We start from the raw sequence: 72,089 nt of genomic DNA, 5'->3' as shown, positions 1-72,089 counted from the left end.
TATACAAGCCAGATCCCGCACAGTCAATTGATCCTGTAGTCAATGCCAACTGAAAACTATGTTCTTTTCATACACACAGAACAGAGATACACCCTCGCCCAATATGGAATAATCACAAACTAAAAATAGAAATATGTAGACAAAAGTTAAACTGAACCGCCAAGAAACCAGACCCTGGATACAATGCAACACCACAAAAACAGTAACACATGTCCTCTAATACAGTGCAAAATATAAAGACAGTAGATGTGAATTTGAAAAATCTGATACTTAACAATCAACACTTTACAAATTAACAAATAAAAATAAAACAAATAATGAGAAATAAAAAAATACCATTTTATTGGACTAATCCCCGTAAGCTCGGTCCCCATCCCTGCAAACCACCTGATTCCATCCACACAAGCCTTGAATTGTTTATATTAAAGTATAAAAAGAAACAATATTCTGTACAATTGTCAATTTATAAATCAGCGTCTTTTCCCCACTCTCTTCCCCATTTCCCTTCAGCATCCTCAGCCCACTCTCTCTCCACTTTCCTTCAGCGCACTCACATAAAAACAAGCAAGTAATTTTATATCATTTTCATTCTATTCATTCATAGAAATTAAAGTCTAGATAATGCCAGTCACATAACAAAATATGATTTTACAAAAATAATTCCCTGCATAGTCAAGCCTGCAAGGATTACTAGATGTCTTTCAGCAGCTCCCCTCCCTCCCTCCCCCTTACCTTTGTGGCCAAGTCAAAATGGTCTACCAACAATAAAATTTTTAAAACACAAAGCACGCTGTACGCAGAGAAAATGTTAATTATCATTTTTATTCCGCGGGTTTTCAAAGAGGTCAAGGCAGATGACTTTATGCAATGTCACCTCAGTAAAAACTATACAAAAATAGACAAATATTCCCCCTCCCTTTTTACTAAACCGCGATAGCGGTTTTTAGCGCAGGGAGCTGCGCTGAATGCCCCACGCTGCTCTTGACGCTCATAGGCTCCCTGCGCTAAAAAATGCTATTGCGGTTTAGTAAAAGGCCATAGTGCAAAATATAGACAGCAAATATAAATTCTCAAAACGGACACATTTTGATCACTAAGTTGAAAATAAAATCATTTTTCCTACCTTTTTGTCGGGTGATTTCATGAGACTCTGGTCCTTCTTCTGGTCCTTCTTCTTTCTTCTCCTGGCCCCCCTCTTTCTTTCTCTCTCACCCTGGCTCCCCTCTTTATTTCTGCCTTTCTTTCTCTCTCCCCCTGGCCCCCCTCTTTATTTCTGCCTTTCTTTCTCTCTCACCTGGCCCCCCTCTTTATTTCTCTCTCCCCCTGGCCCTCCTCTTTCTTTCTGCCTTTCTATTTCTCCCCCTTGACCCCCTCTTTATTTCTGCCTTTCTTTCTCTCTCCCCCTGGTCCACCTCTTTCTTTCTGCCTTTCTTTCTCTCTCCCCCTGACCCCCTCTTTATTTCTGCCTTTCTTTCTCTCTCCCCCTGGCCCCCCTCTTTATTTCTGTCTTTCTTTCTCTCTCCCCCTGGCCTCCCTCTTTATTTTTGCCTTTCTTTCTCTCTCCCCCTAGCTCCCATAAAGCCATGGTGCCAATTTCTCCACTTCCACGATTCTTTCCCTACCCTCACCCCCAAGCCAGCAGCCGATTTCTCCCTGCTCCATCCCCATGTCCTGATGTCCTGAACTTCATCGGGCAGCAGCAGCATTCACAATTCACTGCTGTTGCCCGCTTCAGGCCTTCCTCTCTGTCAGGTCCTGTCTTCATGAAAACAGGAAGTAGGCAGGACCCGGCAGAGAGGAAGGCCTGAAGCCAGCAACAGCAGCGAATTGTAAAAGCTGCTGCTGCCCGAAGAAGGTAATGGAGCACCGAGGCAGACCGCTTCTCCCCCCTCCCAGCTGAACCCCCCGCTGACCCTCCTATCTCCCCCCCAAGTAAACCTTTCCGACCCTCCCAGCGAAAGAAGGAAATCTCCGTCCAGTAGCGTCGGCTGCTTCTCGGCTTTCTCCTCCCTCTGCCGCGTCACTGATGACATCATCAGTGATGCGGCAGAGGGAGGAGAAAGCAGAGAAGCAGCCAACGCTACTGGACGGAGGTTTCCTGCTTTCGCTGGGAGGGTCGGAAAGGTTCACTTGGGGGGGGAAGAGATAGGAGGGTCAGCGGGGGTTCGGCTGGGAGGGGGGGAAGCGGTCTGCCTCGGTGCTCCAAGGCCTGGCGCCATTACCTTTTTCGGTAATGGTGCCGATGCTGCTTTCGCTGGGAGGGTGGGAGCGCGATAGGGACCGGGCCAGCTGTGCACGCCCCCCTAAGGCTGCACCCGGGGCGGACCTCCCCCCGCCACCCCCTTGGTACGCTACTGGTTGTTAGTGTAGACGTAGTGGTGGTCTGGGCATTTAAACAGCTGAATGTAGAAGCAGGCCAATTTAAAAAAAAACTCCTTTTGAACTTTTTTTTTTATAATGGAGATTTTACCTGCTTCTACTTTCAACTTTTAAGGCCTTTGGCCAAAAGGGGACTTAGACATTTTTTTTTATTATGCCCCTCCATGGTTACAGGAATCTTATGTCTCATTGATTAACACTATTCTAAAGGACCCCATGTCCATAACAATTTAGAAATGGATCTTGTTTTGCTGGCTGATGCCACTTCTACCTTTAAGAATTTTTTTTTTTTTAATACAGTAAATAAAAAAAGTTGATACTCCTTCTGAATGAAATTACTTTGTGTTCCAAATGTTGGTAAACCAAGTTCAATTTTCTTGAACTTTTTGTTTAAATGAGCCATCACTAATGGCCTTAATTACTATCACATTAGCTGAACAAGTATAAGATATGCTGCTGCTTGTTCTAGTAATTATACCAGAAATCACTTCCGATGTTGGCTGTATCATAGCAGAGAAAGTTTATTTTTAATTTTTTTTCTAAATAGGACACATTTATCCACTAGCTTCAGACATCTCCCACAATATATGATGCATTCTGTTATGGGTGCATGCTGACTTGAGTAATGAGTCATTTCATCTTTTTACTAGCAGATTTCAGAAAATCATCTTCATGTCTACTTCATATAATAGCTTATCAGCAAAAGTACACTGAATGTTATGTGGGAAATTACTAGTACTTAAAGTAATAAAGCTCTATTCACCAAAATTTGGCACTAGAATAATTGCAGGCAGAAATGTATACAGTGTCTTTGGTGAATAAAAAGAATCATGTCCTATGTTTATTTAAAAAATAAAAAAAATAAAAATCTTGATTAGAGGCCCTATAGATTTTGGGACAAATCATCACTATACAGAATGGCATAATATATTGTTACTTCCATTACAATATTGTGACATTCTAACATTTGAAATTGGGCAGAATCCACTGAAAATACCTGTCATGATGTCAGATCAAAGTAATGGCAAGATGTAAACAAACACCTGGATACACGTTATACTGCCTCATTTACATATATTCAAATATCATGTGAATGACATAGAACCATACAAATCAACAGAGAAACAGAAATGAAAACAAAACAGAAATCAGTCACTTCTCGTATAAGAGATAACATACTTTCATGCTTTAAATAAACAGGAATGTGATCTGGACCCACAGATGTTTTGGGAAAGACATCCATAAATCCAGTAGAGAAAATGTCCATTTACGAAACAGCAAGATGTCTATCTTATTATTATTTTTTTTTAATGGCCTATCTAGATGTTTTGGCTTTTAAGCCCAGATTCTGTAACCAGCACCATTGTCAGTGACCTCCTTAAAAGCAACAGCCGATCACCTGTCAATCATGCAATGGTGCTAGATGCAGAATCGTGCCTCCGACAAAGGTAGGCATTGGAAATGTAGGCCAGAGTTTTACAGGTCTACATTTCCGGTGCCTACCTTTGGTGTGAATCACGTCTCTGTAGGTGCTTTAAGCTGCTTAATACCACTTCAGGTAATAGTCACACCCACAGTGGCATTAGACGGTTTAAAGTGCTTATGGAGTCGCAATTCCAGCACCAATTTTTGAAACTCAGTTAAAAACGTAATTTAAACAACACTTTTTATGGAGCTTGGGTACCTACATGTGCCTAAAAATCGGCATCAGTTAGAGAATCCAAGCCTTAGTGTGTCTATTTTTTGGGGGGGCCATTCTAAAATATGAAGATACCCAAATAAAAAACCCTACAAAAACAAGCTATTGGGACATTCAAGCAGCCAACATTCTTAGCAAATTGGCTACTGAGTAGAGCAGATGGACACTCAGGAGGGTACTGTAGTAAATGTTACATTAAAAAGTCCCAGGTATACTTGTTACTATAACCTTCTTATATTGTATGGTGAGCCCTCTATAACCCATCCAAAACTTACTGTACTTGGGAGTTCTCATCCGAGAAAATATGAAAGCTGCCAATCAGGTGGAGAAAGCTTCAGCAAAGGCTAGACAAATGCTGGGTTGCATCAGAGGAGCTTTATCAGCCAAAAGCTTGAAGTCATACTACCGTTATACAGATCCATGGTGAGATCTCATCTGGAGTACTGTGTCCAGTTTTGGAGGCCACATTATCAAAAAGATGTGAAGAGAATGGAGTCGATCTAGAGAATGGCCACTAGGATGATCTCAGGACTTAAAGACATCACATATGAAGAACGTCTGACCAGACTGTGCCTATATTCTCTCGAGGAGCGCAGAGAAAGAGGGGACATGATAGAAACATTCAAATATATCACGGGTCGCATTGAAGTGGAGGAAGAATTATTTTTTCTTACGGGTCCCACGGCAACAAGAGGTGACACCAGGAAATACTTCTTCACCGAACGGGTGATTGATCGATGGAATAAACTTCCACGCCAGGTGGTCGAGGCTAGTAGTGTAATCGACTTCAAAAGTCGATGGGACAAACAGGTGGGTGTGCTATAGAGTTATGCATAAAAGATGGGTACACCAGGGAGGGAGGGTTCTTGAGTGGGCAGACTTGTTGGGCCGCCGGCCCTCTTCTGCCGTCATATTCTATGTTTATATGTTTCTACCCACCTGTATACCACAACAATAACCCTTGTGCCTGTAGGTATCATCTTTATGTAGGTACAGTAGGTTTGGGGTGGATTTTGTAGAGCTCATCATACAATATAAGCAGGTTATAGTGACATGCGTACCTGGGACTTTTTATTTGACGTTCACTGCAGTGACTCATAAAGTGCACCTCTGCTCTGATGAGCTGTATCTTTGTGGCCCTCTGAAACTGAAACTGTTTCTTTCACACTTTGAGTGGTGGGAGGGGGTCAGTGACTACTGGAGGAGAAAGGGGAAGTCATGCCTTAATCCCTCCAGTGGTCATCTGATCAGTTTGGGCACATTTTTGACCCTTATTTGTTTTTAAAATAGGTCTAGCCCCAAACGTCTAAATGGATGTTTTGTTAAAAATTTGATTATCTCTACAGAACGTTCATGTCCTAAGCCTATCCAAACTACTACTACTATCCATTCAACCATATCTGACCCTTGGATACTCTGTAGGCCAGTCCTCACCATGCTTCTCTGTTTTCTGTGGCTTCTGTTAATTACTTAATGTTTATTTCCATGCCATTCTTTATGGTATCCAGCCAACCGGTTTTTCCTCTCCCCTGCTTCATTTTACCACTGACCATTCTGAGTTGCACCTCCTTTTCTAGTGATTTGCCCTCATCATATGTTCAAAATAGGTCAGTTTCTGTCTGGTAATCTTGCCTTTCAGGGACAACTCTGGGTTTATATGATCAAGAACATTTTTGTTGGTGATCCTAGCTGTCAATGGGATTTGTAGAAGTCTTCTCCAGCATCACAGCTCGAAGGCAACAATTTTTCTTCTGCTTTCGTGAGTGTCCACATCTCGTAGCCATATGTCACAATTGGAAAACAATGGCAGTGATCGATCTTTGTTTAATGGTGACTAAGACGTCCTTGCCCTTCCATAGTTGGCCCATGTTCACCATGGCTGCATGCCCCAGAGCTAATTGACACTTGATCTCTGCTGTCAAACCACCACTGTGATAAATGAGGGACCCAAAGAAAATGAAGCTGTCAACCACTTCTATTTTTTCATTGTTGATTTTTATGTGGACTTTCTTGTTGGTAGTCTACCCAAAGCACACCTCTAACATACCCCCTTAAGATTTAGATGAACTGGAGACAAAGAGGGGCATAATCAAAGCATTTAAACATTCAAAAACCTGCTTGTCGGCATTTGCATGTCCTAATAGCAGAGACATCCAAGTGCCGATAATCAAAGCAAACTTTCTGGATGTTCAGCAGCACTTGTAAACTGCTGTGCATCCAGAACTCAAAGGGGCATGTTGGGAGGTGTGTTATGTGTAGGAATTGGGTGGGCTTCCACCTGGGTGTCCTGAAGCAATAATTGAAGTTAGGACATCCTAGGTGGAATGTACACGGCGGGACTTAGACCAAAGTAAAACAGATCTAAGTGCCCCAAAGGTGACCAAACTGACAAGATGACCACTGGAGGGTTTAAGGCATGACTCCCCTTATTCTCCCAGTAGTCATGACCCCTTCCCACTACCCACATAAGGGGGGAAAACAGCACATTGAGGGCTTGCCATCAGCTAATCATGACAGAGGAATCCCCATCAGCTGAGCCAGTTATGTGGATTTCTGCTAGCTCAGCTGATGGGGATTCCCCCTGCCAGGATCATCTGAGTTGTGGAGTACTACACCTCTCCCCCTGATATCCCCCAACAACCTTCTGATATCCCTAGAACCCCTCCCCCCTACCTGCCAATGACAGATCAGCATGAGGGAAACCCACTCCCTCCTGCCTACATGGCCATGTGCTGTGAATGACAGACTTTCCCCCTCCTAGTGCAACTTGGTATGAAGTGGGAGGGATCTAAGGCCCTGATTGATTACAAATTCATTACTGGGGCATGTGCTGCTCCCAGTATTGAATATTTGAGTATGTGCATTGACCCTGAAGTTAGACCAGACACAAGGTAATATTCAGTCTGTGCCCATTAGCTTGGCACATAAAGTTAAGCAACCTATTTTCTGTCCTAGCTTTATGAGATTACTTAGGTGGTTAGTGGACCAAATATCACTAATCAATGGCTAAATTGTGGTTCAGCCTAAACTCCATTCCCAGACTGTCCTTAATCTAGCTGGTTAGAGAATAAGAACATAAGAATAGTCATACTGGGTCACACCAATGGTCTGTATACTTCAGTATACTGTTTCTAACAGTGGCCATTCCAGCTCACAAATACATGGCAGAAATCCAAATAGTAGCAACATTCTATGTTACTGATCACAGGGCAAGCAGAAGCTTCCCCATATCTGTCTCAGTAGTAAACTATGGACTTTTCCCCAGAAACTTGTCCAAACCTTTTTTAAACCCAGATACGCTGGTTGGCAGAGATATTCAGCAGTACTACCACTTATGTATCACTGAATATTGGCTCAGTAGAGTTTAATTGATTAGACCCCCCTTGGAACCCATTTTAAAAATTGGTGTAACAATCTAACATAACCTGAATTCTCTATCTATCTGTTTATTGCTTGTATAGAACAATTCACCATAGATTCCCTCAGTTTTATACTGAAAACTAGTGCTCATCTAAATGGCAAAGCAAATATTGAACTCACTCTGAATTATTGGCAATTGTAAGAGGCTCCTATTCAGTTAACCCTTACTTTTATAATCTTAGTATTACCAGTCAGACTCTGTATTTGTTGAATAACATTTAAGGGTCCTTTTATCAAGCCGCGCTAGCGGGGTTAGCGCGTCGGACATTTCATCACGTGCTAACCCTCGCGGCAAGCAAAAAAACTAATGCCTGGTCAATGGAGATGTTATCGACTAGCGCGGCAGGCGGTTTAACGCGCGGTATTCCATGCGTTAAACCCTTACTGCGCCTTGATAAAAGGACCCCTTAATAACATGAAATTTATTTATTTATTTAAAAATTTATATACCACATAAAAACTATGCAGTTTACAAAATTACATGCATACAAATTAAAAATGCTAAACATGTTTAAACAAGATAAACACAATAAAACATTAACTAATGATACCATAAATAAAGAATAGACACTCACAAGTGATGACTTCATGGCAGTTCAACTTTCACAAAATCTTCTCTCTCTACCAGTCCATCCTATTCAAGTTGGGAGTATGTCCACACCTCGTGGAAATAACACTGCTCTCCAGATTTAGACAGAAAATCCAAGCTGTGTTTGATTGTTAGAAATAAAGGGTAAAAACTCAGTGGGAGAACAATGCTAGACTCAGGTTCTAACAGTCATGTGGTCTGACAAAATATGGCAACTGTTCTTTCTCAGACAAAAGAAGAAGGGAATAGGCTTAAGGGGGCAGAAGAAGAAAGTGGCAGGCTTAAGCTCTGTGGATGCAGCCTAGGTTTCTGGGAGAATCAAAGCCCTCTGGGGATTTAAGTCCACAGAACACAATCCACTCGAACATCTTAGCATAAACATTAATATACTTTTATATACAAGAACTGAGTAAATACCCACATAAAGTGGGGGCAGAACATTGGCCACCCCCACCCCCTTTTACAAAACTACTATAGTAGTTTTTAGTGCAGGCCGGCACACTGAATGCTCTGTGCTGCTCCTGACACTCATAGAGTTCCCATGAGCATTGGGAGCAGCACAGAACATTCAGCACACCGGCCTGTGCTAAAAAACACTATCACGGTTTTGTAAAAGGAGGGGTTATATACTGCTTTAAACCAAAGCAGTGTACAAACAACGTACAAATACATTTTACACATCAAATATTAATTTCAAGCAAAATTCAAAGCATAAAACCTCTCTAGGTCTGCAGTCTCATGATCAAGCAAAATTTGAGGCAAAAAATCTTTCTCATAGAAGCACATAAATGCGGACACCCATAAGTATGTTTCAGAAGTTTTCAAAATCTCCCAATCAAGCTGAAAGCTATGCATAATACCTCTCTTATGGATTCACATAAATGCTGACACCTATAAGTATGTTTTCAAATAGTTTTAAAATAACATCTCTAGACTTAAAGAGGTGCCATTTTCCGATTCCAGGACTTCACAGCCACTACAGAAAATATTGATATCCCAATACTTGCATGAGAAATGTTACATAACCTATCCAGGGCCAATCTCATACATGTTCTGATCATAACTGCCTTGTAGGACAGTATAATCGCAACATATCCTGAAATCAATCAGAGGCCTTATGGTATAGAATCTGGTGTACAATGGACATGACCTTAAATTGAATTCTTTGCTGTACTGGAAGCCAATAAAACTGCTTAAAGATCGGCGTGTTGTGGGCCCGCCGAGAAACACCTGAAATCAATCTTGCTGCAGAATTCATTAGTACTTGTAATGCCTTCTGTTTTGTCTTTGCTACTCCAAGATAGAGTGCATTACAATAATCTAACCTACCCCAAAAAGTTTTTGGACCACAGAACAGAAATCATATGGTAGCAATATTGGCTTCAACCTATACAACATATGCAATTGTGCATAACCAGATTGAATAGTTTTCAACACAGAGTCAAACCATATCCCCAATACCAGCAATGCCTTTTTCGCATGTAATTGTTTCCCTAGCATATTTAACTGTCCTAGGTTGATCTGCCCATTGTCTCTCCCTACTAGCATGATCTCAGTTTTTTGAATATTCAACATTAATCCATGTAAAATCATTCATTCAACTACACATCATGTAGGAATGCAATGATGACTGAATATCTTGAAAATCATTACCAACAGGAAAAAGGAACAGTATATCGCCTCCATAGGCGCCTCTACTGTTGATGTGTCTAATCCTGGAAGTGACATTAGGGAATCTAAAGCACCTATGTAGGCACAATATGTAGGCACAATTCACAACAAATATAGGTGCTGGAAATGTAAGCCTGGAAATCCTGGCCTAGGTTTCTGGCGCTTATCTTTTCCAGAGGCATAATTCTCTATACGGCACCATTGTGTGATTGACACATGATCGGTGGTTTCTTTTTATCGGTGCCATATAGAGAATCCAGGCCTTCTTGTCTATTAAAAAAATAATAAAAAACACCTTTCTTTTGTGTGTAATCTTTACATATGTCTTTCTTTCCTCTTTCCAGATTTAACTGTTTTTCTAACTTTTTAAAATATAAACATAAATGACTTTTTCCTAATAGTCCATATCCAGTTTTCCTTACAACACAGAAACATGACATCATATAAGACCAAATGGTCCATCTAGTCTGCCCATCTGCAGGATCCACCATCTCCTCCTCTCCCTAAGAGATCCCATGTGCCTGTCCCATGTTTTCTTGAATTCAAATACAGTCTTTTTCTTCACCACACCTTTACCAGGAGACTATTTTACTCATCTACCACCATTTCTGTAAAGAAGAATTTCCTTAGATTACTCCTGAGCCTATCACCTAACTTGATCCTATGTCCTCTCCTTTGAAAAAGACTCAACTCCTGTATATTGACACTACAAAGATATTTAAACATCTCTATCATATTCCCTCTCCCCCATCTTTCTTCCAGAGTATACACATTTAGGTCTCTAAGACTTTCTCTATACAATTTATGACAAAGACCACTAACCAATTTTGTAACAGCCCTCTGAACCAGCTCCATCCTATTTCTATCTCTTTGAAGATGTGGTCTCCAAAATTGCAAACCGTATTCCAAATGGAGCCTTGCCATAGACTTATACAATGGCACTATAGCCTCCCTTTTCCTACCAGCCATTCCTCTTCTTATGCACCTAAGCATCTTCCTGGCTTTGACATTCACTTTATCTACTTGTTTTGTCACCTCGAGATCATCAGACACAATCTTGTGATTCACACTCTCTGTCATACACTCATTGCAATATTTAAGTTCCAAACTATGAGCATTCATGCAGTCGTTACATTGTTTAGTTAGTCATGTATTTCATTTTAAGTTGCCTGTCAAGATGTTTCAGCAATTTCCAGTCTTTCCACAATCACTTCATCATTCACTAACTTTTCCAACTAAGAGCTACTAAACACACAAGGCTCTGCAAATTAATTATTTGCATTTCTAAAAGTCACTGCACACACTCACATTTATAAATTACTCCAACCTTGAAATTATCTCTTAAATTTCTATATATAATTTTTCCCAAATCAACACACAACTTCCTCTCACCTTTATAGTTCCATCCCAACTGCCCAAGCTTACAGTTTAAAATATCAAAAGGGCCCAACAGACACGAGTCGGAATATACATGATCTTCTAGATTCAATGCAGCGCAAGCCAATTTGAACTACAAAATCAGTTGCCCTGCACTCTTACAAGCACACACAGCTGCATCACACAGCTGCATTGCTGCCTTACTCATACCTTTTCATGACCTCCATAGTTTCTGTCCTTCTCTTTAAATCCCAGCTGCTTTCTGCTGTAAAGCTCTACATTTTGCTACTATTTGGGTTTCTGTCAGGTACTTCTGCCTGGATTGGCTATTGTAGAAACAGTATACTGAACTAGATGAACCCTTAGTCTGACCCAGTATGACTGGTCTTACATGATTAGTTGGTTGCAGCCACTTTGGTGCTGGCACTATTTAACTCATGCCTCTGCTTGCCTGCCTGCATATGTTAGCATGAGGAAATCCACTTTCAGATTGGAAGAGATTCTGTCCTGGGTCTGCAAAGGCCCCAAATTGGCATCCAGACCTCTGCTCTGCCCTGGGAACATTATCATTCAGTTTCTTGGGCTCCAAAGTCCCAAAGCAGCCCTCCCTGCCTCTCTTCAGGAACCTAGAAGTCTACGCACTTGTAACTTCTAGGTTTTCATAGAAGGGAGTGCCGGGGCTGTTTGGCTGTCTTCATCATCATCAGACTTGAATATGTGGTGCAATGTTCAAACAACCTTCCAACTCCTATCTAGCTCACGATTGTTCATGAATCCTACAGCCACTACAGCATCCTTAGAATGCCTTAAGCAGCTCCTTATATTGGCTTGTGCTCTCAATAGTCCTGATGCTGCCTCTCATACCAGGACACAAACTCAGGAGCCACCAGCATCCTTATTAAACCCTTCTCTGGGTAAGCAATAGTCTCATTATTTTTTTAAAAAAATTTTCTTAACCCTGGTTACACTAAATATGTTAAGATCTGGGGTTAATGCATTTTAATGTGGGATTTTCCCATTTACTAAGTCCAGCTATAATTACAATAATTAGGTATTTTAAAGATTTTTTTTTTTTTTTTGCAGGACCACATTAACACCACTCCATCCCCAATTTACAAAGCTGTAGCATGGTTTTGACACTGGCCACAGCAGTAACAGCTCTGACACTCATAGGAATTCTATGAGCACTGGAGCTGTTACCGCCATGGCCGGTACTAAAACTGCACCACGGTTTTGTAAAAGGGGGTAAGTTTTCCATTAGCATGTTAACGTTGTATTATTTTGTTAGCATGCAACATGCTAGCTTGATAGCACGTCCATGCCCATTCCACACCCAAAAATAAATACAATTAAATAATAAGTAATTAGTACATGGACATCGGCAAATTAATGTTTTGCAGTAGCCTATTTTTTAAATACGAAGCACACATGGGCTTTAACAACCTTTAGTAAAAGAGCCCTACTGTGAATTTGCCTCCCATTCAATCCCATATTGAACAACTGAATGCAACACATCTGTTCCACTGATTAAGTGAGAATTATAATGTCTTTGGGGAGGAAAAATAAAATCTATTAACTTTAATAGGGTTAGAAGGTAATAGGATTAGAAGGTAAGGTTAACAGTTTTTGCAGATGATACCAAGATTTGTAACAGAGTGGATACCCCGGGGGGAGTGGAAAACATGAAAAAGGATCTGCAAAAGTTAGAATGGTCTAGCATCTGACAACTAAAATTCAATGCAAAGAAATGCAGAGTGATGCATTTGGGGGGGGTAGAAATCCGAGGGAACCATATGTGCTGGGAGGTGAGAGGCTGATAAACAGACGGAGAGAGGGACCTTGGAGTGATTGTTTCTGAGGATCTAAAGGCATCTAAATAGTGTGATAAGGCGGTAGCTGCAGCCAGAAGGATGCTAGGCTGTATAGAAAGAACAGGCTGTATAGAAAGAAGTGAGGTGTTGATGCCCCTATATAAGTGAGGCCACACTTGGAGTATTGTGTTTAGTTTTGGAGGCCGTACCTGGCGAAGGATAGAAAAAGACTTGAAGCAGACCAGAGGAATGTGACAAAAATGATAAAAAGTTTGAACCAAAAGAAGTATGAGAAGAGACTGGAAGACCTAAATATATATACTCTGGAGGAGAAGAGGGAGAGAGGATATATGATACAGACGTTTAAATACTTGAAAGGCATTAATATAGAATCAAATCTTTTCCAGAGAAGAAAAAATGGTAAAACTAGAGGGCATAATTTGAGGTTACAGGGAGGAAGACTTAGGAGCAATGTTAGGAAATTCTTCTTCTCGGAGAGGGTAGTAGATGCCTGGAATGCCCTCCTGAGGGAAGTGGTGGAGAGAAAAAGTGGTGGAGAATTCAAAAAAGTGTGAGATAAAAATAGAGGATCTCTAATTAGAATATGAAGGATATACGAGTAAAGTAAAGAACTAAGGCCAGTATTGGACAGACCTGCATGGTCTGTGCTCCATATATGATGATTCGGTGTAGGATGGGCTGGGGTAGGCATCAATGTGAACTCCACTAATATGGAACAGGAGGATATTACTGGCCGGACTTTACGGTAGATGTCCTGTAAACATTGGGATGGTTGGATAGGCTGGAGTTAGCTTTTATGGCAACTTCAGCATTTGGAACCTAGGACAATACCAGACTTTACAATCTATGGCACATAAATATCAAAGAAAAGACAAGTTAATCTAATTGTGTATTATTATTTTTTTTTTATAAACTGTTTATTCACAAGAGAAAATACACGCAATAAGCAGAAATCACATTTTCCAATACAAAACTAGTATCAAACAACCAACAGAAGAGCCCTGAATATAGGGAGAGTCCAGACCTCTGTTCTGATAGCCTGGACCCAGCCATTCCACACCCCAAGAAGAACCCCGCCCATCCTACCCCAGCCCAAATACCCCCCTACCACCATCACCCCCCACCCCCTAAGATCCCACCCTCAACCCAGCTGGATGGACTGTTCAGGTCTTTATCTGCCGTCATTTACTATGTTACTATGTTACTAAAGTTAATCCTGTTTAAGAATATTTTTTATATTCCCTGATGTAGTTAGGTCTACACAGTTGTGAAGGAAGTTGTTTCTCCAGTTAAAGCCCATAGTTTTACAGATAGGGAGAACCTTCTTTTTGAGATTTTCATAAACAAGTTTAATTTCTTATCAGGGAAAATGGTATATTTTTTGACTGCTCTCAATTAGAGAGCTTTTTAGTAGGAGTACAGTTTTATGAACTTAATTTATTTGCATATAGGCGATATATAGGGGATATTTCAATATGATGTCCAAATCTGAGTTTGGATATTTTGCAGAACATGCACAAAAATCCAGAAGTGAGCATGACCATTTTTGAAACAGAAAAACATCTGTCTTTTTGATGCACAGTGAGAAAACTAATACCAACTACAATTGCTGGGCATCACTCTCCAAGATAACCATTAGTCAATATTCAGCCTGAAATGGTCAGATGCCACCAGCAGAATCAGGCCTGATAGTCAATCTGAGCCATGTCTGGGAACTGACATTGAATATTGAGAGTCAAGCTAACAAGTGCTAGCTGCCAGAACCTATGAGGTCCCATCTGATATTTAGCTGGGACCAGCATCAGACACTTTTAAACCCTATCTTGAATTTGGCATAAGACTCCAGTATGGTCAAGAGGCAGTATAATGTAGGCAAATACTATGGCCCAGATTCACTAAAGATAGCGATTCAATTGCTGTTGGCCGATTTTGAAACAGCGATTGATTCACTATCTTTTTTGCATGCAAATTATTTGCACGGAGATGCAAATCATTTGCATGCATACTCCCCAACTCAATCGCTCAATGCCACCAGCCGCTCTGCCTGATGCTGTCCTTCCCACCCAAGCGAATATGCTACGTAAAATATCTGTGCCATGATGCTGCCCTCCCCACCCACGTGAATATGCCATGTAAAATATATGTGCCATGGATAAAAAAGAATAAAAAAGACCGGCATCAGTTAGGTTTTAGGATAGTAAAACCCGATTCAAAATAGCCAAGCAATTGTTAGTGAATCAATCGCTTGTTTATTTTGCATGGGGTTTACTAATTTGCATGGGTAGATCGGATCAGACAGGAGATTGATCGAACATCAGTTTAGTGAATTGGGTCGGGGAACAGGAACGACGCAATACCAGTAAAACTGGTTATGCAATCGTTATTACAGGATCGGTAAGTTTAGTGAATCTAGGCCTATATGTTGAATGCAAACTGATAGATTCTTGAAAGTACTGGATATAAGCTGTTCTGAAAAGATTAAAGGATTTAACATTGAAACATGATGGCAGATAACACTCATCAACAGCATCCATTATCCCCTTCTCTCCCTAAGAGATCCCATGTGCCTGTAACATGAATTCAGACACAGTCTGTTTCTACTACCTCTATTGGGAGACTTTTCCATGCATCTACCACTCTTTCAGCAAAAAAGTATTTCCTTGTACTCCTCATTCTATGCTCTCTCACTCTGGAGTTTCCTTTCAATTGAGAGTTATTCTGTAGATATACACATATCTTAAGTATCATGTATTGTACAGGTAGGAAGGACTCGCATATCTATAATTTATAGAATACCATAGGATTTATGAAAATCTCTATCATTTAACTTGATGAAGTTACAGGGAAACACTTTTAAAACCAATTGGAGGAAATTTTTTTCGCTCAGAGAATAGTTAAACTCTGGAATGCGTTTCCAGAGGATGTGGTAAGATCGGATAGCGTAGCTGGTTTTAAGAAGGGTTTGGACAAGTTCCTGGAGGAAAAGTCCATAGTCTGCTATTGAGAAAGACACAGGGAAGCCACTGCTTGCCCTGTATCGGTAGCATGGAATATTGCTACACCTTGGGTTTTGGCCAGATACTAGTGACCTGGATTGGCCACCATGAGAACGGGCTACTGAGCTTGATGGACCATCGGTCTGACCTAGTAAGGCTATTCTTATGTTCTTATCTTAAGGTGGCCAAACAAGTTTAAAAGGGTGATGGCAAAAGCTAGAAGGATGCTAGGTTGCATAGGGAGAGGTATGGCTAGTAGGAAAAAGGAGGAAAAAGTCTGTATAAGACTTTGGTGAGACCTCATTTAGAATATTGTGTACAATTCTGGAGGCCGCACCTTCAAAAAGATATAAAAAGGATGGAGTCAGTCCAGAAAAAGGCTACTAAAATGGTATGTGGTCTTCATCATAAGGCATATGGGGACAGACTTAAAGATCTCAATCTGTATACTTTGGAGGAAAGGTGGGAGTGGGGAGATATGATAGAGATGTTTAAATACCTACATAATGTAAATGTGCATGAGTCGAGACTCTTTAATTTGAAAGGAAATTCTGCAATGAGAGGTTCATAGGATGAAGTTAAGAGGTGATAGGCTCCAGAGTAATCTAAGGAAATACATTTCTACAGACAGGTTGGTAGATGCATGGAACAGTCTCCCAGAAGAGCTGGTGGAGACAGAGACTGTTTTTGAATTCAAAAGGGTCTGGGATAGGCACATGGGATCTCTCAGAGAGAGAAAGAAATAATGGTTACTGCGGATAGGCAGACTAGATGGGCCATTTGGCTTTTATCTGCCATCATGTTTCTATGTTTCTCATATACTCTATCCCTTGTTTAAATATTTGTTCCAAAGCATAAGTATATCTACCCAGTTAAGCTAGTGCTCTATAAAAGAAAGTAGGTTCCTATTTTCTTTTATAGAATAGGTACCCTCTAAATATAGGTGCTTGGATATAGAAGTAACCCGTGAATGCAAAAGAGTAATTAAGGCAGTCAGTGTATATAATCAGTCCTCTTTTCAAAATGCTTCTTCCATTCTGCAATGAGAATACTTTTATGAGCGTTAAGACCTCAAGATTAAAGAAGTGAAAATTTGATCTTTTGTTTTTTAGAATAATTAACATTGTATTTATTTATTTATTTATTTTGCAAGAAAGAAATGGCATAAATAAATCACTTATGCCTAGCATGCTAGTATTACTTGCTGCAATATTAAATAATATTTCATAGTTAATATATCATTGCTGCATCTGGCATAGGAACATGTTGCTGTACAATGTAACATTCTTGAGTGGGTAAGTAAAATAATGTACAGAGAGCTATAACCTCTATTCCACTGAAATAAATGGGCTTTTCCTGAGAAACTACAAGTATAACCTCTTTCAATCAGACTCTTGACACTGTATGTGATTAGTTCCTTTCTATAGTTTCAAAGCATTAGATGGAACACCCCTTGTGATCTTGAGGAAGTCACTTAACCCTCAATTGCCTCAGGTACAAACTTAGATCGTAAGCCCTCCAGGAACAGGGAAGTAATAGCAATAACTGACTGTATGAGACACTTTCAACTTCAGAAAAGGCCTGAGCAAAATCCTAAATAAATAAAAGGAAACAAAATGATTGATTTATCCCAATTTCTCTTTTAGCTTCTGGGGTGTAAATACGCCATAATTCTATAATAGAACACCTACCTTTATGTGCCTTTTGGGCATATAAACAATACCTCCCAAATTCTATAAATCGCAACCTTAGAATTACATGGTTCTAACTGTACCAAAAGTCATTCTCAGGAATTTGAAGTGGAATTTGGAGTTCAATGACATGTACGGATTTACCATGTAATTTCTTATGAAATGAAGGAATGGTTAAATTGCAATAAATCCTCATGAGTGTTGTAACATCTACATGTCAGATAGAACCCGGAAGGCATCAGAATTAAACATACTGAAAATTGTCAATTAGAACCCTGTAATTCTAAGGTCGCAAAATGGTGTTCAAAACTGTATGCACAAATTTGGGGGGGTGCTCAATTAGCACACAATTGAATAATGAGGCAATTAGTGTTAATAACTGGGTATGAATAATCAATTACACTATATAACAATATTCCCCCCCACCCCCCCGCCACAAAAGTGTGGAAAATGTTTATCATTCCACCTAAACTTTGCTTTTTTGTAGAACATTCCAGATTGATTCCAAGCTGAGTAAGTGATTTGTATACAGGTATTCAAGCATTTTTCCCTATCTATCCTGGTAGGCTTACACTCTATCTAGTGTACCTGGGGTAATAGGGGATTAAGTGACTTGCCCAGGGTCACAAGGAGCAGCATGGGATTTGAACCCACAGCCTCAGAGCATGAGGCTGTATCTTTAACCACTGCTCCACACATCAAGCACAGCAGGTAATTTCACTGTCATCAGAGGGCTTGCAGTTTACCATACAGTGGTAAAAAAATGGCTTTGCCACAGCCTCATGCAGGTCATTCCTGCACACCAAGGCCATGTTTACTGCTGGGGTAAAATGGCCAATTCTTCTATTTCCATTATTATTGGCCACACATTCATTTTGCCATTAGCGCACACACATGCAAAATTCAGTGCATCCCTTGGTAAAAGCCTTTTTTTTTTTGTGGTTAGTATGCTCTAGTGCAATTTCTGCCGGTCCGCACAGGGCCGGCGAGATCTACAAATTAATTTTCCTGTCGGGCATTAATTTCCCTTCCAGGGCCGGCGTTAAGATCAGCTGCGGTACTGCTACAAACGGCCGGCAAAAAGAAAGACAGAAGCCGTGGGACTTTTGCTCTTGCTTGCATCGCTATAGGCTCTGCCGATCTTGATCCCGCCCCCTTCTGAAATGACTTCCTGTTTTTGAGGGGCAGGATTGAGACCGGCAGAGCTTGTAGCAATTCAGGCAAGAGGAAAGGTCCCTCGGCTTCTGTCTTCATTCTAGCCGTCTGATTTAGCGGGACCATAATTGAAGGTAGGGTAGAGTTTGTCTTTGTTTTTGATGCCAAGTTTAGCAGGACCTGGGTCGAAGGCAGGGCTAATAGCAATCGAGTGCTGGAAGAGTGGATCGGGGCCAGCAGCCAAGGGAGGAAATAAGAGATGCTGGATTATGAGGAGAGGGAAAAATGTGATATAGGTGTTGTTGGAAGGGGATGGTAGACCCAGGAGGGGGGATTGGTGTGACAGAAGGAAGATGGTAGATCCCCTTGGGGGAGGATCGTTATTGGAACTAGGTAGGAATTGGAAGAATAGGGACACAAAGATAGATGCTGGATCTTGCAGGGGGCAGAGAGACATGGAAAATGCTGAACATGAAGATGGAGTATGAAGACAGAAGTCAGATATTGGACATGGGTAGAGGGAGTAGGGAGACAGAGGGGATATGCTGGACATGGTGAAGGGGGAATAGGGAGACCAAGAGAAGATGCTGAATAAGGAATGGAGGGAGTAGGGTGATGGAAGGTATCTGCTGGATTAAGATGGGGAAAAGAGGGGAGGCACTGGTATGGGGAAAGATGGTGGGTTGGCTGGATGGCTCAGCAACGGGAAGAAAAAAAGAACACAGGAAGATGCTGGACATAGAGGTTGTAGGGTTAAGGAAAAAGCAGACTTGACTGAGTAGGACTTGACGGAGTAGGTGGGAGATGCTGGACACAGGGTGGATGCAGTAAGAAGAAAAAGGAGGTTCTGGATATTGGAATAATAGGTAGAAGACAGGAAGGGACAGAAGTGGCAGATAGATTGAAGACCTTGGAAAGAAATTTAAGAAAAGACAGAAGAAAGCAGAACAAAATGGGCAGATAATAAAGGTAGAAAAAAATAATTTTATTTCTATTTTGTCATTAGAATATATCAGATTTGAGCTATATATCCTGCTAGAGACATAACTGGGGACTGCAAAGCCCAGGCAGTGCTTCTTTAGCTTCCAGCACTCCCCTAACACTATTCCTGTCATGTGTGACTGCAATATTCTGTTTGCATGATATTTCTGTGTAGCATTCTGTAATAATTTGGCTTGTTCAGTTTTCTTGATAGTGGAGGGGATATATGTGAAGGGGAGGGGAAGGGAAACAGGGGTTTTGTTGGTCCTTGCTCTGTATATTTGTATTTATAAAATGACAATTGTACAGAATATTGTTTCTTTTTATACTTTAATAAAATATGTTCAATATAAAATCATAACTGAGGCTTGTGCGGATGGGATCGGATGGTTTGCGGGGACCGAACTCGCGGAGACGGGGTGAAAATGTTTTTTTAAATTTCAGTCTTAGTAGTTTGCCGGTCCACAAAATAATTATTTTATTTCCGCCGGTCCATAGGTGTAAAAAGGTTGAAGAACACTTATTTCAACTTTCTAAAAGGGTCCCTAAGTGAAGAGAATAATCTCCCTATTTACCTACCCCCCCTCTTTTTTTTACAAAACCACAGTAGCATTTTTAACGCTGGTTATGGTGGTAACAGCTCTGATGCTCATAGAATTCTTATGAGCGTCAGAACTATTACCGCCATGGCCGATGCTAAAAACTGCGCTACGGTTTTGTAAAAGTGGGGGATTAACTAGCTGAATCAGAAAGACAATCATTGGTTAAAATGCATTTATAGTCAGTGTCCAAATTATGAATGCTTAACCAGGTTTATGGAACTTAAGACTATGAGATCCTTTTATCAAGGCGCGCTATGGGAGTTAGCGCGTCGGACATTTCATCACGCGCTAACCCCCGCAGCAGCCTAAAATCCTAACGCCTCGTCAATGGAGGCATTAGGTACTAGCGCGGCAGGCGGTTTAACGCACTGTATTCCGTGCGTTAAACCACTACCGCGCCTTTGTAAAAGGACCCCTATATGATTTAAGATATAAGAGGTCACTTACATTTGAAACATGCCTACATATCTGTACTTTAGATAGATAAATGTTGACGGCTGTAGCAGTCAGCTTAATATTGCACTGTTGTCTATTTGCTGTAACCCTAATTTTAGTTATAGAGAAGTTAGTGACTCAAACCACTGGTGGTATTTACAGTTATAATGAATATGCGACACCCAGGGATTCATGTTGCAGAAGAGATCTTTATTGCAGTTTCTTGAAATCCTGACTTTATATTTAAATTAACTGAGACGCAGTTGCCATCTTTGACAGACAATGTGATCGAGAAGGGTGACGAGTAAAAATATCTTCTTGAATGTTTAAAATTTTTCCCCGAATGTATGCCACCTGTAAATAAAATATAATATTTGCCATCAAAAAAAAGAAGCGGGGGTAAACCCAGAGGCTGAACAGGTTAACGTAAATGTTGAAGGTATATTAAGGGCTCCTTTTACTAAGCCGCGTTAGCGGTTTTAGTGCACACAGCTTTATAGCGCACGCTAAACCCGCGTTACGTGGCTAGAACTAACACCAGCTCAATGCTGGCTTTAGCGTCTGGCGTGGCTGGCAGTTTAGCGCACGCTATTACGCGCGTTAAACCGCTAACACAGCTAATACAAGGAGCCCTAAATGTTACAGCTCTTTTAGAGTCAACTATATCTAAAACTACTGACATTGCTGGTTAGGTTGGTTTTTGAACAAGATGTAAATTCAATTTTTCGACTATATTTTTGATCTCCACAAGTATTGTTCTATGGGAAAAAAAAGTTTTTATGTACCCCGATATTGCTAGACAGACACAGGAACGTAGGAAATTGTTTCTTGTAATGAGGCCTGAAACAATCTCTTTGGGAGCTACATTCTTATTAGCCTACCCTTGTAAATGTCTAGTTAAATATTTAGGGGTCAAATATGTGTTTTATTCTCCTGAACAACTGCGAGTCTTCTAAGATTTGAAGAAATTGGCTACAGGGAATGTTTAGTTTTGTACAACATTTCGTTAAATGGGATTAATTGCTGTTAAGCCTATTCCTTGATTGATTATTTGAGATTATAAGTTTCTCTTCACTTATTCAGAATTCCTCCTCCAAAGTTTTGTGATCTAAGGAGCTTTAAAAATTTTAATTTTTCTTTTCAATATTGTGTTGATATTGTATGAAATTTTTCTTTGTACACCTTGTAAATTTTTCTTTGTACACCTTGTAAATATAATTTGAAATTTGAGAAATAAAAAGATAAAAAACAAAATTTTGTAATCTTGAGCAGTAGTTTGTGAATGAGAAAAAGGGTTTTCCTGTATGTGCTAGTTTGTAGCCATAATCTTAATGAAGACAGGGAGCAATTCTGTGTATCTTTATATTTAGGGATTCAAGCCTTGAAAAAACATACAAGGTGAAGCATGTTGGTATAAAGATCCCTAAAGCAATGACCACAAAGCTAAGTATTATTGCCTAACCTATAAATTAATATTTACAAACAGTTAGGGCTCCTTTTACGAAGGTGCGCTAGGGTTTTTGGCGCATGCACAAAATTACTGTGCGCTATAATAAGCGGTAGCTGAAAAACTACCGCCTCCTAATAAGGAGGCGGTAGTGGCTAGCAAGCTCGGGGATTTAACACATGCTATTGCGCGCGTTAAGGCCCTGGCACACCTTTGTGAAAGGAGCCCTTAATTTAAATATGAAGTCAGGATTTCAAGAAACTGCAAGGTTAAAATATCGATCCAGTGAGGAGATGACACATAAATCATTAGGCGAATGAAAGTTTATTGTGCCTAGTGTGGTGTCTCTGAGGATCGGGGGCATACGAGCTATAATAAGGTCTTGAAGTTTCACAGAGGTATATAGAATTCCTATGAGCATCGGAGCATTTAGCATTCCGGGCCGCGATAGAAGCCTCTATTGTGGTTTAGTAAAAGAGGCTTAATATGTAAAGCACTTTGTTTGTTTCAAGTCACTTCTCCCATTCCCTTCCCTTACTAGTGATATTGCTCTTGAAATGGAAAAGTAATTACAAACCCACAAAAACAAGAATGTGCATTGGCTTCCCGTCCCTCATCGAATTATGTACAAAATTGCTTTTCTTAGTTTCAAATCTCTAAAGTCCAATGAACCGGCATTTATTAATAGACTCCTGATTCTATATGAAACTTCTAGAACTCTAAGATCTGCCTCGCAACATACTCTTCATGTCCCCTCATTAAAAATTATTGGGACTTGTCGCGCTTTTATTTTTTCTGTCATAGCTCTTACTATTTGGAATTCCCTTCCATTACACATTAGAGCAGAACAAAATTTAGATAAATTTAAGGGCAATTTAAAATGTTTTCTTTTTAAAGATGCTTATGAGTAATTCACCATTTGGATATTTCATCATTTTTAACCTACCCCCTTCCCTTCCTTGATGTTGTTCCCTTTTTTGTTTTCTTTTCTTTAATAATGGAGTTCTCCCCACTTCCCTCTTGTTTTATATCTCACCCTATCTTATTTAGTAGATCTGTACTAATTCATGTTTGTTTTAATATTCATTTCCCCATTTATTTTAACGCTTTGAATTTTATGTTTAGCGTTTAATCAAAATTTTAATAAACTATGAAACTATGAATGACACAAGAAATTAAATATCCAATTTTTTTGGCATGCACCCTCTGGTAAATTCTGTATAGTCCACCTAAAGTTAGTCACCTACATCAGCACATGTAGCCATTTTAGGTATCTAAATTAATTGGTACTGATAATTGGTAATTAATGTCTGATAATTGTTAATTGGACTTAATTGAAAGTTAGACACCTAACTTGAAAAACATGATTGTATAAAAAGTAAGCACCTAGTCCAAAGCACCTACCAAAACATTGGTATGGTTAGGGTTGGGTCATGAGCATGTTTTTGATTTTGGTGCTTTTTTTAATTAGATGCATCAGGCGTCTAATGTAGGCATAGGCAGTGGCATGTGTTGAGAGCTTTTAGGGGATTCAGTGAATCCCTAAATTTGCAGCCCTGCTTTTTATTTTTTTTGTTTACTTTTTGCTTGATTCAATTTGATTTGTTGAGTTGGCAGCCTGCTCAACCAGTCAAACTGCATCAGACAAAAAGTTACCCCCCCCTCCCGAAAAACAAATAACAAAACAGGGATCTTGGGTTGAACATTCTCTGAACCCTCTGAAGGCCCTGACAGTACTGATCTGAATTCGATTGACTGAGCAGCATCTGTCTGTTGCCTCCTCGACCAATCAAATTCAGTGCAGTGGCCTCAGGGCCTTTAGTGGGTGGGGCAAATCCCCTGACCACATACCACTGCAACAAATATTTAGGTGAAAAAAAACCCTGACATAAATACAGTGCATCTAAAGTTAGGATACATAGGGCTCCTTTTACGAAGGTATGTTAAGGCCTTAACGCAGGGAATAGTACGCACTAAAATGCTGTGTGCACTAGCCGCTACCGCCTCCTTTAAAAATGCTAGCGCACCTTCGTAAAAGGAGCCCTTAGTGACACCTAATGTAGCTGAGATTGCACTAAGCGTGATTCCATAGAGTGTGCCTCACTTTTATAGAATTGTGTTTAGTATCGCAGTAGTCGGCACTGAATTTTTAAGCAACCTATATAAATCAGGTCCCTAGTGTCGATGAGCAAGGTACAATATACATTTAGGATTTACCAAATGCACCTCCACTTGAATTTAAAAGACAGAACTCACACATCCATCTCCTGACAAAATAGCTAAGCCCAAAGACACAGAAATTATATTGGTATTCACTTCTAAATGACGCCTCCAAATTAAAGATCTTCTCAAAGATACAATGAAACTCTTGCAGAAATGAAAGAACAAATCAGATACTTGAAAAAAAAAAAAAAAAGCAACTGATCACATTTATCTCTAGTGCAGAAACAATTGGGGGAAAATATGAAACCATTATGGAACAAATTCTACCTCTGAAGCAGTGTCAAAAATCACTGATTATACTTGAAATGAATGTAGAAGATTTTTAAGAACTTTTAGAAATAACCTGTGTTGCTAGGTATACAAGAATGAGCAAAAGATTCAGACCCAATCTTTATACATATGTATGTATATTTACAATTATTTGCCAAAAATGAACTTAATACAGAAAAGGCAGAAACATGTTCAACAAATCAAAAAGTGAGAATAACAAATAAAATCTAGGTAAAATAGTTATCGTAAAAAGTCTACCAGTTACAGAAGAGAAAAGGCATAATTCTAGGAATAATTCCTGTAAAGAATAAGCAGGTAGGAAAAGAAAGAAATTTCAGATCAGCTGATAGAGGATGAAACTATAGAATTTTTTTTGTCTACAATTCTTGACCTGAAATTTAGGGCTCCTTTTACAAAGCCGCGCTAGGGCCTTAATGCGCAGAATAGCACGTGCTAACTTGCCGCACACGCTAGCCGCTACCGCCTCCTTTTGAGCAGGCGGTAGATTTCCGGCTAGCGCGTGATAATCTGGTGCGTGCGATAAAACCGCTAGCGTGGCTTTGTAAAAGGAGCCCTTAAACAAAGCTTCAAGATAAAAAATCTCATAGAAGATCTTAACAGATAGCCATTGTGCAAACAGGATACTGGGCTAGATGGACCAGTAGTCTGACCCAATATGGCTATTCTTATGTGTTTATGCCCAATCTACAAAAAAAAAAAGCTCACTTTTGACATGAAGTTAAAACAGTTATGATTTTGTCAGAAGGGAACAATTTTTAGTAATATGTTGCCCTGCTCCAATGAAAAAGATGTGGAAATATTCCTTAATAAACCCCTGGTTTTTAACGCAGGCTTGCATGTTGAATGCGCTGCTCTCGAACTCTATGAGCATCGGGAGCAGCGCACAGCATTCAGCACGCCAGACAGTGCTAAAATCTGCTTTCGTAGTTTTGTAAAAAGGTGGGGGGGATGTCTAATTCACCAATGGATGTGATCTGACACAATTCTATTTTAAGCAACCTTCTATCTAGTCTTGCTTTTGACTTCAATATACTTTGCCCATCTCTTCAAATAAGTAGTTCTGTTTACTAGCAGTAAAATATGCTAAGATTAAAAAACATAAATCTCAGATTTTGAATAAAAATCTTCAAGCACACTTGGTCCAACATTGCATTTTAAAACATCTTTCAGTGGAAGATATCAGATGGCGAGTCATTGATCAATGATTAGAAGGGAGGGAGGGTGGTAATTTGTAAAAAGTTTTGAATTTGAAAGAACAATGCTGGATCTATAGATTGGATACGGTAGAACCTGGAGGTTTAAATGCTGATATGGATTGGGTCAGTTTATTTTAATTAAGTTCACTATAAAAGAATAATGGGTAGGGGCCCCCTAAGATGGAAGGTGTTAGGGAATGGGATGGGTGCCTGTCTCTTTAAACAGTCCTATATTGAGAATGAACAAGTATCAATAAAAGTTATTTAAATAGTTCTAAGAACGCCACAGCCATCTGCTCTAAGCAATAGGGAGAGTCAGATGACTTTAGCGGCACTGGTAAGGCTATTTTTAATAGCAGTTGTATTATAGCTAGTTCAATTAAGTTTTAGGATATGGTAAAAGGTGAAATATTTATAAATTTAAAAAGTTTAACTGTTTTATTTATTTTTAAGGAGTTCCTTGACATAGCATTTGCAAAACATGTTGGACTCCCAGGTCGTAATTAAAGAAAACTATAAAGCTAAGTTATAAAAGTTTATATTACTTACTCCTAAAAATGAATTAAAAACCAATAAATGTTACTACTAAAGTATATAAAAAAGAAGCCGGTGAGGATCTATCTCCCATGACTCCTAGCTAAACTACCAATGCAGCAGAGGAGGGGGTGTAACTGAGGCTTCCAAAAAAAGTTATTAAGCTATATAAGTCACTTTCACTCATAGCGTGTTTTGGATTTTTGATTGAAAATAGCTAGGCAGTGATATCCAGAGAAGTGTCTTCTTTATCTCTGAGGTATGGACTCTATTTTTTACTCCTTCACGGCACCACTTAATAAGGAAGGAAATTCTCCTGTTGAATAAACAATGGAGTTATAACTGCTGTATCTGAAAAGGATGAGATAGGGGCCGCTGAAGTCGGGCCGACTGGATGGGCCATTTGGCCTTTATCTGCCATCATGTTTCTATGTTTCTTTGATGCTGAAGTTCTCTGCTAGTCCTAATTCAATATTCTTTAATGCCTATAAAATTAAGCTTCCTGATATTTAAGTTCCATGGTCAGCCTTGCTTTATAACTGGCATTTAAAGTTATACTTCAGATATTCATTGAGAGGCCATTCCTGGTTTCTAGCACTGAATATATAAAGTAGCTGTCACAGGTTATCCAGGTACCGTTGATATTCAGAACCAGTACATGGGTAAGTTATAACAGCTATTTGGAAAATGCCAGGGCACATCAGTAAAGATTTTCAGCAGCATTATCCAGATAATGCTTCCCACAAAAATCAGGGTATGGTCCCAGTGAGCAGCATTTATCCACTCCTAACTTGATTCATTCCTCTGACTATTGAGGCTATGAGTTTCTTTGATTGGACATTTCTCACCCAGTAACAAATTCAACTTTATTAGGAATGTTTATTACGGATAGTAACGGCAAATTACTCTGTGTTAAATCATTATATGAGGACTGATTGAAAAGTAATGAGACTGCCTCTGTTTTTCTTTCCAAGAAGTAGACATGGCAACACTGTGCTGGTTCTTGTAAAGCTCATATATTTCAATGTTTCTGAAGCTGCACTTGGACTGACATAGTCTTCATTGTTGGGTTGCAGTAAGAGAAAGAACTTTGTACGTTTGGTCACAGCAGATGAGGACAACATGTCTGTGAGAGTACGCCAGAGGTGTGTGATTACATTTTATGTTAAACTTGGAAAGAGTGGTAATGAAGCACTTGAAATATTATGACAAGCGTACGGTGGTGAAACAATCACACACCTCTGACATATTTAATTGAATAATACAGCTTACGATAAACTTTGAAAGCTGCATTATTCCTGGAAAAATAATGCTAGTTCATAGCGTTATTTTTCCTCTCTGATCAATATCAGACTCCTAAAGTGCAATGTTCCCAGGTGCCATCTTTATAGGGCTGATACAGAAGTGATTCCCCCTTCCCATGAAGATATGCCTGAATCCTGATGAAGATCCCTTTACTCCTTATAGGCCCACCCAGGCCCACTCTTAAGTCATCCCTAGTAGTCTAGGGTAGGGTAGAAGGAATTTCCAGATATTCCTGCCCATACTTACTCTAAATTAGAAAATGACACGGAGAAAAAATCTGTCCCTTTCACCGCCCCGTCCCCGTCCCCGCAGCATCCACCCTTCCCTCTTGCCATTTCACCGCCCTTCAGCGGCACGAGAATCTCCCTCCCTCCCCCTTACCTTCACGGCACATTAGTAAAGAAACTTACTGAAGCCGGCGGAGACTGCCTGCCTGTGCCTGCAGTCGCGTGTGTATGGGCGCCTCAAACCATCTTGTGTTTGGGCACCTCAAACCATCTTGAAGTCATGTTGGGATTTGCATGTTATGTCTCCAGTGGCGTACCAAGGGGGGGGGCGGGAGGGGCGGTCCGCCCCGGGTACCAAGCCCTGAGGGGGTGCTCCCGGTCCGGTCCAGTTTCCCCCCCCTGCGCCGGGTGTCGCGTCTGGAAACAGCCTGCAGCAAGATCGCGATGCCAGAGATCTTTGCCTGCTTCGACTGTTTCCTCCGCCACGGTCCTGCCCCTCCTCTGATGTCAGAGGAGGGGCGGGACCGCGGCGGAGGAAACAGCCGAAGCAGGCAAAGATCTCTGGCATCGCGCGATCTTGTTGCAGGCTGTTTCCCCAGGGCAGTAGCGTACCAAGGGGGGCGAGGGGGAGGTCCATCCCGGGTGCCGCCTTAGGGGGGGGGGGGTGCACAGCTGGCCCGGTCCCTATCGCGCTCCTACCCTCCCAGCGAAAGCAGCATCGGCGCCATTATCGAAAAAGGTAATGGCGCCTGGCACCAAGGCAGACCGCTTCTCCCCCCTCCCAGCCGAAACCCTGCTGACCATCCTATCTCTCCCCCCCAAGTGAACCTTTCCGACCCTCCCAGCGAAAGCAGCAAACCTCCCTCCAGTAGCGTCGGCTTTATCCTCCCTCTGCCGCATCACTAATGACGTCATCAGTAACGCGGCAGAGGGAGGAGAAAGCCGCGAAGGAGGTTTGCTGCTCTCGCTGGGAAGGTCGGAAAGGTTCACGGGGGGGGGGAGATAGGAGGGTCAGCGGGGGTTCGGCTGGGAGGGGGGAGAAGCGGACTGCCTCGGTGCTCCATTACCTTCTTCGGGCAGCAGCAGCGTTTACAATTCGCTGCTGTTGCCGGCTTCAGGCCTTGTTCTCTGCCGGGTCCTGCCTACTTCCAGTTTTCATGAAGACAGGACCCGACAGAGAGGAAGGCCTGAAGCGGGCAACAGCAGTGAATTGTGAATGCTGCTGCTGCCCGATGAAGTTCAGGACATCAGGACATCGGGGAAGGAGCAGGGAGAAATCGGCTGCTGGCTTGGGGGTGAGGGTAGGGAAAGAATCGTGGAAGTGGAGAAATCGGCACGATGGCTTTGTGCGGGCTAGGGGGAGAGAGAAAGAAAGGAAAAAATAAAGAGGGGGGGCCAGGGGGAGAGAGAAAGAAAGGCAGAAAGAAAGAGGGGGACCAAGGGGAGAGAAAGAAAGGCAGAAATAAAGAGGGGGTCAAGGGGGAGAGAAAGAAAGGCAGAAAGAAAGAGGAGGGCCAGGGGGAGAGAGAAAGAAAGGCAGAAAGAAAGAGGGGGACAAAGGGGAGAGAAAGAAAGGCAGAAATAAAGAGGGGGGTCAAGGGGGACAGAAAGAAAGGCAGAAAGAAAGAGGGGGGCCATGAGGAGAGAGAAAGAAAGGCAGAAATAAAGAGGGGAGCCAGGGGGAGAGAGAAAGAAGAAGGACCAGAGACTCATGAAATCACCAGACAAAAAAGTAGGAAAAATGATTTTATTTTCAACTTAGTGATCAAAATGTGTCCGTTTTGAAAATTTATATCTGCTGTCTATATTTTGCACTATGGCCCCCCTTTTACTAAACCGCAATAGAGTTTTTTAGCGCAGGGAGCCTATGAGCGTCAAGAGCAGCGTGGGGCATTCAGCGCAGCTCCCTACGCTAAAAACTGCTATCGCAGTTTAGTAAAAAGGGAGGGGGAATATTTGTCTATTTTTGTATAGGTGTTACTGAGGTGACATTGCATAAAGTCATCTGCCTTGACCTCTTTGAAAACCCGCGGAATATAAATGATAATTAACATTTTCTCTGCGTACAGCGTGCTTTGTGTTTTTAAAATTTTATTGTTGGTAGATCATTTTGACTTGGCCACAAAGGTAAGGGGGAGGGAGGGAGGGGAACTGCTGAAAGACATCTAGTTATCCTTGCAGGCTTGACTGCAGGGAATTATTTTTGTAAAATCATGTTTTGTTATGTGACTGGCATTATCTAGACTTTAATTTCTATGAATGAATAGAATGAAAATGATATAAAATTACTTGCTTGTTTTTATGTGCGTGCGCTGAAGGAAAGTGGAGAGAGAGTGGGCTGAGGATGCTGAAGGGAAATGGGGAAGAGAGTGGGGAGAAGACGCTGATTTATAAATTGACAATTGTACAGAATATTGTTTCTTTTTATACTTTAATATAAACAATTCAAGGCTTGTGTGGATGGAATTAGGTGGTTTGCGGGGATGGGGACCGAGCTTACGGGGATTAGTCCAATAAAATGGTATTTTTTTATTTCTCATTATTTGTTTTATTTTTATTTGTTAATTTATAAAGTGGTGATTGTTATGTATCAGTTTTTTTCAAATTTACATCTACTGTCTTTATATTTTGCACTGTATTAGAGGACATGTGTTACTGTTTTTTGTGGTGTTGCATTGTATCCAGGGTCTGGTTTCTTGGCGGATCAGTTTAACTTTTGTCTACATATTTCTATTTTTAGTTTGTGATTATTCCATTTTGGGCGAGGGTGTATCTCTGTTCTGTGTGTATGAAAAAGACATAGTTTTCAGTTGGCATTGACTACAGGACCAATTGACTGTGCGGGATCTGGCTTGTTTAGTTTTACAATGTATGTGTTGGTGTTCTAGTGCTCACTGCAGTGTTTAAGATGCAGCCTTTTCCTAGGTACACTCTTGTGGTGCGATATGTAGATTGGTACTAAAAATCATATTTTTCATATAGATGGGGGGGGTGTCAAAAAATGATGGGCCCCGGGTGCCACATACCCTAGGTACGCCACTGTATGTCTCCACTGAATCTCAAAACATTCCAGTGAATCATTATGTTTATTGGTTATACCAGGGCAATCACCGATGGCGGTAGTGTGTAAGATGAGCAGAGTCGTAGCAGATATTGCTAGGAAACGAAGCGGCGGATAAACAGCACAAAGTTTGTTGCTGTTCAGACTTGTAACAGACGACTAAGGACTGGAGTGGAGTTGGGTCTGCTCTGATCAATATGGTATGTGCTTGTCCTTAGCTCCCTGCCTATGCTCAAGCTTTGTTGGGCGTCAGGGCTGCCAGGAACTCCCAAAGCCAAATCTATGGCCAAATCTATTTCCCTCCCTCCTCCTTACCTTTATGGCGCTTTAGTAAAGAAACTTATTGAAGCCAGCGGAGACTGCCTGCCTGTGCCTGCAGTCGTGTGTGTGTGTGTGGGCGGAAGCTTCTCCTCTGACAGAAACAAAAAAGGGAAGAAGGGTAGAACTACAATTTATCAAGTAAAAAGAGAGAACATAGAGGGAAAAAACAAACTGGTGATTATGATAGACCCCTTCAAAATAAACACAAATATCATTTCCCATTGACTTTATCACATAGGAATTTTGAGAAACACGATGGTATCTTTAATTGACTATATCATGTTTTTATACACAAAGTTTCTGATTACGCTGTGATAGTTTGCTGTGGCTAGAAGTGTTTTTCTACTGATTTTTGTTTGTACTCATCTCGTTGCAGTGTCGATCAATAGTCAGGCAGCATTAATGGATTCCAGTTGCCCTGATATCTTTTTTCCATAGAGGCAATGTCCTGATGAAACCTTTCGTCATGTTCGCTGACTGCCCCAAGATTTGCAGGGAAAAAGTCTCAAGTGTGAATGTAGAAAGTCCATCTTCAGTGACACGTTGGACTTCATGGTTTTGTACGCCCTAAGAAGTTTGTCAACCAGTTGAATAGAGTTTGGTGCTCTGTAACTGCTAAGAAAATTCTCAGTAACATCCTTGAATGCTTTCCAGGTGATTTTCTCTGGCCCGACTAACAGATCTTCAAATCTTATGGAGTGGCCAATTCTCTTGAATGTAATGTAACTCCTTAGCACAGTTGTCCCATTCACAAATAAAGCAACAGTACTTGGTATATCCAAGCTGCATTCCAAGTAGCAGAGCTACTAATTTAAGATCACCATAGATGTTCCAGCTGTACTTTGTGTACTGGATATGCTTTAACAGAAATTCCATGTTTTCATATGTTTCTGTCATGTGTGCAACATAGCCAATAGGTATTGATGGGTTGATATGTACTTTTTTTTTTGTTAAAATGGTATGTGATAAATACTTTTAAATGTGATTTTCATGATCAGCAGCCAAAAATCTGTAAGACGCACCCAAAAGTGTTGAAGAAGCAAAAACTTTATTGTCCAGCGTAATGGATTATTGTCCCCTTGTAAAACTGAAATTGAAAATGTGATGTGTTCTATAAGATAACACTAAGGGCTCCTTTTACTAAGGTGCGCTAGCGCTTTTAGCGCACGCATAAAATTACCATGCGCTAAACCGTGCGGTATGCTTCTAGAATAACGCCAGCTCAATACTGGCGTTAAGGTCTAGTGCGTGCGCTATTCCGCGCGTTAAGGCCCTAACGTACCTTAGTAAAAGAGCGACTAAATTGATAAAAGGTATGGAAAACTTTTCATACGCTGACAGGTTGAAAATGCTGGGGCTTTTCTCCCTAGAGAAGAGGAGACTTAGAGGAGACATGATAGAAACCTTCAAAATCCTGAAGGGCATAGAGAAGGTAGACAGGGACAGATTCTTCAGACTGTGGGGAACCACAAGTACTAGGGGTCACTCAGAGAAATTGAAAGGGGACAGGTTTAGGACAAATGCTAGGAAGTTCTTTTTTACCCAGAGAGTGGTGGACACATGGAACGCGCTTCCAGAGGTTGTGATAGGCCAGAGCACAGTACGGGGGTTCAAGGAAGGTTTGGATAAGTTCCTGAAGGATAAGGGGATTGAGGGGTACAGATAGAAGCAGAGGTAGGTTATATAAATGGTCAGGAACCACTTCACAGGTCATAGACCTGATGGGCCGCCGCAGGAGCGGACCGCTGGGCGCGATGGACCTCTGGTCTGACCCAGCAGAGGCAACTTCTTATGTTCTTATGTTCTTAAAAGGAGCCCTAAATATTTAGGACTATCAGAACCCTGATGATAATAATACCCATTAGTGAAATATAGCTTCTATTCTTCTCCACACTCCATTCACACTAGTAGAGATTATTTCTTACAACACAAATCATTGTTTCAGAACAGGCAGCAGTATCTTTATTCATATATCTTCCTTAGGTAATTTAGTACATATACCATTTTCTGAAAATTTAACACAGGACTTTTAGCCAGCCCTGATTCTAATAAAGTTATACAGCAGGCTAGAGAAAGCTACTTCCATCATAATAAAGGCAGAGCTGTCTGGTGGGAAGCTTTTAAAACCAAACTTGGGAGAGTGATCATTAATTTTTAAACAGGATAAAATAAGAAAAGGCAACATGAACTCACTGCCTTAGAGTCTGAAATGTTAGTACTAGAGAGTCAAAATATTGAGCATAAGGCTATAGTTTATTATTAAAATGTCAGCAGTTGAAATACCAATACATGTCAGTCATAAGTCAATGGGCTGGTCCCTCTATATTTTCCTAAGGGACCAGGTATTAGGATGAAAACCGTGAAAGCACATGTCTTCTAATACAATATCTGAAAGCAGAAAAGAACAGATAAAAACTTTAGTCAATAATAACAAAGAAAGGTGATATGTAATTGGCAAGATACTCTAACAATTTCCAAGATATAATCTTTTGAGATATCCTCTTCTATTGAACACTTCAATGATTTTTTTTGATAAGCTGCATCTCTCCATTTCATCAAAGCTTAAGAAACAACATGATAGCAATATCACTATAAGAAATCCAACAGGCAATTAAGCTTATGCCTCTGAGGAAGTCACCTGGGCAAGATAGGCTCATAAATGAATTTCTCTAGGCCTTTATAAATATTCTATCAGCAAAATTACTTTAACTATACAAAAAAAGATTGTACCAGCAAACACAGAGAAGGGTACATTTATAGAAGAATAATTGTTTTGGAGAAGTCTAGTAGAGACCCTTAACCCCCCCCCCCCTTTTTATGAAGCCGTGTTAGGCTTTTTTAACACCTTCTGCAGTGACATTAGCTACAACGCTCATAGCAGTTTAAAAAAATGCTTAATGAAGCTTCATAAAAGAGGGGAAGGGGGTAATTTCTAAAGAACTTTAATCCAATTTCATCAATAACAACTGTAGACTGTAAATATATACTAACCCCCCTGAATTCTCTATATAACATGTTAAGTTATGCATGCAAAGCACAGTTACTTACCGTAATAGGTGTTATCCAGGGACAGCAGGCATATATTCTCACATGTGGGGTGACGTCATCTACGGAGCCCCGATGCGGAAGCATTTTCAAGCAAACTTGATTGAAGATTTAAGTTTGCTCTGCTGCTCCACGCATGCGTGCCTTCCTGCTCCACTAGGGGGTGCATCCCCTCGTGGTCTCCAGTTCACTTAACTAGCAAAGAAGCCAACCTCGGGGAGGTGGGCGGGTTGTGAGAATATATGCCTGCTGTCCCTGGATAACACCTGTTACGGTAAGTAACTGTGCTTTATCCCAGGACAAGCAGGCATGATATTCTCACATGTGGGTGACCTCCAAGCTAACTGAAAAGGGATGGAGGGAAGTTGGCAATTTAAGCGAATAGATTTCGTAAAACCGATTGGCCGAACCGGCCATCGCTCCTGGATAGTGAGTCCAGACAGTAGTGGGAGGTGAAGGTATGAACCGAAGACCACGTGGCAGCCTTGCAGATTTCCTCAATGGGTGTGGACCTGAGGAAAGCTACGGAGGTTGCCATCGCTCGGACTTTGTGTCCCGTTACTCGACCATGCAGCGCGAGACCAGCCTGAGCGTAGCAAAAGGAGATGCAATCGGCCAACCAGTTGGACAAGGTGCGTTTGGAGACTGGGTGACCTAACCGGTTTGGGTCGAAGGACAAAAACAGTTGTGGGACTTTCCGGTGTGACTGAGTGCGTTGGAGGTAAAAGGCCAACGCTCTCTTGCAGTCAAGAGTGTGGAGCGCCACTTCTCCGGGGTGAGAGTGGGGCTTGGGAAAAAACACAGGCAAGACAATGGACTGATTGAGATGGAAATCAGACACTACTTTAGGCAAGAACTTTGGATGGGTGCGGAGTACCACCTTGTCGTGATGGAATACTGTGAAGGGTGGGTCCGCTACCAGAGCTTGTAACTCACTAACCCGCCGGGCGGAAGTGAGCGCGAGTAGGAAAATTACCTTCCAAGTGAGGAATTTTGGATGGCATTTGTCTAGGGGCTCAAATGGAGGTTTCATTAGTTGAGCCAGAACCACGTTAAGGTCCCAAACCACCGGGGGAGGTTTGAGAGGGGGGTGGACGTTCAGAAGACCCTTCATGAAGCGAGAGACTAAGGGATGGAGCGAGAGGGCTTTCCCTTCCAGGGGCTGATGAAAGGCCGCAATCGCACTGAGGTGTACTCGAATGGAGTTGGTCTTTAGGCCGGAATGAGATAATTGAAGTAAATAGTCCAGGACCAGAGGGACAGGGACCGACACCGGGTCCTGGCTGTGGGAGGAGCACCAGGTTGAGAATCTGGTCCATTTTTGGGAGTAGCAGGTTCTCGTCGAGGTCTTTCTAGAGGCCTCCAGTATCTCCTTGACTGATTGAGACACGGGGAGAGCAGTCAGGGGGAGAGAAACCAAGCATTCAGATGAAGAGATTGAAGATTGGGATGTAACAGCGAACCCTGACCCTGTGATAGTAGAGAGGGAAACAGAGGCAGAGGCAGTGGATCTCTGACACTGAGTTGAAGTAGGAGGGAAAACCATGGCTGGCGTGGCCAGCGAGGGGCAATTAAGATCAGGGTGGCTTGTACTGTTTTCAGGTGGACAAGCGTCCGCAGTATCAGAGGAAACGGCGGGAACGCGTACAGGAACCTTCCGTCCCAGTCGAGGAGGAAGGCGTCGGCCTCGAGCCGGTCCGGGAAGTACATCCGGGAGCAAAAGAGAGGCAGCTTGTGGTTGTGGGGGGATGCGAATAGATCTATTTGAGGCGTCCCCCACTTTTCGAACACCTGTCGTAGGGTCTGAGAGTGTAGTGACCACTCGTGTGGCTGGAGGAGGCGGCTGAGTCTGTCCGCCAGACAGTTCTGTTCTCCTTGTATGTACACCGCTCGAAGGAAGGTGTTGTTGGAGATTGCCCATTTCCAGAGGCGCAGGGCTTCCCGGCAAAGGGGCCAGGACCCTGTTCCCCCTTGTTTGTTTACGTAGTACATTGCTACTTGGTTGTCGGTTCGGATGAGAACCACTCGGTCGTGGAGCAGATGTTGAAAAGCTACAGCTGCGAGATAGATGGCCCGAAGCTCTAGCACGTTGATGTGGCAGCGACGGTCTTCTGCTGACCACATCCCTTGGGTGCGTAGGCCATCTAGATGGGCTCCCCAAGCGTACTCCGACGAGTCCGTGGTGAGTATCTTGCTGTGGGGTGGGGAGAGGAAGAGCAAACCTTTGGAAAGATTTGAAGAGTCGGCCCACCAGCGGAGCGATCGTTGCAAAGAAGGCGTCACTGTCACGGGGCGGTCGATCGGGTCCCGGTCTTGACGCCATTGAGAGGCCAGGGTCCATTGAGGAATTCTCAGATGGAGGCGGGCGAAGGGTGTGACGTGGACGGTGGAGGCCATGTGGCCCAGAAGAGTCATCATCTGCCGAGCTGATACTGAGGTCAGCAGGGAAAACCTTCGACTCAGACTTACTAACGCCTCTAGACGCGGAGGGGGGAGGAAGGAACGGAGGCGAACCGTGTCCAGCGTGGCCCCGATGAACTGTAGGGACTGGGAGGGGCGTAGTTGGGATTTTGGGAAGTTTATCTCGAACCCCAGACTTTGTAGGTAGGTAATAGTCTGTTGGGTCGCTGAGATAACCGCTTCCCTGGACGGGGCTTTGATCAGCCAGTCGTCCAGGTAGGGGAATACCTGGAGGCCCTGGGAGCGTAAGGTTGCTGCGACTACCACGAGGCACTTGGTGAAAACCCGAGGTGACGATGCTAGGCCAAAGGGGAGGACCCGGTATTGTAGGTGCCAGTTCCCTACCTGAAAACGCAAGAACTTGCGGTGAGCGGGGTGCACTGGGACATGTGTGTACGCCTCCTTGAGATCGAGGGAGCAGAGCCAGTCGCCCTCGTCGATCAGGGGGTAGAGTGTCGGTAGAGAGAGCATCCGAAATTATTCCCGTACCAGAAATTTGTTGAGGCGTCTCAAGTCTAGTATTGGGCGTAGGTCTCCCGTTTTTTTCGGTACCAGGAAGTAACGGGAGTAGAAGCCCTTCCCTCGTTGGTCGGGGGGACCTCCTCCACTGCTCTCAGGCGAAGCAGGTCTCGAGCTTCGGAGAGGAGTAGGGGTAGCTGTGTCCGGTTGGGAGGGCAATTCCTTGGGGGGTTGTCCGGAGGAATGGCCCGAAAGTTGAGAGAGTATCCTGATGAGATCACGCCAAGGACCCATGCGTCCGACGTGACTTGTTCTCAGCGAGGGTAAAAGGCTTTGAGCCGACCCCCGATGGGAAGGAGGCCTGGGACTATGGCGGAGGGGGCCCGCCCCCTTCCGCGTATCCCGTCAAAAGGACGGGGATGGTTTGGTAGTCGCAGGCGGTTGGGACTTGGGCATGGCCCGGTGGTGGGCTTGCGGACGCCTGGGTGGGGGCCGCGAGAAGGCAGGGGTGGATTTTTGTGGGTAGCGGCGCGGAGGGGCCCTATACGGCCTGGACGCGGGCGGTTTGGGCTTTTGTCGGATAAGGGAGGCAAACGAGCGTTCATGTTCGGAGAGGCGTTTTGTAGCCGCCTCGATAGTGTCATCGAACAGTTCTTTTCCCACGCAGGGGAGGTTAGCCAACCGGTCCTATAAGTTGGGGTCCATGTCGACCAGGCGTAGCCAAGCTAGTCGGCGCATGGCGATAGCAAAGGCTGCCTCTCTGGAGGAGAGTTCGAAGCCATCGTAGGCCGCGTGGAATAGATGGAGGCGTAGGTTGGAGAGGGATTCCAAGAGCAGGCTAAACGCTCCTTGGCGGGAGGCCGGTAGGTCAGTCTCAAAGGCTCTCAGTAGTCCAATGAGGTGTTTGAGGTAGGATGTGAAGGTGAAAGTGTAGCTTTGCACCCTAGAGGCCATCATCGCATTTTGGTATAGTCTCCTGCCGAACTTGTCTAGGGTTCGGCCTTCTCGGCCTGGGGGGACCGCCGCTGAGACCCGGGAGGGGTGGGCCTTTTTTAGGGAGGATTCTACTAACAGCGACTGGTGGGAGAGCTGCGGTTGTTCAAATCCCGGAAAGAGTACTGTGCGGTACTTGGCCTCCATTTTGGAGGGCACGGCTGTGACCATATAGGGGGTCTCCAGGTTCCTGAAGAGAGCCTGTTGGAGTATTGGGTTAGGCGGCAAGCGAAGGGACTCTCTGGGCAGTGATGGCATATCCAGTTCCGCTAGGTATTCTTTAGAGTATCTGGAGTCGGACTGGAGGTCTAAATTCAAAGCGTGGCCCATGTCCTGGACAAAGCGCGAGAAGGATGGTCGGGATGTTCCCGAGGCCCCGTGCGGGGTCAGTGAACGAGACCTCCATCGGGTGGAGAAGGAAGGGGAGGCTTCCCTCGAGTAGCGAGGTTCCTGCTCCGATCCAAGCTCCGAGGCCGGGGGAAGCACTGTGAAAGTGTTCCGGGGTCGTGGATCTCCGACGTCTCGAGGAGCCCCTCGGAGACGATGCCGGGGTTCGGGGTACCGATCGATGTCGGATCGGTGACCTCGACCCGGACTCCCTCGGTGAAAGCCCGAGACCTCGGGTCGGAGCCCTGGTCCGAGGGGGAGTTCGGAGGATGCGTGGGTTGGAGAGTGATAACTCCGCCACCCTCAGCGGTCCCGTATGAGGTGTAGGTGAACATCCTCGTAGAGTGGGAGAACCCTGGGCCTTCTTAGAGGTACGGCGGTTCGAGGTTTCTGTCGGTTTGGCCCGACGTTTTGCCCTGTGGCGGTCTGTGGAGGGAGAGCGCCTCGGGTGCCTCGGCGAGGAGTCCGAGGAGGATGAGATGCGGCGAAGTTTGCGCACTTTTCCCCGAGGTGGCTCGACGCGAGGCTCAGGCTGGTCTGGCACATGCGGGGTCGAGGTCGAGGCAGAGGCCGGTTGTAGATGGGCCATTGCAGCGGACAGCTCCGACGAGATCATTGCTCGGAGTAGGTCCTGGAAGACGGGCACGGACAGCATCGAAGGCATGTCCTCTGCCTCGGTGCACTCCACCGGGGGCGACCTCGTATCAGAGTATTCCCGTGTGGTGGAGGCACGGCCCGAAGGCTTGGAGGGCTTGGTCGGGGCTGTAAGCATGGGACTTCCGCCATGCATCGCCGGTGTCCCCGAGATTGGTTTCTTCACTGGTACAGAACCTGAAGAGGGAAGAGGGGACTTACCCGGAGCCGAGGCTTTCTGTTGTCCCGAGGACTTCGGAGTCGAGTCTCGAGGCGATGCCGAGGTTTTCGGGGCCGAGGTCAAGGCCGGGGCCGAGGCCGGGGCCGACCTCGAGGCCGAGGTAGAGGGTTGGTCTGGGGCGAAAAGATCCGCCAGCGGGCTTTCCTTTGACGGAGGGCCCGGTTCTGGAAAGTAGCGCACTGGGGGCAGGAGTCGGTTGGATGAGCCGCCCCCAGGCAGAGGATGCACCGGCGATGCGGGTCTGTGATGGAAAGAAGCCGCTCGCACCAGGTGCACTTTTTAAAGCCGGTCAAAGGCCGGGACATAGAATCGAAAGTGGCCGCGGCTCAAGTAGCCACACGGCCACGGGGACCCAGAAGCCTCCGGGTCGATGAAACGAAGCAGGAATCAAGTTGAAGAAGGTAAAACTTTTGCGCACAGCGACTTAAACGATGAAAAAACAAGAAAATCGCGGTGCTAGAAGGCAGTTGGGGCAGAGCCTGAAAAAACACGACTTCTAGGCTCGCGGAAAATTTTGAACTGGAGACCACGAGGGGATGCACCCCCTAGTGGAGCAGGAAGGCACGCATGCGTGGAGCAGCAGAGCAAACTTAAATCTTCAATCAAGTTTGCTTGAAAATGCTTCCGCATCGGGGCTCCGTAGATGACGTCACCCCACATGTGAGAATATCATGCCTGCTTGTCCTGGGATAAATCAGTGTGCATAGCTGATCTGTATGCACAACTTAACTGTTTAACAAACCTAATTGACAACAATAATTGGCAAATAATTGTTGATAATTAGCACTAATTAAAATTAAGTGCACAACTTGGTAGGTACAGTATATTCTATAAAGGGCTAGATTCACAAACCCCTGATTCCGTGTCTGATCCGTGCCCGATTGCATGCAGGCTGACAAATTCACAAAAGGCCTGCATGCAAATGGGGATGATCATTAACCCGCCCCAGCCGACTGCATGGATCGCTAGAGCCCTGATAGTAGTGACAGGAGAAGCAGCCTCCTGTCACTGCTGTCAAGGCTTTTGCCGGCTTTTTAAATTTTGTAAATACCTGCTTAACTTACATAGTGGATATTTACAAGCTGGTATACACAGGGAAGTAGTACAGGGAGACATAGGCATGCCACTTACTTATGCAGGTAAGTTAGGTTTATCCCTGCCACATTTAGTCATCCAGATAAACACCAGTTCTATGGCTGGCATAAGTGTGGGCACTTATATGTTGGACATGCTGATACTGGATTATGTTTCTACTAGTCTTTAAGCCCATTACATTAACGGGTGCTAGAACATAAGAACATAAGAAGTTGCCTCCGATGGGGCAGACCAGAGGTCCATCCTGCCCAGCGGTCCGCTCTCGCAGCGGCCCAACAGGCCTAATTGCCTGAACAGTGTCCCTGACTAATTTTGTAACTGCCTCTAATCCTATCCCTAATACCTACCTCTACTTCTATCTGTACCCCTCAATCCCTTTGTCCTCCAGGTACCTGTCCAGACCCTCTTTGAAGCCCTGTAGCGTGCTCCTGCTTATCACATCCTCCGGTAGCGCATTCCATGTATCCACCACCCTCTGAGTGAAGAAGAACTTCCTGGCGTTTGTTCTAAACCTTTCCCCTTTCAATTTCTCTGAGTTCCCCCTTGTACTTGTGGTTCCCCATAATTTGAAAAATCTGTCCCTGTCTACTCTTTCTATGCCCTTCATGATCTTGAAGGTTTCTATCATGTCTCCTCTTAGTCTCTGTAAGAAATAAAGCTGCATGTGGAATGAGACACAGGGAGAGAGTTGTAGTTTGTGCTCCAGATAAGAGCAAAAAATCTTTACAGCTGTGCTTTTCAAAAACTGTGGGACGAAAGAGCAAAAGTGTCACCTGCCCAGTTTGAGCATACTTGTTCTTGATTTGTCCTTGCCATTTTCATTCACAAATCATAGAAGTCTGCCTGTTTCTAACCTTGTTCTCTAAATACTGAAAATGTCTACAAACTGCACTCCAGCCCTTCTGAATCTCTCCAGTTACAATTGGAGTACAGACCACAGAAATCTGCCTAGAGCTGGCTTTGCTTCTCAGTTACTGATGTTGCCATCTAATCAACTCTAAGCTTGTTTGGTTCCATGCCTTCCATACAGGATTCCTTTGTGTTTATCCCAAGCATTTTTAAACTCTATTACCATTTTCATCTCTACCACGTCCCATGGGAGGACATTCCAGGCATTTACCATCCTCTCCATGAAAAAGTACTCCCTGATGTTATTCCTGGGTCTTCCTTCCTGCAATCTAAATTCATGTCCTCTAGTTCTATCACCTTCCCTCCTCTGAAAAAGGATTGTTTATATATTAATACATTTCAGATATTTGTATGTTTGCATCATATCACCCCTGTATCTCTTTTCCTCCATGCTATTAAGTTTCTCATCATACATCTTGTGGTGCAAAAGCCATACAATTCTTGTTGCTTTTCTCTAAACCGTCTGAAGTCTTTTTACATCCATAGCAAGATACAGCCTCCAAAACTCCATGTGGGGCATTACCAATGACTTGTACAGGGACTTCAATACCTCTTTTCTTTTGCTGATTATACCGTTCTTTATACAGCCTATCATCCTTCTGACCATATCTGCTGCCTTGTCACATTATTTCATATCCATGAGATCCTCAGACACCATCAACCCAAGGTTCCTCTCCTGAGCTGTGCTTGTCAGTCTTTCATGTATAGATAGACACATTTACAAATACATATCTTTTTAAATGATTGTGAGAGATTCAGGGATTTTCCCTCACTTAAACTGCAGTTATACCTGTGGGCAGCAAGGAGTGTGAAACTACCTGTCCCAGAATTCCTTGAGCTTTGCAGTTCAGTGCTAAGATCCATTATACAGCCCTGCTGAATCAGAAGGGCTAGACTCAGGCAGGGAGGAGTATTCAGGGAGGTCCCTGAGAGAGAGATCCCTAAGAGAAAGAGAAAGACTTCCAACTTTTCTAGCTGTAGACTGAAAAGAAGTCTTGGAAAGGACTGGAGAGTATATGAGAATATTCAGGAGATGACTGGTCTCTGCTGGGCTATGGTAAGCCAACCTCATATATTGAATATATTGTGGAACTCAGTTTTGGGATAGAGTAAAGTCCTGTGATAAATGAAAACTGCTCTAAGAATTAAGTAACTGTTTTGCCTTCTCTGAGCCTATAAGGGAATAAACTCAAGTCTGGAAAAAGAATACAAAGTTGTTAATTGTACCTTCTGGTTGTGTGTCAGTGTGCACAGAGATTCCAGGAAAACACGGACTGGATCTGTCACAAGGATTATGAAGCTTTTATTTTGATTTACCTAACTTACCTAAGAATCAGGTTGAAAAAAGTGGATTTAAATATAATTTTTTTCCTTGTCTAAGTCAATTTTGGAAGTACCGATTAGCCATTCTCCATCCAAAATGCCATCATTTTTTTATTGGTGCTCTATTTCTTTCATTTTAGATTTTTTTACCTTCACCATTTAAAATCTAATCAACAGTTTGTTTAGTTATAGACATTTCTGCGGCAATAAAAGACTGTGCCCACCAGCTGTTTTTAACAAGTTCTCCTTAGTTATTCATGTTATATTCATTGATACTTTAGGCACAATGGGCTGCTGCAAGATCTTACAGCATGCAAAGATTCATTAAGACGAGCCTAGCAAAGATACATATTTTCACAAAATACATTCCCTCTCAGCGATGAAAGGGAAGCTAGAGCGATAAAGGGATGAGTTGAGGTTTTGTTTGCTATAACTATGGAATGGATTATTTTAAAGAAATCTTCTGTAGTTTTATTGCTATAGAACATTTGTTCCATACAAATGTTCCAGCTAGAGCCAGATTTTGTGCTTTTTATACAAGGCCCATTGAAATCTGCTCATTTTTTTTTTTTATGTTTTGTTTGTGGAGGTGACATTTGAGCACCAGCTGGTTTTTTTTTTTTTTTTTTTAATGACTAAAAATTGACAATAGAGCAAAAAAAAAAAAAAAATCAGGTTTTCCTTTAGATAAAGACCAAGAAGATAGAATAATGGTAATATTTTTAAAAGACTGGTGTAGCATGCCATATGTGAATTAGAAGGTCATTTCAGAAGGCTCTTGTAGCATTTGCATGGGTAAATAGTAGGTTTAGTTGCTGTCCATAAGGATTTTCATTTTTATGACCATGGTCAGCAAAATAGAGGGGGAGAGGAATTGTACTTGTTTCATAAGATATTTCTTTCTATAGGAGACTGGATATAGATGTTGGTTAATTTTTTTTATTTTTTTAATCTTTATTCATTTTTAAAACTTTCAACAAGTGTAACATAAGATACAATCATTTTATACTTTAATATCACTTAATACAGTACTCCCCCGAAATTCACGGGGGTTCCATTCCAGGAACCCCCGCAAATCTTAAAAAACTGTGAATACTGTTTTTCGTGGGGGAGACTGGAGAGGGCAGTGGGAGAGGCAGGAGAGAGCAGCCAGAGCACTGGCGAGTGAAGGAAATCACTCGCTGTATGCTCCGACCGCCTCTTCCTGCACTAAAGTCGGGCCTTATCAATCGGGAGCTGCTTTGACATGCAGCTCTTGATTGGTAAGGCCCGACTTTAGTGCAGGAAGAGGCGGTCGGAGCATATAGTGAGTGATTTCCTTCACTCGCAGGTGCTCCGGCTGCTCTTTCCTGCCTCTCCAGCTATCCTCTTCTGGTCGGCGGTCGCAGTCAGAAAATACCACGAATGACTGGGACCACGAACTGCCGACCGTGAATGACCAGGGGAACATTGTATACCATTAAAGTTTAACTCACATCAAATACCCCCCCCCACCTTATACCCAACAATTGTACTTAAGCATAATAAACCATAAAATATTCCCTCCCCCCTCCCCACCCTGGACATGATGTTGTTTTAGATTCACATGTTTCTATGTATATTTGTTTGCTTTAGTCAGGTGAGAGTTAGTTATTCCCTTTACCTATTACTATTCTATTATCTATCTTCTACTCAATTATTAAATTGGGAAAAAATAGGCCAATTCATGATTGATTTGAATCTTCAATAAAAGCCTTATGTACATTAGGTGATATTAATGCTCACTATGAAGATCTTATAACAACAAGGGATAAGAATGTAATTTTACTGATGGAAAATATGAGATTTACTCGATTAGTAGCTGGTCCAACACATTCAGAAAGACATGCCTTAGATGCAATTTTTGTTTTCTCAGAGGTGATGTATTGCTTTTCTTCTATTGTTATTTATGAACTTGGCTGGGTTGATCATTTTTATTATAGATTTTAAACTTAAATAGTTGATCCTATAAACTGGTTTCACACAACTCATGTTTTTGCAAATATCTATCATATCTCAGATCTGAGGAGCATAATTTGTCCTGTTTTTCATCATAAAGAGCCATTAATATTCTGTTAAAAATATTTTGTCCTTCACTGCACCTATTCCAGTTCTGCAATAACTTTTTTGAAATGTGCCAACTAGAACAGCACTGTTCCCAAACTGAGCGGGAGTCCTCTACCACAGTCCTGCCAGTAGGGGGTGATGTTACATTATCACATTTTCAGTAATGAAGGACACATAAGTTCTGAATATCCAGGGCTAATGTAGCTGGTGATGGTCAAATCCTGACTGCTGCTGGATAAATATCAGCCAGTTAGCTTTTAAGTAGTTAGCATGCCCCTGTCCTGCCCATTCCCTTCTTACATCCACATCCCCTTGCAGTTATGTGCTATGGAATTTAGGACTTAACATTATAAAATTGTGCCTAAGTGCAGACATGCATAAAATTTGAAGACACTACTACTATTCATGAACCATGCTCCTGGTCTCAAACTTTAACCAACCAAGACACAGCACACCTGTAACATAGGACACTTGAGACTTTTGTCAACCAATATTTCTTCTACTGCAGACATGTTGGTACCATTTTTAGATTCTATATAGCATGGGGCTCATAATCCCTCCCCCCAAAAAAAACAAAAGTCTAAAAAGTGGCCCAAATGGGTACTTGGGTGATCAAAAAGCCTGATCATCCAAGCACCCATAAGCAAAGCTGGTTTTAGACGTATCTAAAACCAGCTTCGGCCTTTTCTCTGCCTCTAAACGCATAGAGCGAAAAGAGGTGTTACTAGAGGAGGGGAAAGGGCCGGAGATGGGCAGAAGGTGGGCCGACCTAGACTTAGGCATACATCAGGTATAACCAAAAGTTTAGGCAGGTTGCCTAGTCAGCACTTATACGTTTTGACTTAGACCAAGTCAAAACAGGTAAAAGTGCCGAAAAAGGGGCCGCTGAGCTGATCACACCTGCCGTGATAAGCTCAGCGGCCCCACATGCTCATCCCCCACCGCAACCATTGCGGCAGGAGAGATGGCTCATCTCCCCTGCTGCGATAGCGATACCACCAAATGCTGCCAAACGCAGCACTTGGGATCACTATCGCAGCAGGAGAGATAGCTAATCTCTCCTGTCACGATCCACCCCCCCCCCCCCCACAATGATCGGATCGAGCAGGAGGAAGCCCAAGCCCTACTGCCCCAGTGACCCCCAGTGACCCTGCTTCTATTTTCAACGTTTAGGGCTTTAGGTCAAAAGGGGACATAGATGTTTTTTTTTTATTATGCCCCTTCACATGTTCTTAGAATCACTAAAGCATGTGTGTTCTTAGTTCCTGTGTGTTATCTATACCTGTCTTAAGTTCTCTATAGCACAGTTCTTCAACCGCCGGTCCGTGGACCGATGTCGGTCCGCAGAAAATTTCTGCCGGTCCGTGCAGGGCCGGCGAGATCCAGTGGGCAGTTAAATTTCCTGCCGACTGCGGCAGTAGCATACTAAGGGGGGGCGGGGGGGCGGCCCGGCCTTGCCGTTCAGTCCCCCACACCCCCGAAGGACCGCTCGCCCCACTGACCTTCCTGCACCACCTATGAAGCAGCCCGCAGCAGGATCGCGATGTCAGCGATCCCTGAGCTGCTTGGGCACTGCTTCCTGCGCCGCGGTCCCACCCCGCCTCTGATGTCAGAGGAGGGGCGGGACCGCGGCGCAGGGATCGCTGACATCGCGATCCTGCTGCGGGCTGCTTCATAGGTGGTGTGGGGAGGCCAGGGGGGCGAGCGGTCCTTCGGGGTGGGTCGGGGCATCAGTCCTTCAGGTTGGAGCAAGCGGGCAGGCAGGCAGGCAGGCTTTCAAGGGGGAGGGGGGTGACAGGCAGGTAGACAGGCCTTCAAGGGGGGAGGCAGGCCTTCAAGGGGGAGGGGACAGGCCTTCGGGGGTGTGCACACCTTCAAGGGGGAGGGACAGGCCTTCAAGGGGGGGAGGCAGGCCTTCAAGGGGGGACAGGCCTACAAGGGGGTGGGTCAGGCCTACAAGGGGGTGGGTCAGGCCTTCAAGGGGGAGACAAGCCTTCTGGGGGGTGCAGGCCTTCGGGGGGGTGCAGGCCTTAAAGGGGCTGCAGGCCTTCAAGGGGGGGGACAGGCCTTCAAGGGGGGGACAGGCTTACAAGGGGGTGGGACAAGCCTTCAAGGGGCGACAGGCAGACCTTTAAGGGGGGACAGGCCTTTGGGGGGACCCTGGTTTAGAAGTACACGGAGGGAAGGGGGTTTTCAAAGAGATGTGCTTATGCCAAACTTTGGGGGGGAAGAAATAATGGGTCTGAAAATAGAGGAGAGGGAGAGAGATGATGGACCATGGGATTTAGGGAGGGAAGGAACAGAAAGGGAGAGAAATTGGACACAAGGGATGGTGTGGCGGAGGGATAGAGATACTGGATAGGAGGGTAATTGGGAAAAGAAAGGGAGAGATGGTGGACTCTGGGTTGGTGGGGAAGGAGGGAGAGATGCCGGATGAAAGCGTAGTTAAGAAAAGGTGGATCTGTGGAGGGAGATGAAAAAAAGGAAAGATACCAGACTTCCTGAGGAGGGAAGGGAAATGGAAAGGGAGGACAGAGTTGGAAGATGGATGGTTAGCATGCAGAAAGAAGAAAGAAGGAGACCCTGGCAAGGAAGTTATCAGAAGAAAACCAGAGCCTTGGACCAACAAGATTTGAAATATAACCAGACAACAAAAGGTAGAAAAATTAATTTTATTTTCTGTTTTGTGATTACAATATGTCAGATTTGAAATGTGTATCCTGCCAGAGCTGGTGTTGGACTACAAACGTGAGCTAGGATTTAACAGAGAGAGGAAAAGTCCTTTTTGTTTCTTTATTTTATTTACACCACAGCGCCAGTGTGGTTAGGAGAAGCCAAAGGGGGTGAAAAAGCTATAAAACCCACCAGGAGTTTTGAAAAAAATCACCCAACTGGGCAGGAAAATCGAATTGAAAAACCAATTCAATAGGCTGAATCGAATCAAAATTTTTTTTCCTGAATCTGGCAGCATTAGTTTGCGCTACTGTCTTAGACTTTAGGACCTGGGATTGGGGAGAGATGGCATCCTCAGTACTTTATAATGCAAGTGAAACGAGGATTTGGTCAGACTTTTGAAGGGTCTGCAGAAAAAAAATATTGTATAGGCCGGGGACATGAGACAGCAGGAAATGGGAACTTTTCTTCCTTCTATTTTTGTGAATGGAAAGGCTGAGGATGTCAGAGAGCTCAGTTAAAATATGTGCTTTATAAGAAAATATAATAATGTGTTTTATAAAGTTTATAGCATAGCTGGCCTACCCAGTGAGGTGTTCCTAGTGGTGGTGGTGGCAGCGTGTCAATGTGTTGAGAGGAAGAGGTGGTCTGGGAAATTCTGCTGAGCAAACTCCGGGCCCATTTCCACCCCCCAGTTAGTCCACTCCACTCAACTGGTTCACACACTGAGTGGGTCTTTGGGTGTTGTTTTGGGATCTCTTCCAGTGGTTTATCAGTATCTCCTTCTGGTCCAAGGAAGGAAACTTTGTTATCCTTAGCATTGACCTACAGAATATGTTTGTAACAGCGCTGCTTGTGTGGCATTAGGCTATGTAGTGATCGAAAGAAAAAACCAGACCTTTGCACATTTTTGCACTATATGGTGGGTGTATGAGGAGATTCATATTTCCTGCATAGCTAAGTCCATGTGAAGTTACCTTGTGCTGTATTTGACATCTAGCAAGGTCTCTGTTTGAAAGGAAAGATCTAAACTTAAAAATGAAGTGGCCAGAAGTTATGGTAAAAGCAGATAGTGTAGCTGGTTTTAAGATAGATTTGGACAATTCCTGGAGGAAAAGTCCATAATCTGTTATTAAGACATGGGGGAAGTGTCTGCTTGCCCTGGATCGGTAGCATGGAATGTTTCTACTCTTTGGGTTTTGACCAGGTATTAGTGTCCTGGATTGGCTACCATGAGAATGGGCTACTGGGCATGATGGACCATTGGTTTGACCCAGTTAGGCTATTCTTATGTTATGTTCTCATCTGTAGGGGCCTTTGTTTTCACTTCTTATTTTAATGTATTTTTTTTCTGGGAACTTATCAGTGTTTTTAATAATAGGAACAAAAATGGAAGAGAATTAATGTGTGTGGGATTAGGGGGTAACTAATTTCTTCAGCTAAATAATTCAATCCACCTCAAACAGACATAGGAGAACTCACGCACCATTCACACACCCTCCAACCAAATACGTCAAAAGAAAAAAACTGTTCGACAATCTCCTAGGAATTCGAGCTGCAACACTCGACCCCCAACTCTACAACCTATTGACCTCGACCACAGACTACAAAACCTTCAAAAAGAAATAAAAACCCTTCATTTAAAAAAACACTTCTTTTAAAAAAACACATAAAACCGAACTAACACAATCAGAACTGTCCCAAGCATCACCTGCAACTTCTCCATATGTACTTCTGATGTCATGACAATTCAGACATAATTTATGTTATGTTATGTTTGCAGTGTTCTCCCCAGAAATTTTTTCCAGCCGGGTGGCATGAAAAAGTAGCCGGGTGGGCGGGGTGGGGAAATTTGGTAGTGGGGAAAATTAAATGTATACTATTTTTATTAGTTAATTATTATTATTTTACAATGCTCGATATGACTTCCTTTTTTAAGGTTTGACACTTTACTAAATTTAAGAAGTATCCAATTCTAGAAGTGAATAATTAGATATTCACCCTCTTTCAAATAGTATAGAGGTTTAAAAAAGGGAAATGCGTTAATGAAGTCATTAGGTTCAATCTAACCATTTATTTCTGCATGAATTTAAACAACTAAAAAAAAAAGATAAATATAGCTCATCCAGTCATACAAGAAATGGCTGTACAACACCTCTAATAATGTTTTGATCACTAGGTTCCTTCCTGAGGTCTCACTGAGGATATGAAATAGATGCTATCCCCACTTCCAGACCTCTTCCACATAATTTATGCAGAGGTGTTACTGAGCCTTGAAGGGCACCTGTGTGATTGATCTTTATCTGCTTCTTTTTTATTTTGTTATACTGCAAAATAAGAGCTAGGGCAAAACAGTATAGGTAAAGATGCAGGTAATAATTAGCAATGTATAAAAAATATTTTATTTTTATTTGCTTATAATGTCATTTGAAAGCTGCTTGATGATAATACAACTTTAATTTAATTCTTTATAATGGGTGTGTCTGTGTGTTAGGGGGACAACACCTATGTCAACAGTAAAGTTAGAATAGGGTTATTAAATCCAGTGGTGTACCTAGTATATATGACAGCCAGTGCTAATCATTTTTTTAACAAACCCTCCTCTATATAAAAAAAGATATTTTTCAGTAATAATCCATGAGTAACACAATAAGGGTGCATCTAGGAAAAGGCAGCATCTTAAACACTGCAGTGAGCACGATAGCACCAACACACGCATTGTAAAACTAAACAAACCAGATCTTACACAGTCAATTGATCCCGTAGTCGATGCTAACAGAAAACCATGTCCTTTTCATACACACAGAACACAGATACACCCTCGCCCAATATGGAATAATCACAAACTAAAAATAGAAATATGTAGACAAAAGTTAAACTGAACAAAGAAACCAGACTCTGCATACAATGCAACACCATAGAAACAGTGACACATGTCCCCTAATACTGTGCAAAATATAAAGACAGTAGATGTAAATTTGAAAAAAACTTCTACATAACAGTCACCACTTTACAAATTAACAAATAGAAATAAAATAATGAGAAATATGAAAATACCATTTTATTGGACTAATCCATTTTTCAATTAGCTTTCAGAGGCCAAATCTTTCTTCAAGACAGTACAGTATACAGCTGTTATGGTATCCTGTCCTGACCTGAGGAAAGGGGTTTATTCCCCCCCAAAATTGCCTTATTTCCATTTCCTATTGATAAATTTTAATCAATACAGTTACAATACTACTTGATTATACATAAAGCAACAAAAATATTTTTTTTCTACCTTTTGTCGTTTCTGCTTTAGTCATCTTCTCTTCACTCTCTTCTTTCTATTTAGCATTTGTCCTCGCTCCCTTCCATGCAACATCTGTCCTCTCTCTTTGCCTCTTCCACACTGCCTCTGCCCTCTCTCTCTCTACCCCTTCCATCTACTGTCCACCCTATCTCTGCCCCTTGCATCCACTGTCCACCCTTTCTGCCTTTTCCATCCAGTGTCTGCCCTCTCTCTGTTCCATATGGTATCTTCCCTCTTTCTATGTCCCAATAAACTCTATATCCTGTGCCATTTCTCTCCTTTGTACATGATTTATTTCAGCTTCAACCCCTCTCCATTTTTTGTCTTCACCCTTCCCCTATGCTCTGGCATCTCTCTCTTCTCCTTTCCTTCCTTCCTTCCTTCCCACTCCACCCCATGGTCTGACATCTCTATCTCCTTCCCTTCTCTCCCCCCTCTCCAGTATCTGCCTCCTGTCTTTCCCCTTTGGTCCAGGCTTCTCTCTTTCTCTCTGTCTTTCTTCTGTGAGGAGATCATATTGATCTTGAACACTGAATAATTCTTCCACATTCTCCATATCACTGTACTGTAGTCTGGTCCAGCAGACTGCTTTGGCACTATTACATGGGTAATAGTAAATTCATTATGCATCAGCTTTCCACACAGAATGCCACAAGTCTCTATTTCTTGTGCTGTGTTTACATCTGCCAGCAGCAGAAACTTGTGAGACAGATCCCTTGGCAATACTACACTTTGGAGCCCTTTGACCATATGGTTCTGTATGGCTGCAGGCTTTAAAGCTCTGTTTACTGGAGGAGACTGTCCAGCATACATAGTTGCATCGCTCTTAAGGATCTGATCAGAGATTACATTAGACAAGGTAGTATTTTTAGGCATGGAAAAACAGGACATGTTCTCCTCAATCTGCTCAGATGCCCTTTAATGTTCATCTGATCTCGGGCTAAATCTTGCCTCCTGAGCTGATCTTCAAAGGAGAGCGGAGTGAGAGCTATATCGGCAGTGAGATCCGTTTTGGGCCGCATGTTGTGCAGGGCTGGACTAAGGCAAGTTGTAAGCTTCCTTCTATCGCTGACCTAACTTCCATAAGTCAGCAACGGAGGGAAGCTTACAACTCGCTGCTCTCGCTTGCTTCGGGCCTTCCTCATTGCCGGGTCCTGCCTTCACGGAAACAGAAAGTAGGCAGGAACCAATGTTCCCTCTAAGGATTGATGAGGTGTGTGCAAAAAAAAATATGCATGAGCGACAAGTTACATATTCCACAAATTTATGAGCAGGCATGGAGGACGCATTTTTAAACAAATGTAGTTTATCCTTGTACTCCTTATGTATTTTTAATCATCTATGGATATGTTTGTATGTTTATTGTTCAAATGGTTTTATTTATTTCCCAAAATTTATTTTTGTTATACACATTGAAAATATTTGATATTGCGTTTAAATCAAAATCTCAATAAACTTGAAACTTGAAACGAGTGCCCATGAGATTGTGGGAGGGTTAAATACTCAAAACTTAGAAGAATAACAATTTACTTAAAGTTTTTGCTTCGCCAGCTTTCTGGTATCTTTACATAATGCAGTGGTGTACCTAGCATATGTAACACCCAAGGCCCATCATTTTTTGACACCCCCCCCCCCCATCTGTACGAAAAACATGATTTTTAGAAACAAGCCACACGTCACACATGAGTACCTAGGAAAAGGCAGCATCTTACATATTGCAGTGAACAGTACATCAATACACTCATTGTAAAACTAAACAAGCCAGACCAGCACAGATCAATCCTACACCGTCAATCCTAACAGAAAACTATGTCTTTCGAACACACAGAACACAGAACACACCTTCGCCTAGTATGGAATATGTAATCACAAACTAACCCCTCCCTCTTTTACAAAACTGTAGTGTGGATTTTAGCTATGGAGGTAACAGCTCTGATGCTCATAAAATTCTGAGCATCAGAGCTGCTACCAACACGGCTGGTGCTAAAAAACGGTTCACAGTTTTGTAAAAGGGGGGATAAAATAAAAATACATAGACAAAGGTTAAATTGAACCAGCAAGAAGCTGGACTCTGCATACAATGCTTCACAGAAACAGTGACACATGTATCCTAAAGCAATAAATAAATAGAAATTTTTTTCTACGTTTGTCTTCTGTGGTTTCTGCTTTCCTCATCTTCTTGTAACTCTCTTCCTTCCATCCACTGTCTGCCGTCTCTCTTCCCCTATATGGCATCTTCTCTCCTTCTATGCCCCTTCCAGAAACTGTATGCCTCCCCCTTCCATCTCTCCTTTCACCCCCATTGGTCTGGCATCTCTCTCCTCACCTTCCCTCTCCCACACCTCTCCTCTGCAATCCCTTTCCTTTTTTCCCTCATTTCCCTTTTCAATTTATTTTCTGCATCTGTCTAGATTAGGTTCTTACTACCCTCTCATCAATGTCCTTTTTTACTGTCTACCTAAAGCTTGCCACCTCTTTCCCTCACCCCTCCAGTGTTTCCCTAACTCAATCCTTTTCTCCCCATCATGTGTCCTCCTTTTATTTATCCCCTCCTTCCATCATGTACCCTCTTTCTCCAACCCTTCCATCTAGTACCTTCTCCTCTCTCTGTCCACTTATCATCCAGCATCTGCTCCCCTCTTTCTCTCCTCCCATTTCCTTCTGGCATTTGCTCCCTTATCTCTCCCATCTACACTTCCATCCAGCATAGGCTCCCCACTACCATCCAATGTCTTCCCTTTCTCCCTCCATCCATCCCTCTTCAATCAGCATCTTCCCCCTTTCTTTCCCTCCAATATCCTTCCCCCTTATGTCTCTCCCCTTTCTCTGTAGATCAATTCCATCAGCACCACCCTTCCATACCACCCTGCCCCCTTTCTTTCCCTCCACCACTCCTCCATTCAGCAGTCCTGCTCCTTTCTCTCCCTTCATGCAGCAAGGTCCCGCGATGATTGTAGCTGCCTGCTGCCAATCCACCCCACTCTGATGTACTTGCTCTAGAGCGGACTCAGCAGCCGCATGCTGGAAGGGCCCGCGATGACTCGTCTGCTGGCTCTGCTCTGGAAGAAGTAAGTTACGTTGGAGGGGGTGGACCTGGCAAACGCAGGGAGTTGCGGCAAAGTCCCGCAATGACTGCGTCTGCCGGGTCCACCCCCTCCGACGTAACTTACTTCTTCCAGAGCAGAGCCAGCAGACGAGTCATCGCAGGACCTTCCTGCACCTTAGCGCGGATGCTGACTCTGCTGAAGAGAAAGTAAGTCAGTGGTAACGTGACCATTTATTTTTTTCATCAAAAGGGGACATCTATTAATTGACTGTGTATCCTTTCTTTCTTTCTGCACTCAGGCCCAACAATTGTCCCTTTCCTTTCCCTTCCTCCTTCCTTCCCATGTCCTTAGTGCCCCCAGTGCCTCCTTCCCGTGTCCATAGTGCCCCCAGTGCCTCCTTCCCATGTCCTTTGTGCCCCCAGTGCCTCCTTCTTATGTCCCCCCACTGCCTTCCAGATTTTGCCCACCCCCAAAGCCAGTCAGCTCTGCCACCTCTCCATTTTTTTCTCTCTGTCACCACCGCATCCCCTATGCTCTGACATCTCTCTCTTCTCCTTTCTTTCCTTTGCACCATAGTCTGGTATCTCCCCTTCCCTGATTCTCTGGCATCTCTCTCCTTTCCTTTTCTTCCATCTTTCACTCCTCCTCCATGCTCTCACATCTCCCCCTTCCTTTTCCCTTAGTCTGGCATACCTTCCTCCTACCCTCCAAGCCCTGGCATCTCCTTTCATTCCCTCCCTCATCTTCCTTCTCCCTCCAGCTGGGTACCGCAACACTCTTCCCTGCAGCTCTGGACTTCCCCACAATTGCCATGCTTCGGTTCCTCTTCTTCCTTCCTCCCTCCCCCCCCCCCCACGGGACCCTGCGGCACCATCAACTCTTACTCCCTCTAACGTTGGCCCTGCAGCTCCGGACTTCCCCGCACCTTCCCCCCCCCTTCGGATCGCTATTATTTTAAATGTTATAGCCACGGAGCTGTATCCATCAGTGGAGACATCTAACCTCGGCCTGCCCCGGAACTCTTACTGCAGCATCCGCCCGTCTAGACAGGAACAGGAAGTCACTGTTGCAGTAAGAGTTCCGGGGCAGGCCGAGGTTAGACGTCTCCACTGATGGATACAGCGCCGCCGCTATAACATTTAAAATAATAGCGATCCGAAGGGGGGGGCAGGTGTGGGGAAGTCCGGAGCTGCAGGGCCGGCGTTACACCAATGAGACCAAGAGGCGGACCGCCCCCCCCACTTAATACGCCACTGATTGCGGGGATCATGAAAGGAGTCGCCGCTGCTGCATTTTAGGCGAGCAGGGCAGACCGCCACCGCCGCCGCTTCCTCTCACCTCCGCTCGAGTGAGCGACACCAGAAGAAGCATGAGCGACGCCACTGAAAATAGTGAGCAATCGCTCATGCGCTCACCTTAGAGGGAACACTGGGCAGGACCCGGCAGTGAGGAAAGCCCGAAGCAATCAAGAGCAAGTTGTAAGCTGACCTGTCTCCTATAGCGAACCCATGCTCCGGGGCGTGTGCATGCCGACTTCCCTTCTCTTCCCCCCTCGGGACGTGACTTCCGGTTTCGGAGAGAAGCGGCATTCACATGTTAGAGCCCCGGAGCATGGGTTCAAGTCGCTTGATGGCGTTAAAAACTAAAAAAAAAAAAAGTCAGGCTCCTGCGATTCAAGCTGTGCCGAGTCAGCCCGGTAAATCTCCAAACCGGTGAGAAGGTTTTTTTTTTTTTTAATGTTGAGCAGAAGGCAGCAGCAGCAGCAGGATTGCCATCCAGATTACAGCCGGGCGCTCATCTAAATTAGCTGGGCGGAGCGCCAGGCTGAAAGGCCCTGGGGAGAACACTGTGTTTGGAATATAAGAAAATTTTCACTGCCTGTTTCTATTCTGACCATTTATTCCGTTTCATGGTCATTACAAAAAATATTTTTTTACATGGGGGTGTGTGTCAAAAAATGATGGGCCCCGGGTGCCACATACCCTAGGTACGCCACTGGGCTGCGGTTCCTCCCGACTAATGTTCCTCCCAGCCTCAGGCGATCAAGACAGGCTGCCAACGTCGGGGCTTTCCCTCTCTGAGTCTCACCTGTTAGGAAACAGGAAGTTGAAACAAAATAGGCGGGACTCAGAGAGTGAAGGTCCCGATGTCGGCAGCCTGTCTTGATCGCCGCCCCTGCCGAGTTGCTGAAGAGGGCCACAGGGAAGTCGAGAGTAGAATGGAGAGAGCTGCAGATACAGGTGCAGGTGGAGGGAGATGGTCAGCATGTGCGAGCAAGATCCTGGGGAGCCTTCACAGTGGCTGTCTCCCTTTCCTACTTGCCAGGGCAGTGATTTACCGGCAACTTCCTGCAGGCAAGTACTGAGAGCTGCTGGAAGGGGAGGAAGCCACTGTAGGAGGCTGGGAAGCTGCTGGATAAAGAGAGAGCTGTTACTGGACTTGGAGAGAATTAGAAGGAGAGATGCTGCTGGGAGGGGAGGAGGGAAAGGGATGAGAAGAGAGTTAATGTTGGATAGAAGGAAGAGGGAAGGGAGAAGAAGGAGAGATGCTGCTGGGAGGGGAGGAGGGAAAGGGATGGGAAGAGAGTTAATGTTGGTTAGAGGGAGGAGGGAAGGGAGAAGGGAAAAAAGGAAGGAGGGAAGGGAGAAAGAAAAAAGGAAGGAAACAGCTGGCAGGGAGATTACAGGAGGGGAAGGGGGTCAGGGTGGAATGGAGAGATCAGATGAGGGAAAGGGGAGAGAGAGGAATGAGAAAGTAGAGAGACATTGATGCTGGAAAGGGGGTCAGCAGAGAAATGAGAGAGGGATAAAGATGCTAGATCTGGTGTAGGAGAGATAAAAATGAAGAAGGCAGTAAAGCTGGAATGAATGATGTAAAAAGGAGAGAGGAGGAACAGGCTGGATGGACAGGGAAGAGGGGCATAGAAAGAAGTAAGATACATATGGAAGGGGGAGAGGGCAGACATTGGATGGAACGGGCAGATGCTGGAAGGAAAAGAGTGAAAAGAAGATGAAAGCAGAAACCAGAGACAACAAAAGGTAGAAAAAAATAATTTTATTTCTATTTTGTCATTAGAATATATCAGATTTGAAATATATATCCTGCTAGAGACATAACTGGGGACTGCAGTATTCTGTTAGCATGATATTTCTATGTAGCATTCTATAATAACTTGGCTTGTTCAGTTTTCTTGATAGTAGAGGGGAGACAGGGGTTTTGTTGGTCCGTGCTCTGTATATTTGTATTTATAAAATCACAATTTTCAGAATATTGTTTCTTTTTATACTTTAATAAAATACATTCAATATAAAATCATAATTGCGGCTTGTGCAGATGGGATCAGATGGTTTGCGGGGACCGAGCTCGCAGAGATGGGGCATAAACGGGGTTTTTAAATTTTAGTCCTAGTAGTTTGCCGGTCCACAAAATAATTATTTTATTTCTGCCGGTCCACGGGTGTAAAAAGGTTGAAGAACACTGCTCTATAGCATATGTGTTAACCCATTCTGGGCTTCTGGGAAGGACAGATTATAAAACTAAATAAATAAATTAGTACCAATTAACTTCAATTATGGTCCATTATTGGTTGTTAGTAGAGAATGACACGGTGACTGTTACCTGTGGGTAGCTGTGGGTAACCCACCCAAATGGGAAGGAGAAAAAACTGGTTGCCGTTGGTACAGGGACAAGGCCATTCACTGCCCCATGGAGTGGTGAATGTCCTTGAGCCCGCAATTAAGTATTTTGCACGCACTGCCTCACATCATCCCTCATAATTATGTGGTCCAGCAGCCCCCTCCCTCCCGATCATCTGTTCCACTCCCGAGCATCCCAAGTGGTCCAGGCATCTCCCTCCCTACCTTCCTTCCCATTATCTTTGCTGGTGATTTTTATTTTTTTATCTCTGAGTAGCACAAGCTTTTTCACATGTCGCACGTGGCTACCTGAAACTTCTCCTCTGACGCAACCGGAAACAGGTGGGTTCAAACCCATGCTGCTCCTTGTGACCTTGGGCAAGTCACTTAATCCCCCCATTGTCCTAGGTACATTTGATAGATTGTAAGTTTAATAGGAAAGACAGGGAAAAATGTTCTGAGCTCACTTGGGAAAACAGCATAGAAAATTGAATAAACAAATAGCAGAATGTTACTCTTCAACAAACTTAATGCAACTCTTTTATCTACTATGGTCAACATTTCTATATATGATTTTGTGTTTGTTGTGATGAAGTTTTAGCTGTTGTCTATATTATTCTAAGGTTTATGGTAAGCTACTCAATATCTTATTTTACATTTTATTTTATTGTCTATAGCTTTCTTAACCAATTCACTCTATAAATTAATGAATGGTTAAGCAAATACAAACTTAAATAAAGTAACAAAATAAGTTATCTTATGTGCATGATTTTATCATGCTATGGAGTATAAATATCTCTCTTTCCAGGACTCGGTACATATTTATGTCTGTAGTATAATTCTGTCACTTCAGAGTCCATGTCAACTATAAACACCATGAACCCGATACTCAGACCACCGGAGTTAGCTGGGCTGATCCCATGGTTGTCACTGGATCCAGTTATTCAATACCAGATAATTTTCGGTGACCAGTACTGAAAATCGGATCTATTTTTGATTACTAAAAATTAGCCAATAATGTTGAATTTCAGTGCTGGCCTGCTAAGTTTATAGCAGCCAAAGATAGACCGGCTATTTAAGTGGCCCGATTTGGTTGCTCGACTTACAATACAATGCAGTAGAGCTTCTTATATCCCACAGTTTTCGACAGGGAATCATTGCAACTTCCAACAAGAAGGCCTACACTTGTGATTTCAAATTAGAAGTGACGAGATTCAGAATTCAAAGCATCAAGAGACACCGGAGCCTGTTCACAATGTTGGCTGCAGATTGTGCTGACACTCTCCTGTTGGATAGGCATAGTTCAATTTGTTATATCGTATTGTTCGTCAACATTTTGAGATTCCTTATTTTGTGCAGCTTATTTGTATCTTGCCTTGTTAACATTTCCTGTTCTTGCTGTATATTAACATCAATAAAATATTTGAACTGAAAAAGAAGTGAGGAGATTCAACATAGATAGTACATGGTTGGAGAGAGCAATAAATGGGAAGTGTTAGACCACAGATAACGTACGTAACTACAAGGAGAAAAGGTTTTTAGCCTTTTCCTGAAAAGACAGTGTGCAGGAATTTGCCACAGATGAGTTGGTAGACTGGCCAGCCGTCTGAATTTTTCAAATAACCAGCTAACCTCCCCTCCCCCCCCCTTTTATAAAACCGTGATAGTGGTTTTTAGTGCAGCTGGCACGGTGAATGCTCTGCGCTGCTCCCAATGCTCATAGGAACTCTATGGGAGCAGCATAGAGCATTCAGCGCACTGGCCTGCGCTAAAAAACGCTATTGCGGTTTTGTAAAAGGGGGTAAATCATTCATTACAGCCAACTAGCAGTTAGCTACTAATCTCTAATATTCACTTTGATGAACAACCCCACATAAATCCTGTGTGACATATACTTTATTGCATAAATCTTAGATCGAGTGATAGACACTTCATGTGCTCATAGAATGCCAGTTCACAAGGTACCTTGTGGTAAAGGATTATCTCCTACCAGTGGTGCACAAAGTAATCTATTAATAGCACATAAATATATAAAAAACATATTGCTCTTAAATAATCTCCATGTATATTATGCATCAACACATAACCAATTCCTAACACACTTAGCTTGGTGAAGTAATCACCAAGTTAACCCCCTCTTTTACTAACATGTAGTGTGGGTTTTAGCATTGGCAGCGCGGTAACTGCTCTGAAATTCTATGAGTGTTGCCGAGGTTACTGCTGCTGCTGGCGCTAAAACCCAAGCGACGCGTTAGTAAAAGAGGGTGTGTCTTAGTTGTAGGTTCAAACCCATAGTGTTCCTTATGACCCTGGGCAAGTCGCTTAATCCCCCCATTATCTCATGTGCATTAGATAGGTTGTGAGCCCACTGGGACAGACAAGGAGAAATGCTTGAGTGCCTGGATAAATTCATGAAAACCATTCCGAGCTCCTCTGGGAGAGCAGCTTAGAAAATTGAATAAATAAATAATTGTTATTAGTGTATCTCGACATATCTGTGGATGTTATAGTTCATTTAAAAGCAATTTACTTTACTTTTGTCTCTAAGAAGTTTATTGAGATGTGTAGTCCAAAAGTGTTTCCCCATTTTTTATCTATGGCTCCATTCTTTGTTGATTAGAAATGAACCAATCTAAATTTTCTGGTTCATAAACTCCCTGCCTTCTGATTGATGGTATATTTTCTGTTTTGCTTTGAAACAATGCTTGTGGATAATTTGAGGGACTTTTTTTTATTTTTTTCCAATGATTATTTATGGCAGAACTTTTAATTTGTCTTGGCAAGTAGAGACAACTGCAGTAAATCAAGTCTTTGGCCATATTCCCATCACCACCACTTCTAGTTTATTTGCTGTAAAGGAAACCACTTTTTCTCTAAGAAGTTGCAATGAAGATTTAAAAAAAACAAAAAAACTTCTATACACAAAACCCCTCATACTTTCTTCTTACCAAGTTCAACTTGTGAGCAGGTTAAATTTCTTCTGTAACTCCCAATCCTTCCTGTTTCTATTTTTTCAGTGGTATAACCACAGATGAAATACCACAAGTCCACCAGAGGAGAGACCCTCAAATACAATGCAACTGGGAAAAACAGTGGGACTGGACAAAAAAGCTTTCCATAGGAGCCAGCAAGGATGAAGTTAAATGATGTTTATTTCAGTCCAAACCTGACACAGCACTGTGTTTCGGCGTATCAAAATGCCTGCATCATGGGTCACTTTCATAAGGTTAGGAGGTTAGGACTCTTCGGCTTGGAAAAGAGATGGCTGAGGGGAGATATGATTGAAGTCTATGAAATCCTGACTGGTATAGAACGGGTACAAGTGGATCAATTTTTTAGTGCATCAAGATTTACAAAGACCAGGGGCTCCTTTTACAAAGGCGCATTAGCGGTTTAACGCGCATACTAGTGCAGCTTTGTAAAAGGAGCCCTAAGTGATACTCGATGAAGTTAGAGTAATACTTCTAAAACAAATAGGAGGAATTTTTTTTTTTTTTTTTCACTCAGAGAATAGTTAAGTTCTGGAATGTGTTGCCGAGGATGTGGTAAGAGTGGTTAATGTAACTGTTTTTTTTATTAAAAAAAAAAAAAAGCTGTGGAACCACGGGGTGCAAGGGGATATCTACCGATGGATCAAACACTGGTTGGCAGGCAGGAAACAGAGGGTTGGAGTAAAAGGCCAATACTCAGACTGGCAATGGGTCACGAGCGGAGTTCCACAGGGGTCGGTGCTGGGACCTCTACTGTTCAATATATTTATTAACGATCTGGAGACGGGGACAAAATGTGAGGTTATCAAATTTGCTGATGACACCAAACTCTGCAGCAGGGTTAGAAACACGGAAGACTGTGAAGACCTGCAAAGGGACCTAACGAGACTGGAAGACTGGGCAAAAAAGTGGCAAATGAGTTTTAACGTAGAGAAATGCAAAGTCATGCATGTAGGGAAAAAGAACCCGATGTTCAGCTACAAAATGGGGGGAACATTGCTAGGGGTGAGTAACCTTGAAAGGGACCTGGGGGTGATGGTAGACACATCACTGAAACCATCGGCGCAGTGTGCGACAGCCTCAAAGAAAGCAAACAGAATGCTGGGCATCATCAAAAAGGGTATCACAACCAGGACGAAGGAAGTCATCATGCCGCTATATCGCGCAATGGTGCGCCCGCACCTGGAGTACTGTGTTCAGTACTGGGCGCCATACCACAAGAAGGACATGGCGGTACTCGAGGGAGTGCAGAGGAGGGCGACTAAACTGATAAAAGGTATGGAAAATTTTTCATACGCTGACAGGTTAAAAATGCTGGGGCTGTTCTCCCTGGAGAAGAGGAGACTTAGAGGGGACATGATAGAAACCTTCAAAATCCTAAAGGGCATAGAGAAAGTAAATAAGGACAGATTCTTCAAACTGTGGGGAGCCACAAGCACTAGTGGTCACTCGAAGAAATTGAAAGGGGACAGGTTTAGAACAAATGCTAGGAAGTTCTTTTTTACCCAGAGGGTGGTGGACACATGGAACGCGCTTCCGGAGGATGTGATAGGCCAGAACTCTGTACAAGGGTTCAAGGAGGGTTTGGATAGGTTCCTGGAGGATAAGGGGATAGAGGGGTACAGATAGAACTTGAGGTAGGTTGTAGAGATGTTCAGAAACCACTTCACAGGTCACAGACCTGATGGGCCGCCGCGGGAGCGGACCGCTGGGCGAGATGGACCTCTGGTCTGACCCAGTGGAGGCAACTTCTTATGTTCTTAAGTTCCTGGAGGAAAAGTCCATAGTCTGTTGTTGATATGGACATGGGAGAAGCCACTGTTTGCCCTGGATCAGTGGCACGGAAGGCTGCTACTATTTGTTTTTTTGCCAGGTACTTGTAACTTGGATTGGCCTCCATGAAGATGGGATACTGGGCTAGATGGACCATTGGTCTGACCTAATAAGGCTGTTCTTATGTTCTTATGAAAAGTTTAGTTGATTCTTGTTCAATATTCTAAAACTAAATGCTGTTAATCACTACAGAAGCTTGATAAACAATCTCATAGGGTTAAATTGCAATCATTTAACAAGAAACAGTCAAACTGAATTATCCAAACATCCAATTATTTCTATCCCTTTGTTAAAAAGTCAGTATCAAAGATATCTTATTTTAATACCATGGTTTTACCACAGTTTTAGGGGCCTATTTAGTAAACCATGCTAGCTTTTAACAGAGATTTTAGTGCCTATTAACATAAAGCTCAAAAAATAATGAATCTGCCACAAAAAAAAAAAAAAAAAGTTAATATACATTAACTGTTACATTAAAAGCTAACATTTAAATTCATATCAGCGAGAGGATAAGGGGGAGGGAGCTTACCTTGAACTTAATGCAGGTGTCACAAATGCACATTAATTGCTAGTATAGCAAATAACACAGAATAGTTAATGCAGGGCAATAATTGCTACAGTTATAAGCGCAATTAACTTCTTCAAAGTGCCAGGAATGTGCCCAACAGATAATGTGGAGATTTTGCAGCTGCTTCTGGTTACTTTTTTGCTGTTATGGTGTGTTGAAATGCAAAACAATAATGTAGTGTAAGAGGCTCTGTAGAATATAAATATTTGCTAAAGATTAACAATGCATGCAAAATTAATTCAATTTATAAATTACATTATTAACCCTAACTCTATGAAGATGAAAGAAGATATAGTAAAATCATTTATTTTCTATTTCAAAGAACAAGGATATAAACCTCATCCTGCACCTTTGAATAAATGCTGTTAAAGAAAGACCCATTAAAAAATATAATGTTCAGAATAAATGGTGGAATCTCAGAGCTAATGAATCATTATATAAATAGAAATGACATTTGTAGTCATGAATCAGAATGCATATATATAAATATTGAATTCATTCATAAAAGGAAAATGGCAAAGTCAATAAACGTATCTTTGGGTACACATTTTAGCCTTTGCAGTCTTAGGTCTATTCAGCAGCAACAATTTCTCAGAAAAAAAAAAAAGCATTAATATTCAATGACAGATGACTTTGAATCTCCCATTGTTTACTTCAGCTGAAATAAATTGAGAAAGGATGGGAAGATTAAGACTAGTTGGCAGTGATAACGTAATTCCCAGCTTCATTGTCATACAAAGGAAGAATAGCGCATCTGCAAATGAAGGCCCAACGATAAAGAAAAATCAACCTGGAATAAAGCACCAGAGAGTTTTTGGAATGACTGAATACGAACAAGAACAAAAAATCCCAGCTTTAAGAACAAAACAAGTCACATTTGTTTAACAGATTATGAAGGTTAATATAGTGACTTAAATATTGTAGACTGGGAGCTCAATAGACTCACAGAAAGTATTTGCATATAATAAATGTAAACCACTTTAGTTGTACATAGAAAGGTGGTATATTGGATCCATTACCCTTTACCCCTATTACAGTGGTCTTTAATACACGGCCCCGGGGCCTCATATGGTTGCCGAAGTCCCCCATTGCAGCTCTCAGACAATTTGCTGAAATGCTCTTCAAATCCTTCAAATATATTAATTTCAATTGTGTCCACTCTAATAGTACATTAAGGCCCTGATTCTCTAAAAGTGCGTCCCGATTTTAGGCAGCTGTAGGCGTCCTACAGCTGTCTAATCAGCCAATCGGGATGCACGTTTTTTTAAAAAAAATGCTCCCCAGGCAAGCCGCCTATATTGAAGGCGAGGCCCGCAAGACACCTAGGCCCTGATTCTGTATAGGACGCCCGGGAGAGGCGTCCTATTCAGAATCAGCCTAAACTAAACCCCGATTCTGTAACCGGCGTCCATGTTACAGACGCGGGTTAGAGAATCGGGTTAGATTAGACACAGCCCGCTACACTTATCGCAGCAAGGGATCTCTCTGCCGCTATAAGTATAGCGGGCCGTGGCCCCCTGATCGATCACTGGCAGGAGGGTGCCCAAACCCTCCTGCCCGAAGACGCACCCCCCTCCCCGACACTACCGACCGCCCCCCCCGACACTACCGATCGCCCCCCCGACATTACCGATCTCCCCCCCCCGACAATATCGGTCGCTGGCAGGAGGGTGCCCAATCCCTCCTGCCCGAAGACGCACCCCCCCCGGCGCTAACAACCCCCACTCCACCAAACCTGTTCTTACAGATGGGTCTTGCACGTCGAGCAAGCAGGCATGCCTCATCGAAATGAGGCGGGCCCGCCCCTTCCCGGCCCATCCCGCCGAAGCCTAAGGCCTGATTGGCCCAGGCTCTAGAAGCCTGGACCAATCAGGCCTTAGGAATAGCGGGTCCGCCCATCCCTACTAAGTCTAAGGTCTGATTGGCCAATCAGGCATTAGATTAAGTGGGGATGGGCGGACCCGCTATGCCTAAGGCCTGATTGGTCCAGGCTTCTAGAGCCTGGGCCAATCAGGCCTTAGGCTTCGGCGGGATGGGCCGGGAAGGGACGGGCCCGCCTCATTTCGACGAGGCGTGCCTGCTTGCTCGACGTGCAAGACCCATCTGTAAGAACAGGTTTGGTGGAGTGGGGGTTGTTAGCGCCGGGGGGGGGTGCGTCTTCGGGCAGGAGGGATTGGGCACCCTCCTGCCAGCGACCGATATTGTCGGGGGGGGAGATCGGTAATGTCGGGGGGGGGCGATCGGTAGTGTCGGGGAGGGGGGTGCGTCTTCGGGCAGGAGGGTTTGGGCACCCTCCTGCCAGTGATCGGTCAGGGGCCACGGCCCGCTATACTTATAGCGGCAGAGAGATCCCTTGCCGCGATAAGTATAGCGGCCTTGTCTACTTACAATGTAGACCAGCATTTTGCTGGCCTACATTTTTAAGCTTCTCATCTACTAGGGAGACGCGTAGGGCCGCCTAGGTTCAGCCTAAGGCCCGCCTAAGGCCCTTAGACGAGCTTAGGCATCTTGCGGGTCTCCCTAGGCTCCCGGAGGCGCCTTCAGGCCTGCCTGGGGAGCATTTTTTTAAAAAAAAACATGCATCCTGATTGGCTGATTAGACAGCTGTAGGACGTCTACAGCTGCCTAAAATCGGGACGCACTTTTAGAGAATCAGGGCCTAAAAGTCTAAAAAAGGAATGCTGTAGCCCGGGTGCAGAGCACCATAGGGCAGGTGTAGAACTTACTATGTTTGTGCCATACATTCATTAGTACATTAAGTTGTAGGATGCATGTACAAGAAAAGTTTAATTTTTTGGCTCCACTTACCTATGTGAATAGACTTTTTCAACTATGAATGTTTTCAAGTCAAAATTGAGGAACAAATTGCAAACAGTCTCTTAAGTCTGTTACAAATGTGCAAGACATAAGTCCATAAAAATACGAATGGGTGCTGGAAAGTTCTCAGCCCAATTAAGAAGAGAATGACGTGGAATCATGAAACTTACAAGTTATTCCACACTAGTCTTATAGCCCGTTACATTAAAGGGTGCTAGAATATATGTGTGTGTGTGTCTGTCTTTATTTCTTTTTCTCTCTCCTTAGCCGCTTTCTGTGTTTTTTGGGGGGTTTTTTCCCTTGGCTGTCCACAACCACCCCTTGCCTGCTCCCCGTCCATTATCCCTTCCTTTTACCTCCCCTGTGTCCTCCACCACTCCATCACTGCTCACCTTATCCAGCAGCAGCCCCTTTGTTTTACCTCCCCCCTGTCCATCATCACCTTCTTCCTGCTCTCCCTGCACGGTCTAGTCACTGGCCTCATTAACAATTTAAAGCAGCTGTAAAATAACCCTTAGCATATCCTCATAAGCAAAATACAAAATATCAAACCATAATCAACCTACCGCATCACTGCTTATCCTCTCCTGTATTGCATCGCAAATGGCAACGTGCCTGGTGAACCCTTTCAGCCTCGGCTACATTGGGAATGCTCCAGACTGTGTTATAACTCTTCCTTTCCCATCTCACCTCCTGAGAGTGAAAAGGAGAGTGTTTGGACTTTTAAAAAGACCCCGGGGGGGAAGTTCTGAAGTGGAATTTTTGTTGTTAGTATGTGCAGAGAGGGAAGGTATAGTCCACGACACCAGGATGTTAACTTTGTAGTTGCGGCCATTTTGAAGATCGTTCTGCCCTGCTCCTTGCCTTAGTATATTTTTAAGTTGAAAGACATGGCGGCGGCGGCTCCTCTCAAGATCCCCGACTGCATCGGACTTCCGACGCAGGTGGGGATCCTGAGAGGAGCTGCTGCCTCGTCTTTCAACTTAAAAATATAGTAAGGCAAGGAGCAGGGCAGACCAAAGAACAGCATGGCTGACAGCCGCCGTGTCCGGCATCCGCCTCGGGGGAGGAGAGAGGACTTCAGGCAAGGAGCAGGGCAGACCAAAAAACAGCACGGGCCGACAGCCGCCGTGTCCGACATCCACCTTGGGGGAGGAGAGAGAGTGTTTCGCGCGCATCCGCACTCCTACCTGAGGTGGCCTACATCTCACGGAAAACGGACGCACGCGATGGGAGTGCGCATGCGCGGCCTAGCGTTTTATTATATTAGATATTTACCCCTAAGTTCAACACACTTGGCACATCATGTCTGAAATTTCTGTAACCCTTCCAAAAAATACTCTGATGCCGGGTCACTAAAATACTACTCTGCTGCTGTAATCACCTCTGAATCATTTGAAAATTGTCACCCTTTCAAATGCTTTATAAGGTTTTGGAAACAGAAAATAGATGGAGCAAGATCTGGTGAATAGAGTGGATAGTCTATGTACTGAAACCCCAACTGTGTCAAAACATCCATCATTTTGCCAGTCTCCCTCTCTTTTTTCTTTCAAAGCCTCATTTAATCGGCACAAGAAGTTACAGTGGCATTTCGCATTAACTGTTTGGTCCCTTGGAAGATAGTCAGTCATTACAACACCTTCCTGATCCCAAAACACAGTTGCCATAACCTTTCCTGTTGACTTTTGGGTCTTGAATTTCCTTGACCTTGGAGAACCTGTGTGCCACCATTGCATGGACTGTTGTTTTGTCCCAGGATCATAGTGGTGTCACCACGTTTTAACTAGTCATTCCAAAAAGTTGGCACCAGCTCACTGAAAATGCTGCAAAATCAATTTGGAAGTGCCTACTCGATGTTGTTTCTTGTCAGCATTCAAACATTTGGCACCCACTTGACTAACAGCTTCTGCATACCCAGCTGCTAGTGGATTATATACCCAACATGTTCTCTGGATATCTGTAGTGTCTTTGCTATTGTTTTAGCCAATATTTGCTGATCTGCCAAAATAAGGTCATGGACATAGTCAACAATTTCAGGAGTTGACATCGTTTGAGGCCTTTCAGACCCTGCTGCATCTCGGTCTCAAAATCTCCATGGTAATTAGCTTAGTTATAGACCTTTGCTGTGTGTTTTTCTGTCTATTCTGTGTCTGATCCATATTCTGTATCTGCTCCAGATTTGTAAAGTGTTTGCACATGTTTTCTAGTGGTACCTACAAAACAATGTCAAAACATAGCGTTATGATTCTGCAAACTGATACTTTGCAAAATACAGTAGCTACAGCTACAGCTTTGCAGCTACAGTGGCAGAATAATGCCTAGAAGAATTTAGGAAATGAATTGGGCTGAGAACTTTTCAGCACCCCCCCCCCCCCCCACCTCTTGTAGCCAGTATCCTGTTTCCATAATGGCCAAGTTTATGTGAATGAATGGCTCAGGCTTGTGATACTGCACTAAAAGATTCAATCTGAACGCTGCATGGATAAGATTATCTTAACAACGCTGATAATCTTTTCCATGCTGCATTCGGATTGAATCTTTTAGTGCAGTATCACAAGCCTGAGCCATTCATTCACATAAACCTGATCAGCGCCATCTACACCAGTCTACACTTCATAGTCTACCCCTGAGGAAGGCTTTCTAGTGGAAGCCGAAACACGGACCATATTGGGTCCAAAGATATGAGTGAAAGGACTCTATTTAAGGCTTGATATCTTACATATTTTATATATGTGATATGTTTTTAAGGCTTGGTGTCATATATATTTAATATATATGATATATTTTTTATGATTATTTTCAATAAATTATAATTGCCCAAAGGTTGATACGCACAGTCCCTTCCCCACTTGCTTTTTGTTCTGCTTTGCTTTGCGTATTTTTTTTTCCTGTTTATTTGTGGAGTGTGTTGATAGATTATCAGGCCATTTCTCAGCCTAGGTTATATGGAAGAGGAGGGAGGTATGCTAATTCTTGCTAATTTTGGGGTTTTCTACAAGATTTATGATGAAGATGATGATTATGGTGTTCCTTTCTATTTTCCTTTGATTTGAGAAAATATTTTTTTTAAAACTTCTGACAATATTGACTGTATTAATCTATTTTTGACTTCTATCAGACCAAAGGGCCCTTTTACTAAAGCTGCGCAAAAGTGGTCTTAGCACACCTTTAGTATGAGTCATTTCTACACACATCTGCTATGGCCACAAATAGGTGATTTTCCTATTTCTGGAATTAATGACTGTGTGCAAATTGCACAATTAGCACGCAGCCATTAAAAAAAAAAAGATTATGGTAGATAGTAAAGGCTCCCATGCTAACCCCATGTTAATCAATTGGTATGCAGCAATGCAACACACACTGATTAGCACTTTCATGCCTACTCTCCACCCCTAAACATGCCACCTTCCCAGAAAATAGAGAATATAGAAACTATAGCACTATAGAATGTTGGTGCTAACATTATAGAATAGCACCTAAGTACAGTTAAATGCATAACTGCAAATTAGTACCAATTAACCATTTTAGTTGAACAACAGGGGGTTCTGGTTCATTACAGGATGGATGCACATGCCTGTTTTGACTTAAAAAAATAGCACCAGGTGTTGTGAGATGTGGCGCATAGCGCCTGTCAATCTGCAGTTAGGCACCATTTATAGAATTGCACCTAATGGCACCTGAACCTTGGGTCCACCCTATTTATTTCAGGGTTTTGTTGGCCTAAGTCTATTTTAGGCATCTCACACAAAACATGACCAAGATCCACCCACAATCCGCTCTTTATGGTAGGCATCTTGGGCTAGGTGTATACCTGAATGTGGTAGGCGCCTACTAAGTTAGGTACCTACTATCCAATTAATTTTCATTTAGGCTAATTATAAGGTGCTAATTGCCAATTATCAGCACCAGTTAAACTTATTAAATAATTAAGCCCCCTCTTTTACAAATCCCAATAGCATGGACCGCTGTGGTGACTGCCCTGAAGCCCATAGAGATTTAAAGGGCTTTTGGGCTTTTGCTGCCCTGCAGCCACTAGCACAGCTTTGTAAAGGCGGGGGGGGGGGGGGTCAAGTTAGGTGCCTAGATTGGCTAAGAAGATAAGAATAGCCTTACTGGGTCAGACCAATGGTCCATCAAGCCCAGTAGCCCGTTCTCACAGTGGCCAATCCAGGTACCTGGCCAAGACCCAAGGAGTAGCAACATTCCATGATACCGATCCAGGGCAAGCAGTGGCTTGCTAGGTATCAAATAATTGTTTTAAATTAGAAAACTTTCTTTTTTTATTCTATATTTTTTAAAATCATTGGGGTTGTTTGCAAAGCAATATAACAGGCAGGAAAGGCTGTATATATGTAGTTCAAGTACCTCTTACTGACTTACAAGTGCATTCATTTTACTACTACTCAGTGTCTCTCCTCTCTTATCTTCCCCAACATTTCTCTCCAGGAACTTTGTTCATTAATAAGTCACTCTTATCTGTACTCTTGTCCTCAATCACCAGCTCTGGACTCTATTCCTTTCATCCTTCTCTGCCTTACATCTGAAAAAAGACAAGTCAGTATATCATGCTCCGTCTCTGGATCTATTGAAATCCAGGCTAAAAGCTCACCTTTAGGAGTGTGCTTGCAACACCTTAGACTTAGTCATACAGCATGATCATATGTCCCGTTTTGAATGTATCTGCCTCTTTTTCAGTTCCCTTGTCCCGTTGTCCCCAAGCACAGCCTCGGGATGCCAAAATGTCCTGTTTTCAGAGACGGCACCCCGAAGCTGTGTGTGGGGCCAACGGGACAGGCAAGGCAGTGCTTCTTCTGGACTTTCCCTTTCATTAATGGGATAGGGACAGCCCTCAGGCACCAATCGATGCGTTCTGCCCTCTCTATTGTCCCCTAGGATGGGTCCTTAGCGCAGCAATCGCAGGGCTCGGTGGTAGTTTGTGCGGGATCTGGCGGGAGTGGTGCATTGTGGGAAGATTGCAGACAGCGTCGGCCAGTTGCAGGCCAAAGCTCTGTGTAGGAAGGAGTGTTTCAAGGCTCTGCAGGGTAAACAACTACAGGTCCATGTTCGGGGAGAAGATAATGCATTGCAGTCTGAAGTGGGAGATACAGCAGCGGGGACTTGGGAGGTGTAGAAGGGACCTATCAGGGAAGGGGGTGCGGGGCGGACACACCAATGTTTTAGAAGGATAAGGAAGGAAAAAAACGGGAAGATGCTGGACATGGAGGTTGTTTGGTGAAGGAAAAAACCCAGACATGAAGTGAGTAGGAAGACAGGTGAGAGATGCTGGACATGGGGTGGATGCAGTAAGAAGAAAAAGGAGGTTCTGGATATTGGAGTAATAGGTAGATAGGGGGCATGCTGACACAGAAAGAGGGAAAAGTAAGAGGAATGAGAGATGTCAAGTCTATGGCAGGAAGGGACAGGAAAGGAGATGCTAAGGCATGGAGGAGGAGAAAGATGCCAGGGCATGGGGGGGGGGAGGAGTGAGATGCCAGATCATGGGAAAGGAAGGAAGGAGCGAGGGAGAGAAAAGAAGGAGAGGAGATGCCAGATAATGGAAGAGGAGGGGGAGTTGGAAGGAGAGGAGAAATATGCCAGGGCATGGGGGAGAGATGGGAAACAAATGCCACACCAGAGGGAGAGGAGGTGCCAGAGCATGGATGGAGAGAGATGCCAGGGCATGGGGAAGGGAAGGGAAGGAGATAGAGACACCAGACCATGGGGTGGAGTGGGAAGGAAGGAAGGAAAGGAGAAGAGAGAGAGATTCCAGAGCATAGAGAGACAGAAATTTTAGAGGGGGTGAAGCTAAAATGAATCATGCACAAAGGAGACAGTTTATGAAAGGAGCATAGAAAGAAGGAAGATACCATATGGAAGAGAGAGAGGGCGGACACTGAATGGAGAGGGCAGAGAATGTAAGGGGCGAGACAGAGGGTGAACAGTAGATGGAAGGGGTAGAGAGAGGGGGATAGACACTGAATGGAAGTGTGGGGGATAGGAGGGACAGACACTGAATGGAAGTTGGGGAAGAGGAGGGCAGACTGAATGGAAGTGGGAGGAGAGGGGGCAGACTGAATGGAAGTGGAGGGAGAGGGGGAGCAGACGCTGGAAGGAAGTGGGGAGGAGAAAAAAGGGCATATGCTGGATTGAAGGAAGAGGATAGAGTTAGATA

This window comes from Geotrypetes seraphini, chromosome 6, assembly GCF_902459505.1.
Source record: "Geotrypetes seraphini chromosome 6, aGeoSer1.1, whole genome shotgun sequence".
NCBI lineage: Eukaryota > Metazoa > Chordata > Amphibia > Gymnophiona > Dermophiidae > Geotrypetes > Geotrypetes seraphini.
The sequence above is the reverse complement of the archived record's forward strand: the minus strand, read 5'-3'. Positions refer to the sequence as shown.